General features: G+C 43.0%; 1 protein-coding gene across 1 annotated transcript; it reads right to left on the reverse strand.

Moving 5' to 3' along the window:
* On the reverse strand, window positions 15,883-57,615 carry GRK7 (G protein-coupled receptor kinase 7). Its single transcript, XM_005675490.2, has 4 exons — window positions 56,956-57,615; window positions 54,950-55,387; window positions 28,110-28,384; window positions 15,883-16,770 (listed from the first exon to the last, which is right to left on the reverse strand). Exons 1-4 carry the CDS (start codon window positions 57,565-57,567, stop codon window positions 16,437-16,439), a joined length of 1,659 nt encoding a protein of 552 aa, XP_005675547.2. The 5' UTR covers window positions 57,568-57,615; the 3' UTR covers window positions 15,883-16,436.

Consider the following 72,089-nt stretch of genomic DNA (forward strand, 5'->3'; position numbering starts at 1 on the left):
TGCTGGAGTGGATTGCCATTTTGAAGGAGGGATAATCTCCATTTCTCAACATGTTTTTGTTTTGTTTTGTTTTCACTTGTCCCCAAGATCTGAAACTAAAAGCCCTCAGTCGGCCATTCACATGGTGCTAGAACTACTGTAGCTCTGGAATGGAACCCAACAGCCACAGGCAGACTCAATATTCTTCTTTTTTTTTAAACACATTTATTTATTTGGCTGCAACAAGTCTTAGCTGTGACACGTGGAATCTTCACTGCGTCATGCAGGAGTTCCTGCTGCGGCACAGGGACTCTCTAGTTGTGGTACATGGTCTTAGCTGCTCCTCAGCATGTGGGATCTTACTTCCCCAACCAGGAATTGAACCCAAGTCCCCTGCATTATAAGTCTTAACTGCTAAACCACCAGAGAAGTCCTTTGAGATTATTAAGTTAATCATACCTGCAAAGATCCTTTTGCCATATAAGGTTAACATTTGGGCCTAGATCTGATAGATAGAGTGCCTGATGAACTATGGATGGAGGTTCGTGACATTGTACAGGAGACAGGGATCAAGACCATCCCCATGGAAAAGAAATGCAAAAAAGCAAAATGGCTGTCTGGAGAAGCCTTACAAATAGCTGTGAAAAGAAGAGAAGCGAAAAGCCAAGGAGAAAAGGAAAGATAAAAGCATCTGAATGCAGAGTTCCAAAGAATAGCAAGGAGAGATAAGAAAGCCTTCTTCAGTGATCAATGCAAAGAAATCAAGGAAAACAACAGAATGGGAAAGACTAGAGATCGCTTCAAGAAAATTAGAGATACCAAGGGAACATTTCATGCAAAGATGGGCTCGATAAAGGACAGAAATGGTATGGACCTAACAGAAGCAGAAGATATTAAGAAGAGATGGCAGGAATACACAGAAGAACTGTACAAAAGGATCTTCATGACCCGGATAATTACGATGGTGTGATTGCTCATCTAGAGCCAGACATCTTGGAATGTGAAGTCAAGTGGGCCTTAGAAAGCATCACTACAAACAAAGCTAGTGGAGGTAATGGGCTTCCAGTAGAGCTATTTCAAATCCTGAAAGATGATGCTGTGAAAGTGCTGCATTCAGTATGCCAGCAAATTTGGAAAACTCAGCAGTGGCCACAGGACTGGAAAAGGTCAGTGTTCATTCCAATTCCAAAGAAAGGAAATGCCAAAGAATGCTCAAACTACTGCACAATTGCACTCATCTCACATGCTAGTAAAGTAATGCTCAAAATTCTCCAAGCCAGGCTTCAGCAATATGTGAACCGTGAACTCCTTGATGTTCAAGGTGGTTTTAGAAAAGGCAGAGGAACCAGAGATCAAATTGCCAACATCCACTGGATCATGGAAAAAGCAAGAGAGTTCCAGAAAAACATCTATTTCTGCTTTCTACATCTGCTTTATTGACTATGCCAAAGCCTTTGACTGTGTGGATCACAAGAAACTGTGGAAAATTCTGAAAGAGATGGGAGTACCAGACCACCTGACTTGCCTCTTGAGAAATCTGTATGCAGGCAAGGAAGCAACAATTAGAACTGGACATGGAACAACAGACTGGTTCCCAATAGGAAAAGGAGTACATCAAGGCTGTATATTGTCACCCTGCTTATTTAACTTGTATGCAGAGTACATCATGAGAAACGCTGGACTGGAAGAAGCACAAGCTGGAATCAAGATTGCCGGGAGAAATATCAATCACCTCAGATATGCAGATGACACCACCCTTATGGCAGAAAGTGAAGAGGAACTAAAAAGCCTCTTGATGAAAGTGAAAGAGGAGAGTGAAAAAGTTGGCTTAAAGCTCAACATTCAGAAAACGAAGATCATGGCATCAGGTCCCATCACTTCATGGGAAATAGATTGGGAAACAGTGGAAACAGTGTCAGACTTTATTTTTTTGGGCTCCAAAATCACTGCAGATGGTGATTGCAGCCATGAAATTAAAAGACGCTTACTCCTTGGAAGAAAAGTTATGACCAACCTAGATAGCATATTGAAAAGCAGAGACATTACTTTGCCAACAAAGGTCCGTCTAGTCAAGGCTATGGTTTTTCCAGTAGTCATGTATGGATGTGAGAGTTGGACTGTGAAGAAGGCTGAGCGCCGAAAAATTGATGCTTTTGAACTGTGGTGTTGGAGAAGACTCTTGAGAGTCCGTTGGACTGCAAGAAGATCCAACCAGTCCATTCTGAAGATTAACCCTGGGATTTCTTTGGAAGGAATGATGCTAAAGCTGAAGCTCCAGTACTTTGGCCACCTCATGCGAAGAGTTGACTCATTGGAAAAGACTCTGATGCTGGGAGGGATTGGGGGCAGGAGGAGAAGGGAACGACCGAGGATGAGATGGCTGGATGGCATCACTGACTCGATGGATGCAACTCTGAGTGAACTCCGGGAGTTGGTGATGAACAGGGAGGCCTGGCGTGCTGCAATTCATGGAGTCCCAAAGAGTCGGACATGACTGAGCGACTGAACTGAACTGATGTTTAGGGGCTATTAATCAGCCTACCACATACCCTAATACCTGATCCTTCAGTCTCAAATGTTTCAGAAGGGGGAACTTACTAGGCAGGAGGGAGTTCTAATATTTTCTCAGTGACAGCTCAGCTGCTCAAAATTGTGGTTTTGGGGTCTATGGTTTAGGTCTGTGGCTGATGCTTGTGGTGGTGATTTGTGCCTGAAGGACCAGAATGCCTAGCAGAAGGATGTCTTTCTTGGGAACCTGTTGGGGACGCTTTTAACTCTGTGTGTTTTATATTTTTCTGGATGAATGAATCATGTTTGATTTAAACATGTGTATGGAAGTGTGTGATTTCCCTGGTGGCTCAGTTGGTAGAGCATCGACCTACAATGCAGGAGACCTGGGTTTGATCCTTGGGTTGGGAAGATCCTCTGGAGAAGGAAATGGCAACCCACTCCAGTACTCTTGCCTGGAAAATCCCATGGATGGAGGAGCCTAGTAGGCTTCAGTCCATGGGGTCGCAAAGAGTTGGACATGACTGAATGACTTCACTCATTCACTCATGGAAGTGTGTATGGAAGAGGTGGCAGATCCCATTAACATGAAGTAACTTCCGTCAAACCTCATGCCCACATTAGCTTCATCACAGTTTTAATGAGTCCTCCATGTGGAGTGATGATTCCATGGGACACCTCAGGACATCATGTAGAATTTTTGTAGTGAACTTACAGACCACTTGGCCCATTTTCCTCTCCCTGCCTTCCTTTCCTTTCTGGTTTTGGTGATTTCCCTTCTTTCACGCTCTTTTAGTGTCCTCTTTCAGGTGTTCAAAGCCTCACATCCAGTTTTCCTTGCCATTTCTCAGCTCCTGGTGAGTATCCCCCCCTGGGCAGTGGCTTGTGACTCTTTCTCCCCTACAGCCTTGTCCTACCCCTTGCAAATAGAAGCAAAGCTTGGGGCAGAACTTTTGGGGTCCCAGGCAGAGTCATACCTTAACCACACATGGTATATACCAGGGACAAGTCAGTGAAGAGCTGGTAAATGCTTAAAAACTAACTCTTCAGAAAAAAATAAATCTGCTTTGTAGGATTTGCCAATTTTCACGATGCAGACACACCCACTGTGATCTAATCCAAGCTACAGAAGTGAGGTCACCCAGACCTTAGAGATGGGAAGAGGTAAGCATGCTGCAGGGCCAGTGCAGACACAGCCTCATGACACAATATTTTAATAGTCCATGTCTTGCAAAACAGAGTCAAACAATTTCTCTCTGGAATTTTTTCCAATGGAAATCTTCCATGCGCTCACAATCTCCCTGAGTCAGTATTTGGGGCAGGCAGGGGTATGATTAGAAGTAAGCTTTGATTTGGAATTGCATTTTGCTTTTTCAGCTGTGTTGGGTCTTCATTGCAGTGCACGGGCTTTGTCTAGTTGTAACACATGGGTTTTTAGCTGCCCCAGAGCAGGTGGGATCTTAGTTCCCTAACCAGGGATCAAACCACTGTCCCCTGCATTGGAAGATGGAATCTTAACCACTGGACCACCAGGAAAGTCCTGCATTTTGCTTTTAGTCTTTCCCGTTGTCCCTCCTTCTTCCTTATATGAAGGGATGCTGGTTTATAGTCACTTTTATAGTGACTTATAGTCACTGGCAAGATGGGCACCAACTTGGGCTTCTCTGGTGGTCCAGTGGTTAAGAATCTGCCTGGCCAATGCAGGAGACGTGGGTTCGATCCCTAGTCCAGGAATTAAGATCCCGCATGCTGAGGAGCAACTAAGCTGGTGTGCCACAACTACTGAGCTCACGCTCTAGAGCCTGCGAGTGGCAACTACTGAAGCCTGAGCACCCTAGAGCCGGTGCTTCACAACAAGAGAAGGCACTGCAATGAGAAACCTGTGGACTGCAACAAAGAGGAGCCCCCTCTTGCCACAACTAGAGAAAGCCCACTCACAGCATTGAGAACCCAAACGTAGCCAAAAATAAATAACTAAATACATAATAAATAAATCTTAAAAAAAGAGAAAATTCCAACTTAATGTAACATCTGAGGTGAATGAGCTGAGCTATCTTTTCATCAAAGAAAGGGGGGTGGGAGATGTGAGCAGATAGAGCATGTCAGTATGTCACAGAGAATTCAGAATCCAGTCAATGGTTTTGGCCATCTTCTTAAATACTTGTTCCCAAATCAAATGAACGGATTTATTTCTCTTCCTTTCTGCACCCTTACATACAGCAAGGTAGGGCACAGTGAGTGACAAATTGCCCCAAAATGCTGTGCAGGAGGGAGAGGCAAGGCGGCCTCAAGGCTACAAACTGCATGGGAGTCTTAAGTGACTTAGAATCGATTAAACACTCAACCGTGACTGGAAATGTGGCTGATAAAGTCGTAAAGTAATCACAGTCATGAAAACCCCACATGTCTGGGCCCAGTTCTGCCCTGTGGTATCTGCTGTGCTGTTTTTATGAGCCTGGCCCAGAACACAGCCAAGCAGAGGCGAGGGCCGGAGGGCACCCTGCTCCCTGGGAAGCGAGGCGCAGACAAGGGCATCCACATGTTTGTTTGGTTGAGCTGCGGTCTCACCATTGTCTGCCTTGTTACCAGTTATGACATGTGCCAGGGCAGGCTTTGCCCCTTCATTCCGCTGGCATTTGTTAAAACAACATTCACCAAGATCTGATCTGGATCTGTCTTTTGGTCTGCCTGTAACTTTCCACTTTAGGGGAGATGTAATGAGGAGTTTACAAGTCTTAATTTCAAGCTTTATAAGAAGAAGAATTTTAAAGCATAAACCTGGGAGAAATTTTTTAATTTATTGATTTTAAAAAAGATTTTATTTTTTGGCCATGCAGTGCAGCCTGTGGCATCTTAGAAACTGAACCCACACCTCCTGCGGTGGAAGCCTGGGTTCGTAACCACTGGTTCACCAGGGAAGTCCTTGCAAGAAATTTTTTGAAGAGGAAAGGAAGAGGGGAAAGTGAATTTCTGTTCTTAACTACCTACCTCCTGGCCATTGTGCCTCTGGGTCCTTGACATCCACTAAAGGGTGACAAGAGGAGGAGGAAAAAAATTATTGATTGATATTGCCTAACAGAGATATCCAGCCAAATTCAGGACAAGTATGGTCTATCCTAGGTATTATTCCTGTCTCCTCAACAGGCCTAGCACATGGTAAGTCCTAAATTAGAATTTGTTGTATGAATAAATGTAAATGATTGTTTCTGAAGATGCAAAGAAATCAAGAAATGTTTCAAAAGCATTTTTCTATGTTTCTGCACCTGAGCTGGCTAGGCCACAGGCCCAGAGTTAGGGCTGGCAGAAGGAAAGTTCTAAGGTACGGAATTGACTGAGGTACTCTTCTGTTTGTGGCGGAGGCACTCATTTCTGGCTAGGCCACAGGCCCAGAGTTAGGGCTGGCAGAAGGAAAGTTCTAAGGTACGGAATTGACTGAGGTACTCTTCTGTTTGTGGCGGAGGCACTCATTTCGGTTTTGTGCAGATTTCCAGGCTGCACCTACTGGCATGATCCTGAGAGAGAGTGCTGTTCAAATGTTCTAAATATTGTGCTCCAGCTGCCCCACTTACCTCACTCCTAGTTCTCCCCCTGGCCCAACTTCTTAGCCCATTTAGAACCCATAAAATACATCTTTTAAAAAATTATTTCCTCCTTGGGCTTGGTCCATTGACTCTGCTCTGAACCCCAGGGGAGATGTTTCAGGGAGTCGAACAGGGGCAGTTCCTACCTGGGAAACCAGTGACCACATAGACAAGAGCTATCAGGTAGACCTGGGTTTACTCAGCACTTACTCTGTACTTGGATAAGTCCATTAAATTCTGGAGCTTTCCTGTTTCCTCAATAAAATGCAGATAATACCAGCTTCACTGGGCAATTGTGAGCACTGGGAATAATACCCAAAAAGCACCAAGTGCAGTGCCTGGCACATTGTAGGTGCTCAATACATAGGAGTTTTTGTTGTGTTATTATTATTGGCAATGCTGGTAATGCTGCCTGGCCAACTCTTTAGGTGAGTTAAAGATAGAGATAGTTAGAGCACACATGTGGGTTTGTAAAAAAAAAAAAAAAAAATTCACAGCAGCTGTGTAGGAGGAGAGAAGCCACAAATTTGAGCAACCCAGGTGGAGCTTTGTGTGTCAGGTGCTGTGCTGGGAGTTTTCCTGCATTTTCTTTAGTCCTGGCCAGTGACTATCCTCAGTTGATTCTGTACACTTGTGGACAAGAGACTTTTAAAAAATATTTATTTATTTGAGACTTTTTAGTATAAGTATGTCCCATATAACATTTGGGATATACTTATACTAGCAAAAACACTAACTAATTGTTTACTAAAATTCAAATGTAACAGGACATCCTGCATTTGAACTGGCACACTTCGGAGAGGAATCTTTAGTCCAGGGACTCTGAAATGCGGCCCACCTCTGGGTGTGCCTCTGGAACGCATGTCTGCACTGTGGCCTCAGGCTCAGCGCCCCGCCCTAAGAGCAGGTGAACTTTTGAAGCTGTCTTTGATTCTTGTGGCCCCTGGCTCTCTGCTCCCTGTTCCTCTTTCCTGAAAGCTTCCCCTACTGCGTGCGGGAACAGTGGGCATGGCAGGAATGTGCCTGACAGCTGGCCATGCAGATGGGAGAGCCAGGATGGAGAATAGGCTTAAAAATACGGAATAGTCAGCTGGCCCCCTGCACCTCAACCAGACTTCCTGGGAAATGCTAGCAGCTTTCTGGGCTCACCACTGCTCCCACCAGCCCTCTGTCTAGGGGCTCTGCTCTCTGCTGTGTGTTTCATAAGAGAACAAAAAGAGAGAGGGCTCTTGTTGAGAACTTTTGCTTATGGAAGTGGAATTTTCAAAATATGCCCCAGGTTCCTTAATGGCATTGTGACATTCTGCATTGTGTTAATGGATAATCCTCAAAAAATAGAGGGGGAGTGTTACAGTCATGACTGTCATACAGAAATAAAAATGAACACATGTTAGACTTTAACTCTTTAAGGGGGAAACTGGCCTTACAACCAGTTTAAGAAGTAATAAAACCCACAGGTTTATATGGGGTAAAGAAATGTTGAAATGAATGAGCAAATGGACATAAAATTAGCTTCAAGGGTGTTATAAACTGAGTTGTATCTCCCCAAATGTTAAAGTCCTAACCCCGAGGTACCTCGAACTGTGACTGTATTTGGAGATAAGGTCTTTAAAAAGGTAATCAAGTTAAAATGAGGTCATCAGGGTGCCTTAATCCAATATGACTGTTGTCCTTATAAGGCTTCTCCTTATAATTAGGGCACAGACCCACATAGAAGGAGAGCCCTGAGCCAGAAGGAGAAGGTGGCCATTTACAAGTAAAGCAAGGACAGAGGCTTCAAAAGAAACCAACCCCAATGACACCCTGATCTAAGACTTCTAGCTTTCAGAACTGAGATAAATTTCCCTCGTGTAAGCCACCCAGTTTATGGTACTTTGTTATCATAGCCCTAACTAGTTCAGTGGGAAAGGGTCATTTGAACATAGATAATCAAGAATTAATTTACATCTCAGTTAGCTATTTATAATTTATCGAATTGTAAAATAGCTCTGTTAGATTCAGATAATCTAGTCAGTTTAATAAGACATTTATGACTACAAGCAGTAAACCACAGCTTGTGGGTTGAATCCAGTCCCACCACCTGCTTTTGTAAATAAAGCTTTATTGGCACACGGACATGTTTACGCCTTTCCCTTGTCTGTAGTTGCTTTGCCACCACAAGGCAGAGTTAAGTAGTTTCCATCCACAAAATCGGAAATATTTACTATCATGTCTTTCACAGAAAAAACTTGTAGATCTTCCTCTAGACAATGCATCATTTTGCGCTGAAGTATAGTTTCCCTATAGTTGGAATGCCCTTCAAGGTCATCCAGTCCAACGGGGTTCCAGATTTTGAAATCTCATGTGTCAGTAAAATTTCCAAAACATACTTGAGGGGTGGTCACCGGTCTGCATTTTTTACTTCTGTCAAATATCGACTACTTCATAAAAGGAGACATTTTAGCTACTTGATAAAAGAAGATATTTTGAACAGCATGAGTGAGTGAAGTCGCTCAGTCGTGTCCGACTCTTTGAGGCCCTGTGATGTAGCCTACCAGGCTCCTCCGTCCGTGGGATTTTCCAGGCAAGAGTACTGGGGTGGGTTGCCATTTCCTTCTCCAGGGGATCCTCCCCACCCAGGGATCGAACCCAGGTCTCCCACATTGTAGGCAGATGCTTTACCATCTGAACCACCAGGGAAGTAAATACTTGAGGGTTGGTCACTGGTCTGCATTTTTTACTTCTGTCAAATATCAACTATTTCATAAAAGGAGACATTTTAGCTACTTGATAAAAGAAGATATTTTGAAGAGGATAGTGCTTGAAAAACTTACTACGTTCTTCTTTTGTTTTTTTCTTTGAGGTTCTGTCAAAATTTTGCCACCAACTAGCCGCAGTTCATGGTCTGGATTGTGGAACCAATAATCTGGCCCAACCTTAGGCACTAACTTCTGGCTCTGTTGAGGAAGACCCTCCAGCCTCAGACCAGGAGTCCTGTACTTAATCCTCGTACCCAGGCTAACTTATGCCTTTTGGCAGGGAAGGAGGTCCTTGTATGCTTTTAGTCGGTTAGCTGTGTTCGACTCTTTGTGAGCCCTTGGACTGTAGCCTGCCAGGTTCCTCTGTCCATGGGGTTCTCCAGGCACGAATATTGGAGTGGGTTGCCATTTTTCTCCTCCAGGGGATTTTCTGCACCCAGGGATCGAACCTGCACACCCTGTGTCTCCTATGTTGCAGGCAGATTCTTTACCTACTAAGCCATCAGGGAAGTCCTTTTAGTTCCGTTCAGTTGCTCAGTAGTGGGCGACTCTTTGCGACCCCATGGACTGCGGCATGTCAGGCCTCCCTGTCCATCACCAACTCCCGGAGTTTACCTAAACTCATGTCCATTGAGCTGGTGATGCCATCCAACTATCTCATCTTCTGTTATCCCCTTCTCCTCCTGCCCTCAATCTTTCCCAGCATCAGGGTCTTTTCAAATGAGTTAGCTCTTTGCATCAAGTGGGGCCAAACTATTGGAGTTTCAGCTTCAACATCAGTCCTTCCGATGAATACCCAGGGCTGATCTCCTTTAGGATGGACTGGTTGGATCTCCTTGCAGTCCAAGGGACTCTCAAGAGTCTTCTCCAACACCACAGTTCAAAAGGATCAATTCTTCGGCTCTCAGCCTTCTTCACAGTCCAACTCTCACATCCATACATGACCACTGGAAAAACCATAGCCTTGACTAGATGGACCTTTGTTGGCAAAGTAATGTCTCTGCTTTTGAATATGCTGTCTAGGTTGGTCATAATTTTCCTTCCAAGGAGTGTCTTTTAATTTCATCGCTGCAGTCACCATCTGCAGTGATTTTGGAGCCCCCAAAAATAAAGTCTGACACTGTTTCCACTGTTTCCCCATCTATTTGCCATGAAATGATGGGACCAGATGCCATGATCTTCGTTTTCTGAATATTGAGCTTTAAGCCAACTTTTTCGCTCTCCTCTTTCACTTTCATCAAGAGGCTCTTTAGCTCTTCTTCACTTTCTGCCATAAGGGTGGTGTCATCTGCATATCTGAGGTTATTGATATTTCTCCTGGCAATCTTGATTCCAGTTTGTGCTTCTTCCAGCCCAGCATTTCTCATGATGTACTCTGCATCTAAGTTCAATAAGCAGGGTGACAATATACAGCTTTGACGTTCTCCTTTCCCGATTTGCAACCAGTCTCTTTTCCCATGTCCAGTTCTAACTGTTGCTTCCTGACCTGCATACAGATTTCTCAAGAGGCAGGCCAGGTGGTCTGGTATTCCCATCTCTTTCAGAATTTTCCACAGTTTATTGTGATCCACACAGTCAAAGGCTTTGGCATAGTCAATAAAGCAGAAATAGATGGTTTTCTGGAACTCTCTTGCTTTTTCAGCGGTCCAGCAGATGTTGGCAATTTGATCTCTGGTTCCTCTACCTTTCTTAAAACCAGCTCAAACATCTGGAAGTTCATGGTTTGCATATTGGTGAGGCCTGGCTTGGAGAATTCTGAGCATTACTTTACTAGCGTGTGAGATGAGTGCAATTGTGCGGTAGTTTGAGCATTCTTTGGCAATTCCTTTCTTTGGGATTGGAATGAAAACTGACCTTTTCCAGTCCTGTGGCCACTGCTGAGTTTTTCAAATTTGCTGGCATACTGAGTGTAGCACTTTCACAGCATCATCTTTCAGGATTTGAAATAGCTCAACTGGAATTCCATCACCTCCACTAGCCTTGTTCGTAGTGATGCTTCCTAAGGCCCACTTGACTTCACATTCCAGGATGTCTGGCTCTAGGTGAGTGATCACACCATCGTGATTATCTGGGTCATGAAGATCCTTTTTGCACAGTTCTTCTGTGTATTCCTGCCATCTCTTCTTAATATCTTCTATTTCTGTTAGGTCCATACCATTTCTGTCCTTTATCGAGCCCATCTTTGCATGAAATGTTCCCTTGGTATCTCTAATTTTCTTGAAGCGATCTCTAGTCTTTCCCATTCTGTTGTTTTCCTCTATTACTTTGTCCTGATCACTGAGGAAGGCTTTCTTTTCTCTTCTTGCTATTCTTTGGAACTCTGCATTCAAATGGGTGTATCTTTCCTTTTCTCCTTTGCAAAAGGAGATCCTTGGGGGTTGGTTATTGCCAGAGCCAGCCTGGGCTCACACCCAGGTCCAATTATATTTTGTTTACTTTTTCTTGATTTTTAAAAGGAAGTTTTAATTTTAAGTTCTAATATTCAAGTTTAAGTTTAAATGTTCAGTGCAGAATACTTAGGAAAAAATGAAGAAACCAGAATTCATCTTTCCCCAGAGAGATATAAAGTTTTAGTGAAATACAAAGTGAATGAAAGCACCCTCCAATCTAAAAATTTTAAAGGGACAAACCCCAGAATATCTCCTCAAACTGAAATGGGGCCAGGCACATTATTGTAAGAATATTTATTTAAAGAATGAAGCTTAAACAACTGCAATTATTTTTCCCAGGTGATCCAAGAAAATTCAGTCTTTTTACTTTTTTGATAATCAAAATGGCTCATAAGGTATGTCTTCTAGGCTCCCCTCTGCCACCCCCCAAAATCTTGGATCTATTTTTTTCCCTTTATGATTTTTTTTTTCTCCTTAAGGTTTGTAACTGCCAAGAACAATCATTTAAGAAGCAAGGATTATATATTTTTCATTATTTTCATCATGTTTTACTGTCTAAAACTTAATGTATGTTAAATTGCCCCAATGATAAACACAATATAATAATAATGATCTTTTAAAATCGATGTAGAATTCTCTATGATTTCTTTTTTCTTTCTGCCTTTTTTTTTTTTGGCTGCACCACATGGCCTGTGGGATCTTAGTTACCCAAGCAGGGATTGAACCAAGGCCACTGGTGTTTGCAGTGAAAGCACTGAATTCTAACTGCTGGACTGCCAGGGAATTTCCTCTATGATTTCATATGAGCAATTCCCAAGAAGCAAAGCTTAAATTATTCAGTTATTTCGCATTCATGCCTGGTCACTTAAATGAGAAACATCTTAAATTTTATATTTAAAGTAACCAATTGAGAATACTTTTTAAAAAAATGTATTAAATATTTACGTATTTTTTTATGACTGTGCTGGGTCTTAGTTGTGGCACATAGCATCTTTATGCTACAATTAAGAGTTCACATGCCACAACTAAAGATCAAAAATGTGGATTTTTCCGTTGCCACGTGTGGGGATCCAGCTCCCTGAGCAGGGGTCCCCTGCATAGGAGCCAGAATCTTACTCACTGAACCACCAGGGAAGTTCTGAGAACACTTTTTAACACTTTGTTGCTTACAGTTCTAAAATCAGAAACTTCCCTGGTGGTGCAGTGGTTAAGACTTCGTGCTTGCACTGCAGGGGGCATAGGTTCCCTGGTCGAGGAACTAAGATCTGGCATGCCGTGCAGTGTGGCCAAAAAGAAAAAGAAAAGAAAAGAAAAATTACATCTAAGATCAAGCATTCATCACTGTTTTCTGTGAAAACATCATCTATACCTTCTGCTTTGCAAGGCACTTCCAAGTCCTTCAAGTCCTAATCTCCTTTAAGAAACAAACATTTCAAACAATCCCTGACAAACTAGAAGAATAAAAATGACTTCTTGGTTCTTCTTTCCATGAATATTTCACTCATATATGCTTTTGTTTCCCCGATGTTTCATTTTGTTTATAAAATTTTTCTCTAAAAACATGAGGTCATTTTAATTTTTTAAGAATAGGCAAGTACCACCCTTTTTCAAAAAATCATTTCTTTCCTTTGATGAAATATCTGGTTGCATGTATCTAAGTTTGTTTTAAATATTTATTTATTTGGCTGTGCCAGGTCTTAGTTGCAACATGCGGGATTTTTGATCTTTAGTTGTGGCGTGTGAACTCTTAATTATAGAATGTGGGATCTAGTTCTCAGACCAGGGATCGAAACTGGGTCCCCTGCATTGGGAGCTGGAAGCATGGAGTCTTAGCCACTGGACCACCAGGAAAGTCCCATCTTATTTAAGTTTTGAATCCCACCCACAGCCTGAGCAGACTGCTTAGCCTTTGCTTATTTCTCTCTAACATTTAATCTCTGAAAAGAGGTCTCTCCTTCTCCTGCCCTGTCCTTGGAAAGATGAGCCTCCTTCACTCTGACTTGGCCCAGGTGAATCCCCACCTGGCATATGATAGGCATAAGGCCTAAGATGGGCTGCCGTGTCTCCACTTATTGCAGTTAGATTTTTCTTCTGTTGTGTGTAAAGAACTACCTTCTCGACCACTCCCCAGGAACCAGCTCTCTTGCCTCTCTTACCTCCTCTGTAACTTTTAATGAAGATGTGGGTTCAGCTCTTGATAGTTTGTTCCTCAGCCTAGAGTCATTTGACCTGCTGCTACTTCCTGACCGTGATCTTAGAAAGAGATAGCTGGATGGCATCACCGTTGCAATGGACATGAACTAGGGCAAACTTTGGGAGATGGTGAGGGACAGAGAGGCCTGGCTTGCTGCAGTCCATGGGGTCACAAAGAGTCGGACACGACTGGGTGACTGAACAACAGCAACACAGGCTATGTGCTTGCTGTACATTATTTCTATTATTTCTGCATCATGTCTTCTCAATAACCCTGTCAAGCTGTGTGACCTTGGAAAAGCTACAAAACATTTATGAGTATCAGTTTCCTCTTTTAAAATGTGAGTAATATACCCACAGAAATCTGCATTCTACATGACACCACATGGCCTTTCTTAGACGGTTGTCTTATTTCTCTGCTATGTCCCCAACACTACCCAGTATAGGGCTCAATGTAATTAGAGTTCAACACATACTTACTTGGTGACTGTTTAAATGTACTGCTGTGCTCAGTTGTGTCCAATTCTTTGTGGTCCTATGGACTGTAGCTCACCAAGCTCCTCTGCCCATGAAATTTTCCAGACAAGAATGCTGGAGTGCTGTGCCAGGGGATCTTCCTGACCCAGGCATCAAACCTGCTTCTTTTGAGTCTCCTTTATTAGCAGGCGGATTCTCTGAACATGGTTATCTTACTCAATTATTTTCCTGAGTTACTTCTAAAAAGTGAAACAGATTTGCTTTGGAAGTTTATCAAAACCAGTAGGCATTCACTTCAAAAAAATGAATGCAAGTAGACATCACTTAAAAAAAATGTTTAACGCTTATAAAGCTAAATCTTGAGATCTCTACTCTTGGAATGCTGTGGTTAATTAGGTTTCTGTTAACTGTTGATTCGTTTTTTGTTAAACAGACAGACATTTTATCAAATTGTAATCTAGTTTCTTGCTTTAGGTGGACACACCTGTATTTCACTTGGGTAACTCAGGACTCTGTGGTGTCTCTAGGGTAGGGTTTGGAGCTTCAGGGAGCTCAGTGAGGATAGAGGATGAGTAGGAGGGCGAACAGCAGGTGTTCTAACCGAGGACTCAACTCCAAGGGGGTTTCTTCTTCCTGGTTCCTGATATGGTTGATGTTGTAGTTGAGTCTTGTAGTTGAGGATTACTGTTAGGTGGATTCCAATTAACCAAAAGAATTTTTGCCAGTGTTTTTGTAATTTTTGGCTCCCTTACTCAAGGGACAAAACTTTTAAAATAAGTTCAGCCAAGTTTCTCACCTTTGGGACAAACAAGATTGCCTTATGCACACACACCACATACACACACACACACACACAATCACTCCAGATATATTTGTGTCAAATATATATATACATATATATCAGCCTTAAAGTTCTTACTCTGGCTGTGCTTTTTTTTTATTTTTAATTTTTTTGTTGTATTTAGTTATTTGGCTATGCCAGGTCTCAACTGGGATCTTAGTTGCGGCATGTGGGATCTAGTGCCCTGACCAGGGATCGAACCTGGGCATTGGGATCATGGAGTCTTAGTAACTGGACCACCAGGGAAATCCTGGCTGTGCTTTTGAGAAGTGCTAATCGGTGTACTACTGGTAAAGAATCCACCTGCCAATGCAGGAGATGCAAGAGACGCAGGTTTAATCCCTGTGTTGGGAAGATCCCCTGAAGAAGGAAATAGCAACCTGTTCCAGTGTTCTTGCCTGGAAAATTCCATGGACAGAGAAACCTGGCAGGCTATAGTCCATGGGACCTCAGAGAATCAGACACAACTGAGCGATTAAGTACAATACTCCTATAGAGTGTTGGCTGGGCACCCACTTGAATTGAAGGCCACCATTTGTTCAAATTAGTTTCAAGGCCCATGTTTCTCCTTTAGGTCTTGAAACAATCAAGAGATCTACTTCCCAAGATATGTGTGAAGAACTAAAGTGTGCCTGGGCAAGAAAATCTACAAGATGAATATAGATTATATTCACTTCATTTAAGTGCAATTGCCCAAGTTATGCATTTTTTTGAGTATTTGGGAGATTGCTGTCAAAATGTCTGATTGGGGTTTGGAGTGATCCAAACAAGGATCCATATATAATACATGGCCGTAGATCCCAAACTTTGTTGCACACGGGTATCACCTGGAGAGCTTATGAAAATCTAGATGCCCAGGTTGTACCCCAGATGGATTAAAATCTGGCAGTGGGAGTTAACGCGTTAGTATTTTAAAAGACTTCTGGGTGATTCCAAAGTTCAGCAAAAATTGGGAAGCAATGGCATATGGAAGTATACAATAAGCAATTTGTAGAATACTACTTAAAGAATTCAATTTACAGAATACTTTAATCCACAGACATCATGTGTATCTATATTTAACATGCTTCAACATTATAATGGTAGAATATTTCAAAAATATGAAAAAGAGACATTCTGTAAATCAAAAATTATTTTGTAATCTGAAATATTTCCAAGACATTACAATCCACTCCTTTTTTTTTTTAAACAGGGGAGAAGGAAATCAGAAATATTTATTTTCAGGTTTAAAATCCTTTTTATAAGTACAGAAGCAGAGAAATACTGAAAGATGAAAGGAAGAAAAGATACAAACAAAGAAAAACTAAAATGATTATTTACTAAGAATTGTAAATGCTCATTTTTCTGAGCATACCTCAAAGCTCCATCCTCTGTTCCTAGGACTTGACATCATTTTCAAGGGCATGATGGCAAAGGCTCAGGCTTTTACTTTATCAAAACAAATCTGAGGGCTACTTTTCCCAGCACTCAGTGAAAACCTAGACTCTACTTTTCTTTGCGAAGGAAGAAAGAATAAAGAAGTAAGATAGGAAGGAAAAGAAGGAAGGCAAGGAGGGAAGGAAGGAGAGCAAATATGTCCTAGTGGTGAGTTCGTTTGTCTTTTGAACTGTTCTGTAGTTAAGGTGCCCCTCCTGATTGATCAGTCTTCCACAACAGATTTTCATGTATTAGGAACATTCGAGGATTCTGTCAGCTGAGACTCCTGCTGCTGGTCTGTAGAGATAACAACTTATAATAACAAACATACGCCAGACCTGGATGAACCCTCCCCACAACCTGCGGGCCTGTTGGGGTCATTCAATTCTGCAAACAGTCCCGTTTCTATAATCTCTTCCTGCCAAGCTATGGGGACAGCACCTGTTGCAAATCTTTGAAAGAACTGCTTATCTTTATCATCAAACTCAACTCCTCGAACCTCAGAGAAATCATCGATTTCATTGATGTCTTTGGCATAAACCACTGATGGGTCTGGCACAAATGGAGGTTCAACTAGGCCGGCTTCCAGGCGAGGAAAATTGATGGTTTTGAAGAAATGGTGTTTCCTGGGATCGTCAGACTTTTCTCTGTGAAGAAAGGAGATGGTCAGCCTGAGACATAGTAACAAACCCAAAGAGGAACTCTTCTAGCGATACAAAGCATGTGGTATTCTTTTCCGAGAATTACATTTCATTCTCATTGCAAAGATGATATAAAAAGAATAATTTAGAAAAATAACATCTTTAAAAATCACCCAATTCTACCATATGCATACAGTAGCATTTTCATTGTTTGTAAACCACTTTCACTTTAGATGTAATTTTTAGAGTCAAGCAGTCGGCATGACTTTTGTTCATGGTGTTTCAGCAAAATTCAGTGGGGCCAGAACCTGCTTTCCTGCAACTTCCAGTCACATCCTTTGCTTTGTCCTTCAGGGTTAGAGAGAACAAGTTAAGCATGTCTTTCCTCACCTGGTCACCACTTACATTTTAAAAGATAGCAGTCATATCTCCTTACTGTTCATATGACACAATTTCTAAGAACCCCACCTACCTCCCCTAACTGCCACAATAATCTTTAAAGACTTTAAAATAACCCATTAGCAATTTTTAGTAGCATAAATGAACATACATTTGGTACTCAAGACTATCATTATTTGTTATCAAGCCCTTCTTCCAAATGCTAGAAATTATTCTCTTATTTGCCTTAGAATAAGGGGGAAAAGTGTGTTTCTAGTCAGGTAATCCTTTGTATTATTTATCTTTTGCTGTGTAACAGATAGCCTCAACATTTGGTGACTTAAAGTAGCAAACATTTGCTATTATCTCACAGTTTCTGTGGGGCAAGTATATAGACTTGGATAAACCAGGCACTTCTGGCTCAAGGTCTCTAGTGATGTCACAGTAAAGCTATTGGTCAGGACTGTGGTCTCATCTGAAGGTTTGACTAGTGGGTCAGTGATAGGGGTAATCTGCTTCCAAGCTCACTGACATGGTTACTGGAAAGTACCCTCCTCACCATGTGAGCCTCTTCTTTTTATTACCTAATCTTGGAAATGACATCTCATTACTTCTACCCTATTCTATTTGTTAGAAGCAAGTCAGTCGGCTCAGCCCATCCTTAAGGGAAGGGGTTACTCAAGGATGTGGACAGCAAGAGGTGGAGATCTTTGGGGATTATGTCAAGGGTGGTCTACCGTACACTTCTCTTGGTTCTTTTCTTTTAAAGAAAGATATTTATTTGGCTGCACCATATTTTAATTGCGGCATATGGCATATATTTTTTTAGTTGTGGTATGTGAGATCTAGTTCCGCAACCAGGAATTGAATCTGGGCCCTATGTATTGTGAGTGAGGAGGGACCATCAGGGAAATCCCCTCTTGATTCTTCTTAAGTCCAAGTTTTCAAGAAATGTTTAAAAAAGGCGGGGGGTGGGGGGGGCGGGAGCTGTTTTGCGGTACCAGGTTCAAACGATTTTTTTCTTTTGTTGTTGTTTAGTCAGTTTTATCAAAGTATATTCAAGGAATGGGGGTTGGTATCAGATAGATTTTAAATGTGTCAGAACTAGACTAGAGCTAAATTCTATTCAAGTATATCAGGAATGAACCTCAGGTCTGTGTGTCTTGAAGACAACAGAGGAGTTAGGATGGGACCAGGTGCCATGAGAAAGGAGCTTGTACCACCTTGATGGCTGCTGGCAGGTATGAACGCACTGTACCAGAGGTCAAGAGGGCAGCTTTAAAGTCACTCTGAGCAGATTTAACTTGGATAAAGGAGAGCGCCCAGGGCTCAGTAACCATGGGGAACTTGCCGAGCCAGTCTTCACATCAAGATGCACAGTTTTCTTACGCAGGAAACAGAAAGAAACTCACAAATCTAGACAACAGACTTGTGGTTGCCAAGGGGTGGGTGGGTGGGGGTGGGGGGGTGGATGGGGAGTTTGGGATTAGCAGATGCAAATTGTTATACATAGAATGGATAAACAACATAGTCCTATTGGGTAACATAGGGAACTATATTCAGTATCCTGTAATAAACCACCACGGGAAAGAATATGAAAGACGGTAAAGCTCAGACGGTAAAGCGTCTGCCTACAATGCGGGAGACCTGGGTTTGAACTCTGGGTCGGGAATATCCTCTGGAGAAGGAAATGGCAACCCACTCCAGTACTCTTGCCTGGAAAATCCCATGGATGGAGGAGCTTGGTTAAACTACAGTGTGTGGGGTCACAAAGAGCCAGACACGACTGAGTGACTTCACCTAACCTTAAGTGAATCACTTTGCTGTATAGCAGACATTAACACTATGCATCAATAGAATGATGTATAGGTTTTAAAATGATGTATAATTTTTAAAATGCAGTTTTTTAAATTGATGATTGCCTCTTTTTTTATTCTTTTTAAAAAATATTCATTTACTTCGTTTTTTTGGCTGCGTTGGTTCTTAGTTGCTTGTGGCACGGGCAGTCTTTGTTGCCGTGCACTGGCTCCAGAGTGCTCTGGCTTGGTTGCCCCATGGCATGTGAGCTCTTAATCCCCTGATCAGGGATCAAACCTGTGTCCCCTGCGCTGGAAGGCAAATTCTTAGGCACTGAACAACCAGGGAAATCCCCCAAAATACACAGTTCTCAACTAATATCTCAACTAGGCCCAGATGGCCTTGGTTTGTCCATTAAGAATGACCAACTGCTGCCTTTTTTGCAACTAGTCACAGATAGACAAGGAAATGACGGGCCATTTTGAGGTTTTCTTCATGTTCCTCAACATCTCCTACCAGATGCCCTTAGAGGGCAGGGCCCATGCCTTTCACCCCTTTCCAATAAATGCCTCTGGTTGCTGATGCTAACAACAGAAGACTAGGCTCTCCAACTTCTGCTCCTTTCCCTCTGTGTCTAGGCCACCACGAGGCTCATCATTTGGTTCTTTGGCACGAGTGATGTTTAGCCTCAGTTGTGTAATTAGAAATAGTGTAAAGGTCAGTTGACTCTTAAACATTTCCCTGGCAGCTTTCTTTAGGGCTCTTTTAAAATTTATTTTATTTTTTTAAGTTTTATTTATTTGGTTACACCAGGTCTTAGTTGCACCACATGGGATCTTTATTTGTCTCATGGGAGCTCCAGGTTCCCTGACCAGGGATTGAACCCAGGCCCTCTGTAGTGGGAGCGGGAATCTTAACCCCTGGGCCACTAGGGAAGTCCCTGGTCAGGGTTCTTTTGACCCATCATCATGCTGTACCCTTTGGACCAATAGAAGAAGCTATTGAAGGAAGCAGCACCTTTTCTAATAGCCAAATCAGCAGCTCCAGGGGGACTTCTCCTGCTTATTAAATACATTTCAGAGCACTAACAGGGGCTCTTGTGTTACCAAACCCCACACAGATTACAGTGGATTTTTTGGTAACAGTCAATGAAGAAAAGATACCAGCTGCCCATACACAAGTACCACACTGTGGGGTTTGGTCTGCCAAGAACCTGAATTGGCCTAAAATTGTGTCTTGGAGAAGCGCTTAAGTCAGAGACTTACATGGTTATTTGTCCTTGTCTGCCTATCTGATCAGAATAAATCCTACACAGTACTTAAGTCTTCACTTTTAATTTTATTGGAAAACACCATAGTTGACCCTGTGTGGAGTCCCTGTGAGATGATCAAAAAAGTTCTTGGCCTCTCTGCAAAATTAACTCACAGACCCCACATAAAGGCAAAAGAGGAGATTCCCTTGAGTGATGTCTAAAGAGCAGGGTTTTAAATTTCTTTCAAATGCTCGTGAATGCAACAGGGAGGGGCACACTTGACCTCTCCGCTGTGTAACACTCTGTCTAGGCATTTGCTGTCTTTGGAGGATGCCCACAACATTAATCAAATGTTATCTTGTCTGAATGAATGTTTAAAAAATACAAAGAGTTGAAACGAAAATGTTGGAAGGTTTTCTCTTTCACTGAACAGCTGGTTTTTATATGCCTTCTCTCTAATGTTGTAAACAGTTTTTATTCAAAACAGTCACAACAACAGATGTTTTTTAAAAAGGTTTCGCTTGACAGAGCAGCTTCAGGCCATGATATGGTGCTTTAAGGTGGCGTGTTCCTAAAGAGGTTGGTCAATGTTTCATTTTATAGACTCAAAGTGTGCTTATAAAGTATTGAGATAGATTTTTATTCAAACACAACAAGTGGGGCGTGTTCCCTTCAGGGAGGTGATCTAAAGAGACTGTTCACTTCTTCCACTGCCTTGGCCACTGTTGACACATCCTGTCTCCGCCCCGCCTCCCCACCCTCACAGGTGCTTGAGATCCAAGATGGTAGAGATGACCAGTGGTCACCAATATTCAGTTCTCTTCTCCTCCTTCCTGGGCAGATAGAAGGCAATATGAGACAGCCTCCTGGCTCTGAGGGCCCAAGGATTCTTTCTGGCTAACAGAAGTGTGTCTGAACTGACCTGTGAAGTGGGTCTGAGGCAGGACAAAGCTAGGTTTTCTACATGGACTCGTGTTGCCATAGCAACCAAAAGCCACAGGTTCCAGTGGAGCTGAAAGATGGAGGTAGCCTGGAGCTTTGAGTCACTGCTCTGAAAGGAAACACGCTGGAGAACCACTGGACATATAAAGGACTTCGTGTGAATGAGAAATAATACTTTAGTTTAAAGTGGCTGAGACTTTGGGATTTGCCTCTTATCACAACATAGCCTGTTCTGACCACACTAAAACAACCATGTTGAAATCTACACAAGAAAATCACTTCCACATTTTACTTCAAATCAATGTAGGGTTTCATCTCATTTCAAAATACTCCTTTGTAAGTTTGGTTATCTTTGAAATGTTTTGAAAGTCATTATAAATACATTTTGTTTCACTATTTTAAAAAATCAGGTCAAAAATCAAAAGCTTGCTTCCATACAAAAGCATCGTAAGCTAAGGCAGCCTTGTGCTAGAGTCTCCATGACAACTACTCAGAGGATTTTAATTTCACCCCCCAAGTTTTGGTAATGTTAAAAGTCAGTCATATTACTTTATGGTTGTAACTTTCTACTTGTTATATGTTTTTAGATTTTGAAAATTCAATCCAAGTAATTTAAGACACATAAGCTCATAGGTGAGTTAAAACATTATCTGATATCACTCTTAGGACTACTTAATAATTGCTATCACTTATTGAATGATTCCTAACATACATTATATCTAACCTCCCTGTTGGCTCAGATGGTAAAGAATCTAACCTTGCATATATTATATCTAAGCCTCAAAATATCCCACTAAGTGAGTTAGGGTTCTTTAGAAAAACAGAACCAAAAGGATGTTGAAGGGGTCCGGAATGCACATCAGTGACATAAAAACTGGGCTTCCCTGATAGCTCAGTTGGTAAAGAATCTGGCTATAATGCAGGAGACCCCGGTTCAATTCCTGGGTTGGGAAGATCTGCTGCAGAAGTGATAGGCTACCCACTCCAGTATTCTTGTGCTTCCCCGTGGCTCAGCTGGTGAAGAATCCGCCTGCAATGCAGAAGACCTGGGTTCGATCCCTGGGTTGGGAAGGCTACCCAACCCAGGTCCCCACTTGAGTATTCTGGCCTCGATAATTCCATGGACTGTATAGACCATGGGGTCAAAAGCATCAGACACAACTGAGCTGTGCTGTAGGTATTTGAGAGTCAACAGATGCAGGTTTTGAAACCCCCTTGTCTGCCTTTAAGATAAGTAGAGCCTTGGAAAACTACCTAACTCATAAATCGTCTCCCCAGGAGTTTCAGAGTTTTGAAATCAGGAAAGATTGACTCTTATCACCACTGAGAGCAGTCAGCACCACACCTAACTAAGATATCATATCTCCCATCTAGTCTCCTAAGGGCCATTTATCTTTTCTAAAAGTCAACTGCTCTCCCATAAGTGCCCTTCCCCCACCATTTCAAAGAAATCATTTGTTTTCTGGTACATAACCTTCCCATCCATCTTCCCTATTAGGATGGTGTGTAAGCCTGAAATTCTAACTGCCTCCTAGCCACAATTTTCTGTGAACTCTGTGTATGAACGTAAATAAAAATCTGTCTCTTGTTAATCATCTTTTGGCAGTTTAATTTTCAGGCCTTCATTCCTAAACCTAAGGAAGGTAGAAGAAAAGTTCTTTCCTCTCCCAGCAATATGTATATGATAAAGAGAGAGAGAGAGGTTTATTTTAAAGACTGGCTCAGGCAACTGTGGAGGTTTGGCACGTTCACATTCTGCAAGGTAGGCTGTGTGGCTGGAGACTCAGGGAAGAGGTGCAGTTCAAGTCTAAAGATGGTGGGCTGGCAGAATTCCCTCTGCTCCCAGGGAAGCCAGTTCTTTTCTATTAAGGCCTTCAAATGGATAGCAAGAGGCCCATTCATATAATGAAGAATAACCTGCTTTACTCATGTGTATATATATTAATCTTGCCTAAAAATACCTGCATAGAAACATCTAGAATAATGTTTGATCAAATATCTGAGTACTGTGGCCTAGTCAAGTTGAGACATAAAATTAACCATCACACCCACAAAAATCTCAGTTTATATATTAGGATATTGAGACTCAGAGAAAATAATTCAATTGCTGGGGGTAAAATGACCAGTATGTAGCAGAGCTGGGATGTGAGTCTATCTCTGTGACTCAAAAAATCTTGGTTTTCCCCCTTCAGTTCAGTTCAGTCGCTCAGTCGTGTCTGACTCTTTGCAACCCCATGAATCGCAGCACGCCAGGCCTTCCTGTTCATCACCATCTCCCGGAGTTCACTCAGACTCACGTCCATCGAGTCCGTGATGCCATCCAGCCATCTCATCCTCGGTCGTCCCCTTCTCCTCCTGCCCCCAACCCCTCCCAGCATCAGAGTCTTTTCCAATGAGTCAACTCTTCACATGAGGTGGGCAAAGTACTGGAGATTCAGCTTTAGCATCATTCCTTCCAAAGAAATCCAGGGCTGATCTCCTTCAGAATGGACTGGTTGGATCTCCTTGCAGTCCAAGGGTCTCTCAAGAGTCTTCTCCAACACCACAGTTCAAAAGCATCAATTCTTCAGCGCTCAGCCTTCTTCACAGTCCAACTCTCACATCCATACATGACCACAGGAAAAACCATAGCCTTTACTAGACGGGCCTTAGTCGGCAAAGTAATGTCTCTGCTTTTGAATATACTATCTAGGTTGGTCATAACTTTTCTTCCAAGGAGTAAGCGTCTTTTAATTTCATGGCTGCAGTCACCATCTGCAGTGATTTTGGAGCCCCCCAAAATAAAGTCTGATACTGTTTCCACTGTTTCCCCATCTATTTCCCATGAAGTGATAGGATCAGATGCCATGATCTTCCTTTTCTGAATGTTGAGCTTTAAGCCAACTTTTTCGCTCTCCTCTTTCACTTTCATCAAGAGGCTTTTTAGTTCCTCTTCACTTTCTGCCATAAGGGTGTTACAATTATTTGCTGCCGAGGGTGCTATCATAAGTCAGCTTTTCTAATTTTTTTCTTCTAAAATATCTTGATCTTATTATTTCATTGTAAGCAATAAAACTTGACTTTTCTCAAAACTGATTTCAACTGTACTTAACATACCTGGCAACATCATATATACTTACTGAATATCTATTGACTGATTGATGATATTTTATAGAGATGTTTTAAAAAGGGCAGAATTTCCCAGAACTATGGCTATCTGTACTGATGGCTTTTAAGTTTTACTTTTACTCATTTTTGAGTAATAATTTATTCACACAGCTCAAAATTTAAGAATTAGTAAGTTTACCTAATGAAAATTGTTATTTTGTCAATTTTATCCCTGTCACCAGCTCTCTCGATTTCTCTCTTTTTAAAGTCAGTCAATCCTGGGACTTCTCTGGCTATCCAGTGGTTAAGACTTCGTGCCTCCATTGGAGAGGGCATGGGTTTGAGCCCTGGTTGGGGAACTAAGATCCCATATGAAACATGGAGAAGGCAATGGCAAACCACTTCAGTATGCTTGCCTTGAGAATCGCAGGAACAGCATGAAAAGGTAAAAAGACATGACACTGAAAGATGAACTCCCCACGTCGGTGGGTGCCCAATATGCTACTGAAGAAGAGTGGAGAAATAACTCCAGAAAGAATGAAGGGATGGAGTCAAAGTGAAAAAAATGCCCAGTTGTGGATGTGACTGGCGATGGAAGTAAAGCTCAATGCTGCAAAGAGCAATATTGCGTAGGAACCCGAAATGTTAGTTCCATGAATCAGGGTAAATTAGAAGTGGTCAAACAGGAGACGGCAAGAGTGAACATCAACATTTTAGGAATCGGTGAACTAAAATGGACTGGAATGGGTGAATTTAATTCAGATGACCGTTATATCTACTACTGTGGGCAAGAAGCCCTTAGAAGAAATGGAGTAGCCCTTATAGTCAACAAAAGAGTCCAAAATGCAATACTTGGGTGCAATCTCAAAAATGACAGAATGATCTCTGTCTGTTTCCAAGGCAAACCATTCAGTATCACAGAAAACCAAGTCTATGCCCCAACCAGTAATGCTGAAGAAGCTGAAGCTGAACGGTTCTATGAAGACCTACAAGATCTTCTAGAACTAACACCCAAAAAAAAGATATCATTTTCATCATCAGTCACTTCAGTTCAGTTCAGTTGCTCAGTCATGTCTGACTCTTTGCAACCCCATGAATTGCAGCACGCAAGGCCTCCCTGTCCATCACCATCTCATAGGGGACTGGAATTCAAAAGTAGGAAGTCAAGAGATACCTGGAGTAACAGGCAAGTTTGGTCTTGGAGTACGAAATGAAGCAGGGCAAAGGCTAACAGAGTTTTGCCAAGAAAACTCACTAGTCATAGCAAGCACCCTCTTCCAACAACATAAGAGAAGACTCTACACATGGACACCACCAGGTGGTCAATACTGAAATCAGATTGATTATATTCTTTGTGGCCAAAGATGGAGAAGCTCTATACAGTCAGCAAAAACAAGACTGGGAGCTGACAGTGGCACAGATCATGAACCCCTTATTACCAAATTCAGACTTAAATTGAAGAAAGTAGGGAAAACCACTAGACCATTCAGGTATGACCTAAATCAAATCCCTAACGATTATACAGTGAAGTGACAAATACATTCAAGGGATTAGATCTGATAGACAGAGTGCCTGAAGAACTATGGATGAAGGTTCATGACATTGTATAGGAGGCAATGATCAAGACTCAAGAAAAGAAATTCAATAAGACAAAATGGTTGTCTAAGGAGGTCTTATAAATATCTGAGAAAAGAAGAGACGCTAAAGGCAAAGGAGAAAAGGAAAGATACACCCATTTGAATGCAGAGTTCCAAAGAATAGCAAGGAGAGGTAAGAAAGCCTTCGTCAGTGATCAATGCAAAGAAACAGAGGAAAATAATAGAATGGGGAAGACTAGAGATCTCTTCAAGAAAATTAGATACCAAGGGAACATTTCATGCAAAGATGGGTACAATAAAGGACAGAAATGGTATGGACCTAACAGAAGTAGAAGATATTAAGAAGAGGTGGCAAGAATACACAGAAGAACTATACAAAAAAGATCTTCATGACCCAGATAACCATGATGATGTGATCACTTACCTAGAGCCAGACGTGGTGGAATGTGAAGTCAAGTGGGCCTTAGGAAGCATCACTACAAACAAAGCTAATGGAGGTGATGGAATTCCAGTTGAGCTCTTTCAAATCCTAAAAGATGATGCTGTGAAAGTGCTGCACTCAATATGCCAGCAAATTTGAAAAACTCAGCAGTGGCCACAGGACTGGAAAAGGTCAGTGTTCATTCCAATCCCAAAGAAAGGCAATGTCAAAGAATGTTCAAACTACCACACAATTGCGCTCATCTCACACACTAGCAAAGTAATACTCAAAATTCTCCAAGCCAGGCTTCAACAGTATGTGAACCATGAACTTCCAGATGTTTGAGCTGGATTTAGAAAAGGCAGAGGAACCAGAGATCAAATTGCCAACATCTGTTGGATCATAGAAAAAGCAAGAGAGTTCCAGAAAAATTTCTACTTCTTTATTGACTACGCCAAAGCCTTTGGCTGTGTTGGCCCCAACAAACTGCGGAAAATTCTTCAAGAGATGGGAATACCAGACCACCTTACTTGCCTCCTGAGAAATCTGTATCCAGTTCAAGAAGCAACAGTTAGTACCGACATGGAACAAGAGACTGGTTCCAAATTGGGAAAGGAGTACATCAAGGCTGTATATTGTCACCCTGCTTATTTAACTTATATGCAGAGTACATCATGAGAAATCCTGGACGGGATGAAGCAATAGCTGAAATCAAGATTGCAGGGAGAAATATCAATAACCTCAGATACACAGATGACACCACCCTTATAACAGAAAGTGAAGAGGAACTAAACAGCCTCTTAATGAAAGTGAAAGAGGAGAGTGAAAAAACTGGCTTAAAACTCAATGTTACAAAAACGAAGATCATGGCATCCAGTCCATTACTTCATGGCAAATAGATGGGGAAACAATGGAAACAGTGAGAGACTTTATTTTCTTGGACTCCAAAATCACTGCAGATGGTGACTGCAGCCATGAAATTCAAAGGCGCTTATTCCTTGGAAGAAAAGCTATGACCACCCTCGACAGCATATGAAAAAGCAGAGACATTCCTTTGCTGACAAAGGACAAGCCATGGTTTTTCCAATAGTCATGTATGGATGTGAGAGTTAGACTATAAGGAAAACTTAGTGCCGAAGAATTGATGCTTTTGAACCGTGGTGTTGGAGAAAACTCTTGAGAGTCCCTTGGACTGCAAGGAGATCCAACCAGTCCATCCTAAAGGAAATCAGTCATAAATATTCATTGGAAGGACTGATGCTGAAGCTGAAACTCCAATACTTTGGCCACCTGATGTGAAGAACGGACTCATTGGACAAGACCCTGATGTTGGGAAAGATTGAAGGCGGAAGGAGAAGGGGATGACAGAGGAGATGGCTGGATGGCATCACCTACTCGATGGACATGAGTTTAAGCAAGCTCCGGGAATTGGTGATGACAGAGAAGCCTGGTGTGCTGCAGTCTGTGGGATCGCAAAGAGTCAGACAGGACTGAGTGACTGATCTGAACTGATAACACAGCGCGGGCAAAAGTTAAAATAAAAATAAATCCAGTCAATCCTATATATTCCTCGTATACTCTGCTTGAAATAGTCTATGCAACTATTTGAATTACATATTCTTTTTCTTCTTTTTAATGTATGCTGCTTTGCATCTCACCTTTTCACTTTAAAATGTATTTTGGAGACTGTTGGACATCAAGTGTTCATAGTATTTGAAAGAATTGAAAATACTTAACCACACGATATGCAAATAATAATAAGAAAATACTACTATTATTTAATACCAAGGCCTTATCATCAATCCAAAGTATTCTCCAAATCCCTGTGGCAATGCTGACATCACTAATCATGTCTTTACATAATAGTTACCTGCTTCCTAAGCGTTGCTCTGGTGTCTTAGCCAAGAAGAGTCTGCAAATATCTTTTGCTTCCTCTGTGAAGTTACTGTGTTGGAATCTGACTTCCTCTTTCAGTGTTCTTTGCTTTAAATCCTCTTTACTGACTTTTTCCTTGTAATCTCTGAATGGTGTTCGTCCAGCAACCATTTCATAAATACTGCATCCCATTGCAAACCAGTCCACAGGATAGGAATAACTCGCTTTTTCCATTAGGATTTCAGGAGCCATATAACCATTGGTTCCAGCCTGTAATGCCCCAAGCAAAAAACAAAACAAAAACACCAATGTGAGTGTAACAGACACAGCTGATGCCTTCCCAATGCCCATTTTCCTTTTCTTTCCTTATTGCTGCTGCTGCTAAGTCGCTTCAGTCGTGTCCAACTCTGTGTGACTCCATAGGCGGCAGCCCACCAGGCTCCCCCATCCCTGGGATTCTCCAGGCAAGAACACTGGAGTGGGTTGCCATTTCCTTCTCCAATGCATGAAAGCGAAAAGTGAAAGTGAAGTCACTCAGCCGTGTCCGACTCTTCGTAACCCCATGGACTGCAGCCTACCAGGCTCCTCCGTCCATGGGATTTTCCAGGCAAGAGTACTGGAGTGGGGTGCCATTGCCTTCTCCTTCCTTATTGAGGGACCCCTAATTTACTTGCAGTGGCCATGTGCCTAACCTGTTCTATTCCCCCACTTTCCCAATAGCCTCTGGTGTAGTCAGGGCAAGTTACGCAATCCATTTTAGCCAATGAGACATTAAGAGGACTTGGCTGGAGTGCATTATTAAGGAGAGAGATATTGTGACTCTTGAAGTGGGAAAATCAAGAGATTTTGATCTCTTGATCAAAATCAAACCTAGACTCTTTTCAGAGAAGGCAATGGCACCCCACTCCAGTACTCTTGCCTGGAAAATTCCATGGACAGAGGAGCCTGGTGGGCTGCAGTCCATGGGGTCACACGGGGTCGCACAGAGTCGGACACGACTGAGCGACTTAGCAGTAGCAGCAGACTCTTTTAGTCTCCTCATTTCATCCTTAAGGTGAAAAATTCACATGGCTGTTGCTAAGAGCCCCTAAATTCTGCTTCTGCTTTTCATTCAAAGATAATAGAAAATTAGATGCATGATTTTTGAAAAGGTAGAGCTCTTTAATGATAATATTGGATGCTCACATAGTAGTATCTGTATATGAGTTTTTTAGTCTATTTGGCACGTGATAATATTATTATCAGCCATCTTTGCCCATTTGTCTCTGCACTGAAAAATTAATACAAATATTTTAAAGCAGAAAATTCCACACATGAAACTTCATTTAACATGAATGACTATATATTATAGGCACACTGCTATTAATAATATATACCAAATGATCATTGGGTTTATATATATATATATATATATATATATATATATATATATATTTTTTAAAACAGGCTTCTCAGGTGACTCAGTGGTAAAAAATCTGCCTGCCAATGAAGGAGATGCAGGTTCGATCCCTGGGTCAGAAAGATAGCCTGAAGAGGGTAATGGCAACCCATCCCATTATTTTTGTCTCAGAAATCCCATGGACAGAGGAGCCTGGCAGGCTACAGTCTATGGGATTACAAAGAGTTGGACATTTCTGAGCAACTGAACACACACAAAGACATACACACCACATGCACACACACATATATATTATACATAATACACAATTTACCATCTTACCATTTTAAATGTTCAGTTCAACTAGTAAGTACATTCACATTGTGCAATGAATCTCCTAAACTCTTTTCATCTTTAAAAGCTGAAACTCTGTACCCGTTAAACAACTCCCCATGGCCCCACTCCCCAGGCCCTGGCAACTGCCTTTTTACTTTCTGTCTCTATGAATTTGACCATTCTAGGTACCTCATATAAGTGGAATCACACAGCATCTGTCTCTTTGTAACTGAGCATAATTTCATTCATTCATTCAACAAATACTTAACGAATACCTGCAACATATCTTATATATAATGTATATATTTACATTAGAATGTGTTTTCACAAAAACTAAGCTGCTTTTGTTTAAAGTATAATGTAAAACCTCTGCAGCACTTAAAAATGCTAACAACATCCTAAATGACAATAAGTACCTATTAATATGGAAAACATGAAAACATCAATTATTGACAGAGCTGTGAGAAACAGATGTGCTCTGTGATTTGACTCAGATTTTCAGGAGAGTGGTTAGACACAGAGCAATAGGTAAATGAGATGTATCTACCGTTCTCGTTCCAGAACCACGTCACTTGGAGCGAGTAGCTCAAAGAATTGACTCAGAAGAAAGGGAAAGGAATCTACATCAAGATGTTCATAGTGCCGTTATGGCCACAGGCTGGAAACACCCAAAACCTTTCAATAAAGACTACAGACCAGAGTCACATGTTAATACTAAGAAGTGTATTTATGTAACAGGTTTTGCATACTGTTTGTAAATGTGAATTCAGTACATCAGAAAAGGTTGAAAAATGTTTTTGTTGTTCATTGGGTGATTTTTTTTCTGTCTGGTTGCATAAGTATATATATATATATTTTTTTTTTTTCAATGTATTTTTGGCCTCACTGGGTCTTCATTGCTGTGCATGGGCTTTCTCCTGTTGTGGAGGGTGCGCTTCTAGTTGCAGCGTCTTCTCTTATTGGAGAACACGAGCTCCATGGTGTGCGGAGCTCAGGGGGCCGTGGGCTCAGTCATTGTGGCACACAGCCTTAGCTTCTCCGTGGCATGTGGGATCTTCCCGGACCAGGTATCTAACCCATGTATCCTGCATTGCAAGGCGGATTCTTAACCACTGGGCCACCAGGGAAGCCCAAGTATATGTTTCTTTTATGTACACAATGTACGTACTACCTTAGGAATATTAAATTTCATGGGTGATTTTTTTACATGGATAAGAACAATTTAAAACACAAATAACCCAAGTACTGATTAGGAGTAATTGGCCCGTGCAAGAAAAGTCTGGAAGTGACTGGTCTGACAGGCTGGTCATGAGTCAGCGTGGCACTGCTGTTTTCATAGGCGTGGACATGTAATTTGGGTGACCTTATGTTCCGGTTTGTCTGGGACAGTCCCAGTTTACATCTGTTGTCCTGGCATCTTGTCCAGTGTTATATCTGCCCAGAACAAAAGGGTGCTGGAGGTCCTCTGAGGCCCAGGATATAGTCTTACTCATCATTGTATCAAACCAGGTACTTACTCCCAAGTCTCCTTTCCTGCATGCCCCAAAACATGTTTGGTAGGTAAACAATAGTAACAATGGTAACCAGACCTTTTCCATTCGATATCCAACAAATATTTGTGGAGCCACCCCTGCAGTGATTTCTAGGGATACCAAGATATACAAGGCCTGGCCCCTGCCTTTGAGGATTTACAGGTTGGTGGAGATAGATCAAAAGGTTAATTCAATAAAGGAGGGTAAATGCCAAAATGGGAGTGGAAAACAAACAAAGGGAGGCCAGAGGGTGTGTGTGTGTGTTTGTGTGTTGGGGATATTTCACTGAAGAGTGACAGCTGAGTTGAATTATGAGGAAAGAAGCTGTCACACAGAGAAGGTTGTCCGGGTAAAGGATGAGTGCAAGAGTTGGAGTCCAGAAAAATGTGGGGTGCCCAGGGAACTTCAAGGAATTTCGGATTTCTAGAATGTAAGATCTGTGAGATGCAATGGTGGGAGGAGAATCTGGAGGGGTAGATGTGGACGGAATTGAGAAATGCTGTCTGCCAGGGTAACAAAAGTCCATTCCCAGGCTCCCTTTTCTCTTTGTCCCTCTATGTAGAGCCTGAAGGCTAAGTACTCCATCTCCCGGCCTCTGTTGCTCCCAGGGAGGCCATGTGATAATGTGATATGAGTGGTATTGAAAGGTGTGCAAGGCCAAGGCAATGAGACTTGTGGAAAGACTTAAAAAAAGGGAAATACATAAAAGATATAAGATGGATTCATGGATCCATAGAGGGAAGGATAGATGGATGCACAGGTGATAGAGCACATATAAAATGTTAATAATATACAATGAAATACTATATAAAAAAGAATAAAGTATGGATAAATGTTACAACATGGATAACCTTAAAAACATTATGCTAAGTGAAAGAAACCAGTCACCAAAGACCATTTACTGTATGACTCCATTGATATGCAGTGTCTAAAACAGGTGATTCCATAGATCCAGAAAATAGATTAGCGGTTGTTTAAGACTGGGAGAGAGCTTCCCAGGTGGCACAGTGGGCAAAGAATCTGCCTGCAATGCTGGAGACACAGGAGATGAGGATTGGATCTCTGGGTCAGGAAGGAGAGCATAGCAACCCACTCCAGTATTCTTGCCTGGAGAATCCCATGGACAGAGGAGCCTGGCAGGCTACAGTCCATAAGGTTGCAAGAAGTCAGACACGACTGAGCAACTGGGTAGGAATGCATGCATGCAAGGTTGGGAGAAGGGGAATGAGAGTGACTGTTAATTGACAGGTGGTTTCTTTTAGGGGTGAAGAGAATATTCTAAAACAGTGATAATGTTCACATATCTGTGAATATACTAGAAACCACCGGACTGTACACTTTTTATGGGTCAATTTTATGGTATTTAAATTATATCTCAGGACTTCCCTAAGTGGTCCAATCGTTAAGAACCTGCCAGGGACATGGGTTTGATCCCTGGTCAGGGAACTAAGACTGCACATGCCACAGGGCAAGTAAGCCCACAAGCTGCAACTACTGAGCCCACGTGCCACAACAAAAGATCCCACATGTTGCAACTGAGAGCCAATGCAGCCAAATGCATATTTTAAAAAATAAATTATATCTCAGTAAAGCTGTTTATAAAGAAACCTGAGTGCTGAAGAATTGATGCTTTTGAACTGTGGTGTTGGAGAAGACTCTTGAGAGTCCCTTGGACTGCAAGGAGATCCAACCAGTCCATCCTAAAGGAAATCAGTCCTGAATATTCATTGGAAGGACTGATGCTGAAGCTGAAACTCCAATACTTTGGCCACCTGATGCGAAGAACTGACTCACTAGAAAAGACCCTGATGCTGGGAAAGATTGAAGGCGGGAGGAGAAGGGGACGACAGAAGATGATATGGTTGGATGGCATTGCTGACTTGATGGACATGGGTTTGAGTAAGCTCCAGGAACTGGTGATGGACAGGGAAGCCTGGCGTGCTGCAGTCCATGGGATCACAAAGAGTTGGACACAACTGAGTGACTGAACTGAACTGAAAGCTGTTTAAAATGTCTATGGTGAAATCTAGGTAATGGGTATACAGGCGCTCATTGTGAATTCTTTCAACTTCTCTATGTTTGAAAGTTTTCATAATAGAATGTACAGAGAGGGCTTCCTTGGTGGCCCAGGGGTAAAGAATCTGCCTGCCAATGCAGGAGACACAGGTTCAGTCCCTGATCTTGGGAAGATTCCGCATGCCGAGGAACAGCTAAAACCTGTGCCACAATTACTGAGCCTGTGCCCTAGAACCCACACTCCACAAAAGAAGCTACCACAAGAGAAGCCCAACCACTGCAATGAAGAGTAGCCCACTCACCACAACTAGAGAAAAGCCCCACAGCAACGAAGAGCCAGCACAGCCAAAAATAAATAAAACTATATAGAAAAAAAAAAGAATGCACAGGGCGCAAAGGAAAGAGGGGCAGGGGAATGTGATGTCAGATGTTACCACACTGGCTGCTAGTTTAATGGGTACATGAGACCCTCCCAGAAAGGTCACAAGGAGGAACCACAGGAGAGGGGCATCTGTCTGCCCAGCTCCCTCTCATCTCCCATTGCCATTAGTCAATAGTAACCCTGTATGCTATAACTTATACTTGGAATCTAAGAAAATACAACAAATCAGTGGCTATAACAACAGCAACCACAAAAAAGCAGACTCACAGATATAGAGAACAAAATAGTGGTTACCAGTGGCAGGGGGCAATATAGCGATAGGAGATTAAGAAGTACAAACATTAAATATAAAATAAGCTACAAGGATATATTGTACAACACTGGGAATTATAGCCAATATTTTATAATAACTATAAATGGAGTGTGTGTGTGTGTTAGTTGCTTCAGTTTAGTTCAGTTCAGTTGCTCAGTCGTGTCCGACTCTTTGCGACCCCATGAATCGCAGCACGCTAGGCCTCTCTATCCATCACCAACTCCCAGAGTTCACTCAAACTCACGTCCATTGAGTCGGTGATGCCAGACAGCCGTCTCATCCTCTGTCATCCCCTTCTCCTCCTGCCCTCAATCTTTCCCAGCATCAGGGTCTTTTCCAATGAGTTAGCTCTTTGCATCAAGTGGGGCCAAACTATTGGAGTTTCAGCTTCAACATCAGTCCTTCCAATAAACACCCAGGGCTGATCTCCTTCAGAATGGACTGGTTGGATCTTCTTGCAGTCCAAGGGTCTCTCAAGAGTCTTCTCCAACACCACAGTTCAAAAGCATCAATTCTTCGGTGCTCAGCCTTCTTCACAGTCCAACTCTCACATCCATACATGACTACTGGAAAAACCACAGCCTTGACTAAACGGACCTTTGTTGGCAAAGTGATGTCTCTGCTTTTGAATATGCTGTCTAGGTTGGTCATAACTTTCCTTCCAAGGTGTATGCGTCTTCTAATTTTGGGGCTCCAATCACCATCTGCAGTGATTTTGGAACCCCAAAAAATAAAGTCTGACACTGTTTCCACTGTTTCCCCACCTATTTCCCATGAAGTGATGGGACCAGATGCCATGATCTTTGTTTTCTGAATTGAGCTTTAAGCCAACTTTTTCACTCTCCTCTTTCACTTTTATCAAGAGGCTTTTTAGTTCTTCTTCACTTTCTGCCATAAGGGTGGTGTCATCTGCATATCTGAGGTTATTGATATTTCTCCTGGCAATCTTGATTCCAGCTTGTGCTTCTTCCAGCCCAGCGTTTCTCATGATGTATTCTGCATATAAGTTAAATAAGCAGGGTGACAATATACAGCCTTGACGTACTCCTTTTCCTGTTTGGAACCAGTCTGTTCCATGTCCAGTTCTAACTGTTGCTTCCTGACCTGTTAGTTGCTTAGTCTTGTCCAACTCTTTGCAACCCCATGGACTGTATCTTGCTAGGTTCCTCTGTCATGGGATTCTCCAGGCAAGAATATTAGAGTAGGTTGCTGTTTCCTACTCAAGGGGGTCTTCCCGAACCCGGGACTGAACCATCGTCTACTTCACTGCAGGCAGATTCTTTACCATCTGTGCCATCAGGAAAGTCCATAAATGGAGTATAATCTTTAAAAATTGAAAATCACTGTATTGTACACCTATAACTTACATGATATTGTATATCAACTATATTTCATTTTTTAAAAAAATTTTATTTAATTTTAATCTCTGCTAGGTCTTTAGTGCTGTGTGTGGACTTTCTCTAGTTGTGATGCTCAGAGGTTACTCTCTAGTTGCAGCCCAAGGAGTCAGTAGTCTGTGGCATGTGGGATCTTAGTTCTCATATCAGGGGTCAAACCTATGTACACTGCATTGGCAGGTGGATTTTTAACCACTGGCCCAAGAGGGAAATTCCAACTATATTTCAATTTGAACATGTTATTTTGAATTCTCTGACATGTAAATGTTTAATTGTATTTTGAAATTATATCATGACTAAATATAATAAAAAACAGAATTGTTAAAGCATGAAAGAAAAAGACAGTTATGCTGAAGCTAGCTTGTCTATATTTCCAGATATGTTATCCAGACCCTTAGCAGTCGCCCTGAAAACCAGGTCCTGCATCATACCAAAGTATGATGTTTCATCCAGCTCTAAAAGTGGAGGAGCAACTTGGCCTACAAGCGGTGCCAACAGGGTACTGCCCAAGAGAGAGAGAAAAAGGAGGCATCAGTGAAGACTGTCAGAGTGTGTGAGGTTTGTGAGCCATTCATGAAATTTCTCTAGGATAGGCTTTGGTGTGGGGTATTTTTCATCCCGTGTTGGCTACTGGCTGGCCTCTCAGTCTAGAAACTAATGGTGGTCAGTATCATGAAATTTGCTAAAATTATTTCTTTGATCATTTTCTTCATTTTCTTTCTTCTCTCGCTCCTGCTCTCTCTCTTTAAATCTGAACTTATTCTTTGTGTTTCTTATCTTTTGCTTCTGTTTTCCATCTCTTTGTCTTTTTCTTTCCTTCTTTCTTTAATCTGGGAGACTTGCTCAGTTTTTCTTCTCACTCTCCTATTTTTTTTTAAGTACTTATTAATGGGAAATTTCAAACACACACAAAAGAAAAGACTCTAGAATAATAAACCCAGTGTACTCTACTCCCAGCTTTAACAATTATCAACACATGATCAGTCTTGTTTCTTTTGTCTTTACTCACTCTCATTGCCTTCCACTCTGCTAACTCAGATATCATTTGAAGTATTTCACTATGAATCTTTAAAAGATAAAGGTCACTTAAAAAAAAAAAAAAGCAAACAAACCCAAACCACTACAAACACCATTATCTCACTTTAAAAATAATAATAATTCTTGAATATTATCAAATATCTGGACATGTTTACACTTTTCCTATTGTTCAGTAAACTTGGCCTCTAAATAGTTTGTTTAAATTTAGATTCAAACAAGGTTCACACAATGTGATTGATTATATGTCTCTTAAGTCTCTGTGACAATTAATTTTTTCTGTCTCTCCTCACCACCCCCCCTTGCAAGTTTTTATTAGAAAAAAATATTGGTTAAACTCTAGTTTCCCACAGTCAGACTTCGCTAACTGCATTCCTATGATGTGATTTAACATGTTTCTCTGTTCTTTGTGTTTCCCGTAAGTTGATAGCTAGATCTAGAAACTTCTACTGAACTTTTCATTTCTGCAGATATGTTTTTATTAACATAATTAACACAGAATAATGTGCATGGATCTTATACTATTGGTTCAGTAAATTTTGATAACTGACTACATTCACGCAAATAGAACCCAAACCAGATAAAGAACATTTCCATTCACGTAGAAAGCTACTTTGTGTCCCTTCTGGTTCCTTCTCCTCCCAGCTTCCCAGGCAACCACTTCCTGATTTCTGTCACCATCAATTAGTCTTGCATTTCATATAGATGGAATTCTAAGATAGATTCTCCTTTGTGTTTGACTTCTCTTTTTTCTAAACATAATGTTTTTTTGAGATTTATCCATGCTGTTCTGCAGACATATTTACACATATTTTATTTCCAAATGTCCTTTTTCTTCTCTGAATGTTCTTTGTTTTACAGCATCTGTCCTTGTTTCATGGATGCAATCTCTTCCCTTAAATCTCAAAGATAAGAATTGTAGGTTTTAAAAAACGTTCTTTTTTACTCCCTGAATCGCTCCTGTTTGCTACAAGTTTCTTTCTTATGTTTGTTTTGGCACTGTCTTTCATTTTGGATGATTTGTTTCAAGTGACAAACGATCTTTGTTTATGCTTAACAGTGTGACCAAAAAGCTGACAGAAGCTTGTCAACTGTTGGATTTCACTGTAGGGTGATTATGCCAAGCCATGTCAGCAAGGATCTCACCTGTAGACCTTTTTTGTTAGTTGTTCAGTGTCCCCAGAGGGAGATCCTCTAATACCCCACAAAAGAGGTGTCAGTCTGCTTGCTCTCCTTATGGGTGTTGAGATAGAAAGCTGCTAAAGGTCTCCCTGTGTGTAGTACTTAATCCTCTACAGCTCTGAGTTGGGCTATAAGTTCCTGGGGCAGGATTCTCTCTGTTCAATCTCTTGAGCCGGGGTGGGAGAGGCATAAAAAATGACTATAAACCACATCCTACTGCATTTCAGATGGTGATGATGGGTAAATTCTACTTGGTTACATTTATTGTGAGCTTGCTCCGTGTGTGGCAAGCTTCCAAAGAGCAGATTTCAGAGGCAAGTGACTTGAAGGATTAAAATCACTAATCAGGACACTGGATAAACATCAGTTGATTGGTAGAAGCTTTAGGGTAAAAGTGGAGAGCATATGCCAGTCCTGAACAAAGGATTGTGAGACACATGCTGGGAGAAAAATTGGAAATATTAATAATAATGGGAAATAGGTATTGAGTGTTTATTACTCGCTAAATATTTTCTCCAATGCTTTCTGTGAATTTCTTTACTCTTCATGATAACCTTATGAGATAGAGACTAATTTATCGCCCATTCTGCAGAGTGGAAAACTAAACCACAGAGGTTAAATCTTGCCCAAGGTCACCCACCCAAGATTTACACACAGACTACATTACATTGCCTCCATGGAAATGGCTGAGGTAACTTTTTCTTACTCTTCCAAGTTCCCTTCAGGATTTCTTTTTCTCCCTCTAGAGTATCCTCCTTCCGTCTCCCCATCTGCCAAGTACTAAGTCTTCACTGTGGTCCATTCTTGCTTAAGCTCCGTCTCTTCCCCTTTTCCCAGCAAGTTCTCTGTTCCCTGCCTGCATTTCTGCTCACCAGGTTGGCTGGGCTGCTCCACACCAGAGGCTGCTAGGTGGGGGGAACCAGACCTTGAACCATGCTGGGACCACGTTGCTCCCTCTCCAGGAAATAAGGGAAGAATCGGCCAGCTGGCACTATAGCCCTTTGGTGTTTTGAAGCATTAATAGTATGCAGGGTAACCTCAGACTCATTCCAAATAATTTTCAGCACTAAATTTACCTCTTGACCCTAAAGACAGAAAATATCATCACTGACTCAATGGACATGAGTTTGAGCAAACTCTAGGACATAGTGAAGGACAGGGAAGCCTGGTGTGCTGCAGTCCATGGGGTCACAAAGAGTTGGACACGACTCAGTGACTGAACAATGAATTTACCTCTTGGCCCTAAAGGCAGAAAATATCAGTGATGGAATTTTGAAGGGCACCACCCCCTTGCAGAGTGGAGGTATTTCACAGAGGAGAAGAATGGAATTAGCAGTGCACGCCAGAGTCTAAGCACCCAAATTCCATCACAGCCTCCAGCTGAAAAAATTAATTGCCTGCCCTTTATGCCATTTGTCTTCTGCATGTGAACTGCCTCCTCATAACGGGGTGGGAGGAGAGATCGGGCCAAACAGCACGGGGCAGGGTCTAGCCACGCTGACCTCTCGCAGCTCAGTTTAACTCCTGCAGTTACAAAGGGCCCCCGCACATCAGTCTCTATGGCATCAAAACAATCTTTTTCAGTCCGTGTGACCAGAACCGCCATCGCGAGGGCTGCAGGGATCACCCAAGTGTCAGCAGCAACAGGACTCAGTGGAGGTTTTCGTGTATAGTTTAACTTCTTTTGATTCATTTTGTTTTGTTTTGCTATGGTTTTATAGTACGCTTGGATGGGTTCACTCTGTCAACACCTGGTAGGCAAAACACAGTATGCCCAGCATTCAGGATATCAAGCATCAGACCTCATAGGGTTTAGGAAGCCAGTTGTTGTTCTTGACTTGCTAAGTCCTGTCCTACTCTTTTGTGACCCCATGGACTGTAGCCCATCAGGCTCTTCTGTCCTTGGGATTTCCCAGGCAAGAATACTGCAGTGGGTTGCCATTTCCTTCTCCAGGGGGTCTTTTCCACCCAGGGGTTAAACCCATGTTTCCTGTATTGGCAGGAAGATTCTTTACCACTGAGCCACCAGGGAAGCCAGAGGGAGGTTCAAATCCCCACCCACCTGCAAGCGGGCAGCAGGAGGTGCATCTGCCACTGTCATCATACGTGGGTTGCTTAGTCCCATCAGGGCCACCCGTCACCTACAGATATCCAGACTTGGAGGAAGGTGGACACCCCAGGCTAGCCTCAGGATCCCAGCCGGCTTGTGGGGACCTGTGTGGACACCTCCTGCCTGCCTTGCTCTGGCTGTTGGATGCTGGCTTCCCCTGCCCCTGCAGCTGTTGTCACTCTCACCCCTGGACCCCTGAGAGCGAAGTGGCTGGGTCCAGGCTGGGCGGAATTTGCTCACTGAGTAGTCCAAGGGTGGCTCTGGGCAGGAGTGAACCGTGACCTCAGCCGCGGTGATGAGAACAGGGAGTGGGCTGAGAGGGCATAGTTCTTCTCTTAATAGTTTTACAGGTCCATAAAAATAGTGTGTCCCCCAAGCACGCGTGCCGTGTGTGCGTGCAGGTCCTTGAAGGTCAAGGTCGCTGCCAGTTCCCAGTGAACCTGCAAAGTTGGCAATCTTCAATTCCATCAGGGAAAAAAAGGCCTGTCTCGCGGGGCCCCGGGTGCGGCCAGGCCGGGCTGGATTTACTGAGCCGCGCGGGACAAAGAGGCGGTCAAAGAAGCTATCTCCGCGTCTCGCGATGGCCCAGCAAACTGGCCAGCGGAGCAAGAAACCGCCCGCGGATCCTCTTCCCCCCAGTTTATCACAGACCAGATCCACTCGACAGCACAATCCAAACAGAAGAGGGAATCAGAATGTACATCTTTTGTTTGCCGTGGCAGGAGAACTGTTGAGCAGAGGAAAAAAAACAAGCTGAGCTTAGCGCTATCAGCTGTTTCCTGGGGCTCACTCCTTCCTTCCTCCGAGGGGGGCCCGGCCGCTTTGTTCTCGTTCCCAGCTGCTCCTCTGCGCCTTTAAGCGGTGGCCTTTGCAGACCTCGGAGGAATGCGGCCCTGGACCCCAGGGGACTTTGCTCCGAGGCCCCGCCCTGTGTGCTCAGCGCCCCCGGCTGCAGCCTCCAGATCGCCGCCGGCCTAACTTTTGTTCCTCGCCCGCCTGCCTTGTTGCTTTCTGCTAGCCACTTCCTGGGCCGGGGCGGGAACCTCATCAGAGGGGCCTTGCTGCTCTCCCTGACAGCCCTGGGAGGAGGGGATCCAGAAAAGGGGTCCCTGCAAGAACGAATCCTGCACCTATACAGTCTGGCGTCAGTCAGCTCTAGTGCACATCGCAGGTCTACTCATTATTAGCTGGTCACCCCCAGGCCGGTTACTCAACCTCTCTGAGCTTCACAGCTCTGATCTCATAGGATCGTGATGAAGATTAAAACCATAAGACACACTGAGTGCTTTTTCAAAGTCTGGCACCTTTCACACCCTCAATAGGTGTTAGCCGCGACCAAGCCAAAGCTGGTCCTGTAGGCAGGGCAGCTGCACACACACACACACACACACACACACACACACACACACACAGAAAACCCAGAAGCCTCTAAGACTCCATCAGATTGAAAGACGAGCCTGGTACATCATCAGAGATCAAAGCAGGGCAGCTACACACACACACACACACACGCACACACACACACACACACACAGAAAACCCAGAAGCCTCTAAGACTCCATCAGATTGAAAGACGAGCCTGCTACATCATCAGAGATCAAAGCAGGGCAGCTACACACACACACACACACACACACACACACACACGCACACACACACACACACACACACACAGAAAACCCAGAAGCCTCTAAGACTCCATCAGATTGAAAGACGAGCCTGCTACATCATCAGAGATCAATAGCATTAGTTCTTCCACTAGAGTGTGTCCTTGGGTGGGTTCATGTTCTGTGAATCTGTCCAGTGGCAGGCTATGCCTGTTTTCCATGATGCCTCTAAAAGGCTCAGAATAAAATCACAAAGCTCCACGTGGCTGTGAGGAAGCAAGATGATGGTGTGTGCCTGCTGGGCTCAGCTTCCAGGCGAGCTGTGCCCTCACCACTGCCCGCCCCGCTGCAGCCTTGGAGTCCTGCTGGCTCTTTGCGTCCCTCAGAGAAGAAGCACAGCAGCCAAGGTCCCTGGAGCAGCTCCATTGCCTTTCCAGTGAGGCAGAAACAGTGCAACAGTGAGGATCATGACAGAGGGTTCGGTGTTGGGCTTCTTGTAGAATAATCATAGCAATCATTTTTTGAGCGCCTACCAAGTGGCTTATCTCTGCTAGGCATTTATCTACCTTAATCTTCTCATCAAGCCTGAGAGGCAAGCAGTATTAACCAGGCTCAGAGAAGAGGCATGACTTGCCTGGGGTTAAGTGCAGGGCTGAGACCAGCCTACGTGGCAAGTCTGGGCCAATTAGAAGGCAGTCTGCCTGGCTTGGCTGGTTGTCAGTCCTCACTCTCCCCACGGCCAGGTGCCCCAGGTGTGGGGTCAGCCTGTGCTTCTATAAACAGCAGCCATAGTAAATGGCAGAACCAGATTGACAAACTCACTGTCCTTCCATCTCATTGATCCTGTGGACCGCATTTCATCAGCTGCACTTGATCTGAAAGGATGCTCTGAGCCTCTAACCTGTGTCTATGTTAAATTAGAAGATGCAGCAACTGGTTGTTCTCGGGATTGCATCATCTCGTGAGACAGCCCCCTCCTGCTGCAGGCTGCAGACCTCACGGCTCTTCTTCTCACAGCCACAACTCAACAGAGGATGTGCCAGCCTGCCCAGTCCCCAGGGAAGACCCAGGGCCAACCTGTTCTCCACACACCAAGCCATGCAGACTGCCAAATTCTCTTTCCTCTCTCCTTTGGTAACTACACGTTTGTTCTCTGTATCTCACTCTTTGTGATCACATGGACTGCAGCCCGCCAAGCTCCTCTGTCTGGGATTCTCCAGGCAAGAATACTGGAGTGGGTTGCCATTCCCTTCTCCGGGGGTTCTTCCCAACCCAGGGAGCAAACCCAGGTCTCCCACATTGCAGGCAGAATCTTTACTGTCTGAGATATCAGGGACGCCCATATTATTTTTTACTTTCCCCGTATAAGCAGGATTTCATTCTTTTGTATGGAGAAGTAATATTCTAATATATGTGTGTATATGTACATATATAAATGTGTGTGTGCATCACTTCTTAAACCGACTGTTGATGGGTATTTCTGTGTCCTGGCTTTTGTAAATAGTACTACTATGAACACTGCTTCCAGAATGGCTCAGATGGTAAAGCGTCCGCCTGCAATGCGGGAGACCCGGGTTCAATTCCTGGGTCGGGAAGATCCCCTGGAGAAGGAAATGGCAATCCACTCCAGCACTCTTGCCTGGAAAATCTCATGGACGGAGGAGCCTGATAGGCTACAGTCCATGGGGTCTCAAAGAGTCGTACACGACTGAGTGACTTCACTGACTTCACTGATGAACACTGCATTCCCCTATTCTTTACCTTCAACTCCCTCTTCCTGACTGTACTTTCAAGGCTGATTTGTCACTTCTCTGCCTGAAAATCTTCAGTGGCTCCCCAGTACCCTTGGCATTGGGTTCGAATGCCCTTGTCCGACTCCTCCAGCCCTCTGAGGCCTGACATACACCCATTTTCCAGTTGCACTTGTCACCCCTCACACCCTGTGACTTCACACTTGAGGCAGCTACAGAATCAGTCTGTTCTGCGGCTGAGCCCTAAGCCTCTGATCAGGGCTGTCCACTGAAGCACTATGGACATGGAGGGTGCTCTTTGGGCAGGGAGGGGAAGGGGATGTCCTGCGCATCGTAAGATGCTCACAGCCTCTTTGGACCCTACCCACTAGAAGCCAGTAGCAGATCCCCCTTCATGACCAAAAAGTCCCCAGACATTTTCAAAATGCTCTGGGGGCCCAAACCCCTCTCTGTTGCAGACCACCGCCCTATGCTGAGCCCTGTGCCAAGCCCACTTTCCTTTCAGTTCACCTGGCTCACTTCTGTTTGCCTTGCAAGTCTGCCCTGGGTTGTCATTTCCTCCCGGAAGACCTTCCGGACTACATGCTGGGGCTGGTGACCTTCCTGTGCACCCAACTGGGACAGCTTGCCCGCTGTACTGTCACTGCCCTGTGGCTTGATGGTCTCTTCCCTGTCTTGGACTTCATGAAGACAGGCATTTGTCTGTACTCGGGGCCAAGTCAGTACCTGTGACATGACCTCACCTAGTAAATCACCTTGACCCCCTCTCTCCCTTAGCTCACATCCAAACCATTACTGAAGCCAGGTCATTCTGGAATCTCTTTCCAAATCAAATACTGTGCTCTGACTACCCCTCACACCCCCCTCCACCCCACCACACACGTGGGCTGAGCTGCCATCATCTTTCACCGGGATTGCAAACAACCACAATCCATATGAATCTCCTCTGATCTGCTTTCACTTCAGATGAAGTGATTTGGTTCCAAAACGGAATACTGAACTTTTTGCCTGCTTTGGTTAAACACTTTCAAAGGCTTTCCAGGGACTTCCTTAGTGGTCCAGTGATTGAGACGCCAATGCAGGGGATCTGGGTTCGATTCCTGCCCCAGGAAGACTCCACATGCCTCGGAGCAATAAGCCTGTGGGCCACAGCTACTGAGACTGCGCCCTAGAGCGAGTGCTCTGCAACAGGAGAAACCACTTCAATAAGACCACACACCACAACTAGAGAGTGGCCCACTCACAGCAACGAAGACCCCGCGTTGCTGTAAACAATAAAATTTTGAAAAATAGATAAATAAATCCCCCACGTGGAAATCTGTTTCTGAATCAGTTTCTAGTGACGCCTACCAAGACAGCACCCAAACTGCTTTGCAGAGTGAATTTCTATCTTCTTTCTGATGTCAGTAAGTTGTATTTCCCCTGTGGCTGATGCTCAGAGTCTCACATGCGAGTGGGCTCACTTCAGTCATGTCTGACTCTTTGTGACCCTATGTACTGTAGCCTGCCAGGTTCCTCTCACCATGGGATTCTCCAGGCAAAAGTACTGGAGTGGGTTGCCATGCCCTCCTCCAGAGAATCTTTCCAACCCAGAGATCAAAACTGTGTCTCCTGTGGCTCCCGCATTGTAGGCAGGTTCTTTACCACTGAGCCACCTGGGAAGCCCCAGAGTCTCACATGTTAACAAATCCTCCCTGAAAAGCTCCATGTACCACATCTTCACAGCACTTGTCATCATTGAAATGTTACATTCATTGGGTGAAATGAAGTTCTGTCTCCTTCACTAGACTGTAAGCTCCATGAGGGCAAGAAATCATGTCTCTTTTTGCTCATGACCCTATGCCTTATTTTATTTTATTGTTTTTTTGAGGGAGTTTTGGTGGAGACCAACATGTGACAATAAAGTAACCAGAATACCTGTCCTGTGTGGTTTTCAGAAGTAAATTCTCAAAGAGAAAAATACTTGGAGCAGGGTCATAAGGGCTGTGATATATATAGTTGTCAACCCAGCAATGCTGGGTCTTTGTTGCTGTGTTTCAAGTAGTTGAAACACACTCAGAGATTTTTTTTAAATGACTTATTTAACGACCCAATCAAAAAATGGGCCAAAGAACTAAGCAGACATTTCTCCAAAGAAGACATACAGATGGCTAACAAACACATGAAAAGATGCTCAACATCACTCATTATTAGAGAAATGCAAATCAAGAGCACAATGAGGTACCACTTCACACCAGTCAGAATGGCTGCGATCCAAAAGTCTGCAAGCAATAAATGCTGGAGAGGGTGTGGAGAAAAGGGAACACTCTTACACTGTTGGTGGGAATGCAAACTAGTACAGCCACTATGGAGAACAGTGTGGAGATTCCCTAAAAAACTGCAAATAAAACTGCCTTATGACCCAGCAATCCCACTGCTGGGCATACACACTGAGGAAACCAGAATAGAAAGAGACACATGTACCCCAATGTTCATCGCAGCACTGTTTATAATAGCCAGGACATGGAAGCAACCTAGATGTCCATCAGCAGATGAATGGATAAGAAAGCTGTGGTATATATACACAATGGAGCATTACTCAGCCATTAAAAAGAATACATTTGAATCAGTTCTAATGAGATGGATGAAACTGGAGCCGATTATACAGAGTGAAGTAAGCCAGAAAGAAAAACACCAATACGGTATACTAACACATATATATGGAATTTAGAAAGATGGTAATGATGACCCTGTATGCGAGACAGCAAAAGAGACACAGATATGTAGAGCAGACTTTTGGACTCTGAGGGAGAGGGAGAGGGAGAGGGTGGGATGATTTGGGAGAATGGCACTGAAACATGTATACTATCATGTAAGAAACGAATCGCCAGTCTATGTCCAATGCAGGATACAGGATGCTTGGGGCTGGTGCACGGGGATGATCCAAAGAGATGATATGGGGTGGGAGGTGGGAGGGGGGTTCTTGTTTGGGAACTCATGTACACCTGTGGTGGATTCATGTCAATGTATGGCAAAACCCATACAGTACTGTAAAGTAAAATAAAGTAAAAATAAAAATTAAAAAAAATGACTTATTTAGTGTGTCCCTAGCATTTTATTCAACACAATAAGAGCTTCAAAATAAATATGATGGCTAGGACTTCCCTGGTGGTCCAGTGGTTAAGAATCCAGCTTGCAATGCAGGTGATCCCTGGTAGGGGAACTAAGATCTCATGTGCCACAGAGCAACTAAGCCCATTCACCACAACTACTGAGCTTGCATGCCACAACTAGAGAGTCCATGCACCTGAACAAAAGATTTCACTGCTGCTAAGTTGCTTCAGTCATGTCTGACTCTGTGCGACCCCATAGACAGCAGCCGACCAAGCACCCCCATCCCTGGGATTCTCCAGGCAAGAACACTGGAGTGGGTTGCCATTTCCTTCTCCAATGCATGAAAGTGAAAAGTGAAAGTGAAGTCACTCAGTCGTGTCTGATTCTTAGCGACCCCATGGACTGCAGCCTACCAGGCTCCTCCATCGGTGGGATTTTCCTGGCAAGAGTACTGGAGTGGGGTGCCACTGCCTCTCCGAAAGATCTCACATGACTCAATAAAGATCCCACATGCAGCAACTAAGATGCAGCCAAATAAATAAATATTAAGAAAATAAACGTAATGCTGGAACTCTGTCACCCATCATCCTTCTGAGTGTGAAGAACTGATCAGAGGTAGGGCAAGGCAACCAAACATGTCACGAGCTTTTGGGTCACTGTGCTAATTTCATTCTAATTCCTGACAAAACAGCAAGTTTTAAGGATTGACTGATGTTCCTTAAAATCTGAAGGTCATTGTTCTCCACATAGAACATTGAACTTGAAAAGTCCTAGCACAAGCCCCACCGCCTGATTTTCCTATTATATTTACCTCGTATCTCTAAAACTGCGAAGAGTTAGTTTTAATGTGTGCATGTGAATGTCAGCTGAAAATAGGCTGGAGTGCTTATCACATTTATTATAGGTGAATACTGACAGTGGCTGGGACCACGGTTAATGATATTGTGTTGGGCTGTGGGAGGCTGACTCTGAAATATTAGTCACATATTTCCCTGTAAAGGTTGGGCTCCTTTTCCAAATTCTTAACTCCATCAGAGGTTCAACTAGGCCTGAGATTGGTGTACATGTCAGCCCAGACTCAGGAAGTTATGCGTCATCACACACACTCATTCTGAGTTTTATTCAGTGGAGGGTATTTTACAGCATTACAAACCAGAGGCAACATTCTGCCCTGGGTGTGAATTTGACAAGGTGGAGTCAAAACTGTAAGTGCTCTTGAATCTGGCATAACTGGGTTCATCTCACATACGAGCAATGTGACTTTGGATGGGTAACTTAACCTGAGTCTCAACTTCTCCATCTGTAAAATGGAGCTAATAATAGCCCCTACCTTGTAACATCTTTTTGTAAAGGCTCTATCTAGATGCCATCATCACTTAATTAAGAGGTCAGAAAGTTTCCAAACCATCGCGCAGTTATTAGGGGCATCCACTGCTTCTGTCTATCTGAATTCCATTCCCATTCTCTTCCATCCCTATTTTCTTGTTTTCTTTTGGCCTTGTGGTGCAGCATGTGGGATCTCCATTCCCCAACCAGGGATCAAACCCAAGGTCCCTGCATTGGAAGCGCAGAGTCTTAACCAATGGGCCACCAGGGAAGTCCCTCCATCCCTGTTTTCCATTGAAGAACACTCCTCTGTCTCCGATATTTATATAGGACAGAACTTCTCCCTGGCTCCTGAGAACAGAGACCTAGTCCTGGCCGGTGGACTTGGATATGATTGGGCATGTAACTTGAGTTATCCATTGAGAGTCTTCCTGGGAATTTGAGGGAACTTTTGTAAAGAACTGTTCCCTTTCCATGAGATTGTTTGGTTGCTAGGATATGCGTGGAGCTGCCAGTGGCCTCCACGTAGGAGCCCCTGAGAGTGAAAGTGAGACCAATATCGAGGAGGGCAGAGCTGGGACACAGAGGGAGAGCTTTCAGCGACACTGCTCAGACCCTGGATCAGGCCAAACTGCTAGGCTTCTCAGTTATGAAAACCATTAATTTCATTTTCTTAAGTAACTTCGCTTTGTTCCTTAAGAACCCTGATTGATAGCCCAGTAAGTCATAGTAAAATGTAGGCCATATGTTCATCTTCTGAGTTTATGAGTCTTTTCCTATAAATAATTCAAAGAGTATCTCATAGATTCATGAAATCTTATCGATTAAGGATGTCCTGGGGCCTGCCTGAGATGGCTGACTCCGTGAGTCAGGGATAGGTCTGGGACCGGAAGCCAGGGTTTCTGCATTCCAGCCAGTGCTCTCAAGCATCCTTGCCTCTCATTGTATGTCTGCCTCAGTCTTTCTCAGACTCGGGCAGAACTATCCTCACCTTTCCTTCTTGAATCATTGTCCAACTACCTGCAACCAAGGGGACCCCCTAGACAAAGGGCATCACCTTCTAGAAGTGGCTCCATTCCCCCAATAATCTCCCCCTTCCACTGAAGACAGCCATGATTTAAGAGAAATAAACACACATGTGGGTCTTGATGGAACTTAGGTGAAGCCAGAGAGCTGAACTCTGGAAGTAAGACTGTTCAGAGCCCAGGCCATACTTCAATTCTCATTACCTCATGTGGGGATTATTACAGTGATTCAACATACTTCAATCCATCATATATGCTGTTAATCATCTTCTTAAAGAATCTCTCTGTATACCCAGACAAAACTATAAGTTGAAAAGATACATGCCCCTATATTCACAGCAGCATTATTCACAGTAGCCAAGACATGGGAGAAACATAAATGCCCACTGACAGACGAATGGATAAAAAAGATGTGGTATAAATACACAATGGAATATTACTCAGCCATAAAGAAGAATGAAATAAGGCTACCTGCAGCAACATGAATGGACCCAGAGATTACCAAGTTAAGTGAAAAAGGTCAGAAATAGAAAGATAGATACCATAGCATTTGATATCACTTATGTGTGGAATCTAAAATACGACATAAATGAATGTTTCTACAAAGCAGAAACAGACTCACAGTCACAGAGAATAGACTTGTGTTTGCCAAGAGGGTGAGGTGGGGGAAAAGAGGACTGGGAATTTGCGATTACCAGATGCAAATTAGTACATATAGGATGGATAGACTATAGCATAGGGAACTATACTCAGTATCTTATGATAAACCACACTGGAAATGAATATGAAAAAGAACACACACACACACACCTTTGCTATACAGCAAATATTAACACAACATTGTAAATCAAATGTACTTCAATAAAACTTCTTTAAAAAGAAGAATCACTCTGGTCATGCCATTTTCTTGTTGAAAAAAATCTTCAATACTAAGTGCATATCACATTCTTTTCTTGCCTGTAAGATATAGTGGCCTTCAGAGCATCTATATTGAACTTTATATTCAGAGATTGTCAAACATGGATAACGTGATAACAAACTCCGTGAATACAGATGGCAGCTAGTGTGATTAATCTCACCAGGATTTTGTTGTTGTTGTTAGTTTATGATTTGGGCTCATTTTGAATTAATTGTCCTCATTTTATTTATCTATTTTTAAAATTAATTAATTTATTTTAATTGGAGGCTAATTACTTTACAATATTGTAGTAGTTTTTGCCATACATTGACATGAATGCACCACAGGTATACATGTGTTCCCCATCCTGAAACCCCCTTCCACCTCCCTCCCCATCCCATCCCTCTGAGTCATCCCAGTGCACCAGCCCTGAGCACCCTGTCTCATGCATCGAACCTGGACTGGTGATCTGTTTCACATATGATAATATAAACGTTCCAAAGCTATTCTCTCAAATCATCCCACCCTCGCCTCCTCCCACAGAGTCCAAAAGACTGTTCTTCATATCTGTGTCTCTTTTGCTGTCTCGCATATAGGGTCATTATTACCATCTTTCTAAATTCCATATATATGCGTTAGTATACTGTATTGGTGTTTTTCTTTCTGACTTACTTCACTGTGTATAATAGGCTCCAGTTTCAGCCACCTCATTAGAACTGACTTAAATGCATTCTTTTTAATGAAATGTCCCCATTTTAAAAGCAAGAGACTTCTTAAAAATTAACAGGTGTCAGTTTCTCTTTTAAAAAGTCAGGGGACTTCTCTGGTGACCCAGTGGATGAGAACTCGCCTGCTAATGCAGGGGACACAGGTTCAATTCCTGGCCTGGGAACTAGGATCCCACATGCTGCAGAGCAGCTAAACCTGTGCACCATGAATACCGAAGCCTGTGAGCTCAGAATCCCTGCTTCACAACAAGAAAAGCCACAGCAACGAGAAGCCTGAGCACCGCAATTAGAAAGTGCCCCCCCTCGCTGCAACTAGAGAAAGCCTGTGTGCAGCAACGAAGACCTAGTGCAGCCCAAAATAAATAAATGAGTGAATAAATATTAAAGAAAAAAGAGCCAGAGCTTTGGATCTCTGTTCTCACAGTGTGGCCACTGGACACGAGGAGTGGTTTCCCTCCTTAGATGGAAGCGCACACGCTGTTCTGAGGTCCACGGCACTCGCTTCACTTCTTACGCTGCATGCCTCACCATTTGAGTTTGCTCCTTCAGCTCTGCACAACTGTTGTTCAAAGTCTTTTTAAACCACTTTATAGAATTATCTCACAAATGCAATTTCCCTGTAAGGCAAAATGATACACGCTTTCCTTCCTTTGACAGGATCCAATTGGTGTCGAAATGTTCTTGTGGGTTTCCTTACATTTATGCAAAAATTTAGCAGGACTTTTCCTTACAGTTCTACCTTCATTCAGCTGATCATACTCTGGGAATATGGTGAGATCTGTACTTAAAAATGTTGTTTTTATTTGGCTGCACCACATTCTAGTTGGGGCATGTGGCATCATCGATCTTCATTGTGGCGTACAGGATCTTCAGCTGTGACATGTGCGACCTAGTTCCCTGACTAGGGCTCAAACCTGGGCTCCCTGCATTGGGAGTGCAGAGTCTTAGCAACTGCACCACCAGGGAAGACCCAGTAATTCTTTACATGGTTTCTTGACGTCAAAACATTAGTTAGTTACAGAAGCTGTATAAAATATGTTCCTTTTCATTTCTTCTGTGAAATGGATTGTGAGTACAATGATTTAAAATCCACTTGGGGGCCCCGTTATTGTGTGGAAACTACAGTAAGTAGGATACTGAGAAGTTTCACTTAGCTATGTAGAGGAGTAAACAGTGAAGAACTGTTTCTTTCTTTTTTTTTTTTCTTTTCTGTGGCTTTCTAAACCTTCTCTCTGACCCCTTTTTGCCCTTCCATCCTTCTTGAAAATCCCCCTTGGCTTCAGAGGCAGGTCCAAGGACCAGGGCATAAACTTTCTTGGATGGGGCAAGTGATCTAAACCCAGAAGTCTGGTCTCTTGGGACAAAGAGGGACTCAGAAAAGGCAAAAGGGTGAGAGGCCTCTAGGCACTGTGTGCACACATGCTAAGTTGCCTCAGTTGTGTCTGACTCTGTGCAACCCGATGGATCATAGCCTGCCAGGCTCCTCTGTCCATGGGATTCTCCTGGCAAGAATACTGGAGTTTTCATGCCCTCCTCCAGGGGATCTTTCTAACCCAGGTTGAACCCACATCTCTTATGTCTCCTGCACTGGCAGGCAGGTTCTTTACCACTAACACCACCTGGGAAGCCCTAAACTCCACCAACTGCCTTCGTTATAGCGGACAATATTGAGGAGGCACGAAAAGCTTCCTGCAGGTTCCAAAAGAGCCAGAGAGCTGGATGCAGGAGGAACTGTCCTTAAATATTCTCTTGGCCCATGAACAGAGCTGGAGGAAGACCGAGAAGGGATTTATAAGAGACTGTGCTATGTGTCTCCTCATCCTTCAGCAAGGTGGAGATGGTGCCACCAGTCAGCATGAGGCATGCACATGGGACGCTCAGAAGGAACACTTCCTCTCTGCATAATCAGCAATACAAATTCAAAATAATATACTGAAGTAATACACTTCTGATTTTTTGTGCACTGATAGACATGTATTCATGATGTTTCTCTTTTCATAGTAAAGTCCCAAGAAGGCAAACACTCTGCTTCCTCCCCATACTCTTGCTTCCTCCACCTCTACTTAGGAGATAGTGATACTGAAGTTCTCCATCCTTCTCCACCGCCTTCTCGATTTCTCTACTTTCATTCAGCCTCTTTCCTTCCTACACGACCAGCAATTTCTCTCCAGATTCTTTTTTATTTTCCCCACTATTTTTTGTTTTAGGTTATAAGGCATGTAGAATCCTAGTTCCCTTATCAGGGATCGAACCCAGGGCCCCTTGTCCTTGGAAGTGCAGAGTCTTAACCACTGGACTGACAGGCAAGTCCTCTCTTCTGCTTCTATTCTCAGCATCTAAATCTCCAGTCTCCCTTCTTAAAACTCCATCCTGCTCCTTCCTTCATCTCACTCTTTACTTCCAGGTCAATCCAACCTCTACCATCTGAGTTTTGACCTTGAAAATCTCTCTTCCTGAGGACACTGTGGTTTCCAGATTGTCAGACCCTACAGTCTGCGTGACCCCTTCACTCCTCCCTTAAATCCTCTTTTTCTTTGGCTCCTGTGGCAGAGGCCGCCAGTTACTTGCTCCACATCCCTTAGTAGTTACTTGCTCTCCTTCCTTAGTAACTAGAATTCCTCTCTCCCTCTCAAAAAAGCAAAAACAAAAAAAGCCATTTATCAGCTGCCCCTGCAGGTGGGGTGGCCAGATAAATGTCCTAGTCAATGAGATTTAAATGGAAGCTGTCAGATGGGTCTTCTAGGGGAAGTTCCTTAGAAGGAGATATATTCAGTTGCTGTGGGCATCCTTATTTACTCCTGACCCTTCCTCCTTTCTCTGCCTAGACTTGATGGTTGGGGCTAGGGCAGCCATTTTGCAACACACGGAAAAGGACAAAATCACAGAGATGTGATTTCTGCCATTATCCCATAGCTGCAGAACTAATATCAGTCATCCTTATCTCTACACTACTTGTTACATAAGAAAAAGAACTCTTTCTCTTGTTTAATCCACTGTTATTTGGGTTTTCCATTATCGCTAGTGAAATCAACACTTAACTGATACAGCTCCAATGACTCTGCCATTTTCATCTTCAACAGAGGTTGAAGAGGTTACTTCTTCAACCTCTTCAACATCCCTCTTCTTCCACACCCCCTACACGTTGCTGTTTCTTGGTCCTCTTCCTCCACTGTTTCTCAAACAACCCAGTGGTGTCTGCTGCTTCCCAAGCCATGATGACTCCAAATTCCAGTGTCTAACTCAGACCTTTCATCACAGCACCTGCCTGTCATAGAAGAGCCTTATATATACTATACTCACAATTCAACTTTCCAGCTTCCCCATAACTGTTTTCTTCCTTCTAGTCACTGGAGCTAGGGACCTTCCCTGTTCCTCACCCTCATACCCAGCTGGTCCTGAAATCCCAACAAGTTTCTTTCCAACAGCTCTGAATTACTGACTTCTCTGGTGGCTCAGACGGTAAAGCGTCTGCCCACATCTCCTGGAGACGGAAATGGCAACCCACTCCAGTACTCTTGCCTGGAAAATTCCATGGATGGAGGAACCTGGTAGGCTACAGTCCATGAGGTTGCAAAGAGTCGGACACAACTGAGCGACTTCAGTGTCAATGTCATCAATCCTAATGTCTTACACAGGCGCCATCATTTCTTCCTCCACCACTGCATATGCTAGCTCCCCTGCTTCCCATCTACGATCAAATTGGTGTTTTAAAAAAATGCAAATCTGATCATGTTATTCCTTTTTAAAAATTCCTTCAATAGCTTCGTGTCCCTCACAAGAAAAGAATTCCAATGCCTTTGCATGATCTGAGCCCTACACCTCTTGTCAACATTCCTTCCATTATAGCCACATAAAATCACCTGCAGTTTCCCATACTTGCCATGATTTTTCTCACTTCCTTGCCTGATTGTCCTCTCCGCCTTGCAAGCTGGAGACTGTGCAGAAACAAAGTTTTAAGTGCATATTTAAGAACCTGACTTGAGCCTTTATCTTCCTGGGACTTCTCCCATCTTTGTGCACAGAAACTCAACAGTAAAGACTTGTCAGAATTCAAGAGATTTTTGTATTGATCACTTAACATAATTGATTAATTCTTATAATCCCTTTTTTAATCAAAGAATTCTCTGCAAGTCGCTTTGGACCAAACTGATCAAAATAAACATCAGTTGCCTTTGTTGACTTGTATATATCTTTTCATTTAAAATTTCACCTTTGTCCAATGTAAAACATTTCTCCATGTGCACTCAACAGGAAAGGGAGATATTTAATGTGCTAAGTGTTGGGTTTTCTTCTATTTATTATCCTATTAAATTTTACCTTTTAGAGTCCTGGAATTTTAGGGTCCAGCCCCTAAAATTTTCCCGAAGAGGAAATCAAGGCTCTACCAACTCAGGAACATGGCACCAGGGAGGTGGTTATGGGTGGGACATACCTAGCTCCTGGCTATGGATTCAGCTCTTGCCATCTATGGTGAAGGCACAGACCACCTCCAATTCACAAAGAAGGCTGCCCTCTGCTTCCAATGAGAGGAGAGCAAAGTAGACCTCAAAGAGCCAGTTAAGCTAATCCTCTTACACCACTTAAGGCAAATGACAGCATAAGGGGTTTAGGAACAAGAAAATTAGAAGCATTAAGTCCAAGGCTCTGCCTGCCCTGGGAAAGAACAGCTTTCTCCCTTCCTCTCCGACTCTGTGGCCCACCTTTGGGCCAGTGGAGGCTCACTCACCCTCTGGGTGATGGGTTTACCATCCTGGATCTCCACGGCCAGCCCCAGGTCAGACAGTCTGCAGTTGCCGAGGTCGTCCAGAAGCACGTTCTCGGGTTTCATGTCCCGATAGACAATGCCGAGGGAGTGGAGGTGCAGCACGCCACAGGTCATCTGGGCCGAGTAGAAGACCACCCTGCTCATGTCCAGGCCTGGTTCACCCACGCTGTAGATGTGGAACTTGAGGTCTCCACCATTCATCAGGCTCATCACCAGGCAGAGATGGGACTTGCTTTCAAAGGCATATGCCAGAGAGACAATGAACGGGCTGCTGACCCTCTCCAAGATTTCCTTTTCCAAGAGAGCCATTTTCTCACCGTTCTTCTTCTTCAGTCGCTTCTTGTCCAGTTTCTTACAGGCATACATCTTACCGGTGTTTTTCACCTGGACAGCACATACCTTAGGGAGAGAAGGAAAGGGAAAAGAAGAGGTAGAAATAGACAGCAGTGGAGAGAGGAAGGGAGTGGAGGATACAGAGGATGGAGGGGCAGAAACCAATCAGTCAAGGTGGCAAGATGGCAGGCTTCTGAGGAAAGGAAAGCTGTGAGTGAGAGTGTTCTTGGAGAAAGAGATTCGACCACAGTGAGGTATCATGTGACGCATACTAAATGGGCTATTAAAAAAAAAAAAGAAATAACAAGTGTTGGCCAGAATGTGGAGAAATTGAAACACTCATGCATTGCTTGTTGTTGTTTAGTTGCTAAGTTGTGCCCGATTCTTTGCAACACCATGGACTGTAGCTCACCAGATTCCTCTGTCCATGGGATTTTCCAGGCAAGAATACTGGAGTGCCACTTCCTTCTCCAGGGGATCTTCCCAATCCAGGGATCAAACCCATGTCTCCTGCATTGGTAGATGGATTCTTTACCATTGAACCACCAGGGAAGCCCTCGTGCATTGCTGGCAGGAACTTAAAACATGAAGAAATGGGTGATTTCCCAAAAAGTTAAACATAGAATTGCCCTAAGATAAGACCCAGCAATTCCACTCCTCGGCACATATGAAACAGAAATGAAAGCAGGTATTCAAACAAATACATGTACATAAATATTTACAGCAGCACTATTCGCAATAGCCAAAAAGCAGAAACAACCCAACTGTCCATCAATAGATGAATGAATATGTGAAATGTAGTATTCCCATACAATGGACTGTTACTCAGCCTGAAAAAGGAATGAAGTATTGATCCGCACTACAAGGTGAATGAACCTCCAAAACACGACTCAGCAAAGTACACTTTTCAGCGAAAGAATCCAGAGACAAAAGCTCACATATTGTATGACTCCATCTCCATGAAACATCAGAATAGGCAAGCCCATAGAGGCAGAAAGTAGCCCAGAGGCTGCCAGGAGCTTGGGGGTTGGGGTGGGGAAGTAGCTGTTCATGGGCACAGGAGTATTGAAAATGGAACTAGAGATGATGGTTGCATAACATTGTAATGTATTAGATGCTATTAAATTGTACACCTGGAAATGGTTAACGGCTAATCTTATGCAAATTTCATCTCAAAGAATTTTTTTTCTTCTTAAGAAAGCTGAACACAGCAGTGGTGCAAAACAGATTTATAGACTCTAATTCAAGATGATTGTTTTCTTAGATACCTGAAGTTTTTCTCAAATTACCTCCATGAGCACAAGTAAAGGGGAAGGGAACTCTCCCATTGTATTGATATCTTGATATCATTCACCAAAGGGGCATTTCAGAGTGTTCCTGCCTCCTGGAAACCCCATGATCACGATTCCTGGCCAGTTCCACATCTTGTTTGTTTTCTTGGCATTCTCACTTTATTTCACCCAGCAACCAGAAAGAAGAGGTGAGAGCAAGCTAGGAACGCTTTCTCCACATGTGGCACTGAAATTAGTTCTAAGATCCCTTGAGACTAAAAAGAAGAAGACAAAAAGAAGCCAAACAGAACTCTATTATGCCGTCTATCTCATCTTTCAGCCTGGCTCCTCGCAGACACTTACCTCCCCGAAACCACCTTTCCCCAGCACCCGGAACTCTTCAAAGTACTTGTCTGACACTGGCTGCATCTCGAAGACTTTCCACTGCAGAAACTTGTCATAGAAAGGGCTGGCCAGGAACTCCCGGAAGGGCTGGTCCTGCAGGAAGGCCATGACCTCGGCCTTGGCCAGCTCCACCAGGGATGCTCGCTCGTCCTCGGTGGTGGCCGCTTGGCACTTGGTGACCAGAGCTGGGCTGAAGAAGGGGTGTGGATGCCCCGGGACAGGGGCGGCGGCGCAAGTGGTCACCAGCCCCTGCAGCGCGCTGCCCTTGGCGGGGCCCTCTTCGGCCAGCTCCCAGCTCTGCACCTCCTCCAGAAAGCCCCTGGCCTCCTGGTACGCGGGCACCGTGGCCAGGAAGTCCCGGAAGAGGCGGCGGCCGATAGGCTGCTGCTCGCAAAGACTGTGGAAGTCCGTGGCCAGGGCCTGGCGGAGCTGCTCGCAGCTCTGCGGCCCGGGCAGCATCAGGCTCCGGCGCCGGCGCTGCAGCTCCTTGCTGTCGGCGTCCGAGGACTTCCGAGCCTGCAGGTAGGCCGTGTTGGCGATCAGGTTGTCCAGGCCTCCCATGTCGACCATGGCTGAGCACTGGTCGTGCTCCCCCCGTACAGATAAGGAAGGATGGAGAGCGGCAGCGGTGGGGTTGCGGTGAGGCCCTGGGCCAGCTGGTGGCTCTCTGATCCGAGACGCAGTAACTCCCAGGGGATTTACAGCGAGTCTTTGGGGTGACGGATGGGACTGGTAGAGGGTGAGGAAAGAGGTTTCTCTAATAAGAAGCTTTGCTGGCTATGTATAGCTGCCAGGGACAGGCGCATCACGGATCACCAAGCAACCTGGAACACCTGCAGGGTCTACCTGTTCATCCCCGGGCCATGCTCCTCACACCTGCTTCCTGCATCCACAGTGACCAATCACCAAAGGAAAAGACTCATTCTACGCTGATGCGCTGCTTGCTGTTGACAGCAGTGTTTTCAGCTGTGTCTGATTTTACATTTCTCGGCAAGTAAAAGCTCTGTAAACTCCTAGGAGTGATAGGTCGGGAAGAGGAGCTGTGAGAAGCTGGAGAGGTTTTCCTTCCCCCGGTCTAGCAGCCTGATACAGAGCAGGTTACAGAAGGGGATGCTCTGAGCTGCGAGTCACTGGACATGTTCCCAGAGGCCCAGGTCGTGACTCTCAGGGGGGGCTGTGGCTCTCCCATGGCTGGTGGCACCCTCAAGTGCCTGTGGAGATCCTCAAGATGTGGCTGCCTTAGTTCTGAGGAGTCTGTGACCTACAGTACCATGTTAAAAGGGGAGGGTCACCTTGACCCAGAACATCCCGTGAAATGACATCAGCAGGGAAGTCACCCACTTAACGGCAGGTGGCCCAGACTCTCCCAAGGACACAAGCCTAATGAGGGGGACCTGAGAGGGAAGGAGCTGTGTGTGGAGACCCCAAGCAGGGATGTTCCAGGCATGGCGCCTGGACACCTTAGCCCAGGCTGCCTCACGAAACCAGGAAGCTTCCCTCCACGAAGATGACTCTGAGCTGCCCCAGACCACGACCTCACAAAGAACAGAAATTGGTTTAGACAGAGATCAGGCTAAGAATCTCTGCTCCAAAAATAACACTTGTGTCCTCCAGGGAGAGAATTCTCCGGCTTTTTCTTCACAAAGCAAGGCTAAGGCAGCTTAAAAACAAAGTCATTCAGTATTATGCCAGAGTGTTTAAAAGGGAAAAAAAGAGAGAAAGGAAGGAGGATGGGGGGAAAAAAGAGCTGGTCAATCTTTTTCCAAACAAACAACCGCTAGCACACTCTCTGTCAAAACACCACTGTGATGGCCACAGTCGGCCTGAGCAGAGCCTGCCGCCTGGCCCCCGGAGCAGATATGCGCTTGGCCTCACGCTACCAAGAATTATGTAATGAACTCGTGGGTGCCCTTTGGCTCTGCACTGCTGCGCTGTAAACCATCGGACCAGTGCAGAGGTGGAGGATCTGCATGAGTGACCACTGTTTGGAACCACATCATCTGCTTTGCAGCCCACACTAGAAATGTTGGTCCTTTTTTTTTTTTTTTTTGTCCTTCACAGGTCATCCCAGGCTCGCATTTCTGAGTAGAGAAAAATCAATCGGAGACTCTCCCCTAAGTGGGAAATGACTTTCCTGTTTTGTTTTGTTTTTAGAGTAAGGATCTTTTATTTATTTTAAATGTTTATTTACTTATTTGTCTGTGTTGTGTCTTAGTCATGGCATGTGGGATCTAGTTCCCTAACCAGGAATCAAACCTGGGTCCCCTTCTTTGGGAGCTTGGGATCTTACTCACTGGACCACCAGGGAAGTCCTTCCTATGGTTCTTATGAATATAGTGGCAATCCAACAGGGCAGAACTTTGAGCAAATGGTACGGTTGTCATCACATCACTATTTAACCTCACTGAAAAAAAGATGTTTTTCACTGATGCCTGTATCTGCTATGAGCTGCTTGATTCCACTGGCACGGATACTTACTTTAAATCACTGAGTAATCACTTAACCCTGCACTGTCCAACAGATAAATGCAAAGCCACAGATGTAATTTCAGATTTTCTAGCAACCACATTAAAGAAACAAGTGAAATTAACCTTAATAAGATATTTTACTTGGCCCAATATGTGAAAATTATTATCATTTCAACTTATACTTGATATAAACATTGCTAACGGGATATTTTACATCTTTTTTCGTGTCCTGAGTTTTCAGAATTGACTTTGTATTTTACACCTACCAATTCAAGTCAGTCACATTTCAAATGGTCAGTAGCCACATGTGGTCAGTGGCCACCTTGTTGGACAGTATGGACAAATTTTCTTCATGTAGCTTTGTCATTCATAAATAAGAGAAAGTTTTTCTTATTTTTTTCTAATCAGTAATACTATAGACCAAAAACTCTCTTAGTAATTAAACATGATCTGACTGATGAGAATGGAATTTAAATAGTATGTTACAAAGTTTAGAATTTATAAAATGATTATACATCAACTACTGCAATTTTAAAGAGTACCATTATTTTTAAAATTTTACCCACTTGAAACAAAAGAGAGGCCTAGTTAAAAATAGAACACTTGATGTGATTACTAACAATTAGGATTCAAGGCTTTTCCCAAATTGATGAAACAGTAATTGTAGATCAGTTAAAGAACAGCACTAAATCCTTAGCTTAGAAGCAGAGCCAAGTGCTGGGCACATTCAAGGTACACTGCACCAGTGGAGAAAATCATCAGAAATCTTGGACTGGAGATGTGGCCCTATGGTTATAAGCACTCCAGCACAGCTTGGGAGAGCTGAGTCCTGGTTCTAGCAAGTCCTACCTGTGTGATCTTCTACAAGTTAGTTAACCTCTCTGAGTCTCAATCTAATTATGAGAAAAGAGATGATCTATGTTGATTCTTTTAAAAAATTATAGGTGGTATATAATATTATATGTTGCAGGTATACAATATTATATGTTGCAGGTATACAATATAATAATTCCCAATTTTTAAAGGTTTTACTCCATTTATATCAATGTCGAGCTTTGAGTAAGTTCTTGAGAGAATTAAATACCAGTTACTGACACAAAGTTGCCAACAAAGGTCCATCTAATCAAAGCTTTGGTTTTTCCAGAAATGGTATGGACCTAACAGAAGCAAAAGATATTAAGAAGAGGTGGCAAGAATACACAGAAGAACTATACAAAAAGATCTTCATGATTCAGGTAATCACGATGGCATGATCACTCACCTAGAGCCAGACATTTTGGAATGTGAAGTCAAGTGGGCCTTAGGAAGTATCACTATGAACAAAGCTAGTGGAGGTGATGGAATTCCAGTTGAGCTATTTCAAATCCTAAAAGATGATGCTCTGAAAGTGCTACACTCAGTATGTCAGCAAATTTGGAAAAATCGGCAGTGGCCTCAGGACTGGAAAAGGTCAGTTTTCATTACAACCCCAAAGAAAGGCAATGTCAAAGAATGTTCAAACTACCACACAATTGCGCTCATCTCACACACTAGCAAAGTAATACTCAAAATTCTCCAAGCCAGGCTTCAACAGTATGTGAACCATGAACTTCCAGATGTTTGAGCTGGATTTAGAAAAGGCAGAGGAACCAGAGATCAAATTGCCAACATCCGTTGGATCTTCAAAAAAGAAAGAGAGTTCCAGAGAAACATCTATTTCTGCTTTATTGACTATGCCAAAGCCTTTGACTGTGTGGATCACAACAAACTGTGGAAAATTCTGAAAGAGATGGGAATACCAGACCACCTGACCTGCCTCTTGAGGAATCTGTGTGCAGGTCAGGAAGCAACAGTTAGAACTGGACATGGAACAACAGACTGGTTCCAAATAGGGAAAGGAGTACGTCAAGCCTGTATACTGTCACCCTGCTTATTTAACTTATATGCAGAGTACATCATGAGAAATCCTGGACTGGAAGAAGCACAAGCTGGAATCAAGATTGCTGGGAGAAATATCAATAACCTCAGATATGCAGATGACACCACCCTTATGGCAGAAAATGAAGAATTAAAGAGCCTCTTGATGAAAGTGGAAGAGGAAAGTGATAATTGGCTTAAAACTCAGCATTCAGAAAACAAAGATCATGGCATCTGGTCCCATCGCTTCATGGCAAGCAGATGGGGAAACAGTGGAAACAGTGATGTACTTTATTTTTGGGGACTCCAAAAATCACTGCTGATGGTGACTGCAGCCATGAAATTAAAAATGCTTGCTCCTTGGAAGAAAACCTATGACCAACCTAGACAGCCTATTAAAAAGCAGAGACATTACTTTGCCAACAAAGGTCCATCTAGTCAAAGCTATGTTTTTTCAAGTGGTCATGTATGGATATGACAGTTGGACTATAAAGAAAGCTGAGTGCTGAAGAATTGATGCTTTTGAACTGAGGTATTGGAGAAGACTCAAGAGTCCCTTGGAATGCAAGGGATCCAACCAGTCCATCCTAAAGGAAATCAGTCCTGAATATTCACTGGAAGGACTGATGGTGAAGCTGAAACTCCAATACTTTGGCCGCCTGATCGGAAGAGCTGATTCATTTGAAAAGACCCTGATTCTGGGAAACATTCAAGGTGGGAGGAGAAGGGGATGACAGAGGATGAGATGGTTGGATGGCATTACCGACACAATGGACATGAGTTTGAGTAGGCTCCGGGAGTTGGTGATGGACAAGGAGACCTGGCGTACTGCAGTCCATGGGGTTGCAAAGAGTCGGACATGATTGAGCAACTGAACTGTACTGAACTGGCAAAAAGAAGTGATCAAAAGGTATTAACTTTAAAAAAATTAATTTATTTATTTTAATTGAAAGCTAATTACTTTACAATTTTGTAGTGGTTTTTGCCATACATTGACATGAATCAGCCATGGGTGTACATGTGTCCCCATCCTGAACCTCACTCTCACCTCTCTCCCCATCCCCTCCTCAGGGTTGTCCCAGTGCACCGGTTTTGAGTGCCCTGTTTCAAGTATCGAACTTGGACTGGTGATCTGTTTTACATATGGTAATATGCATGTTTCATTGCTATTCTCTCAAATCATCCCACCCTCGCCTTCTCCCACAGAGTCCAAAGACTGTTCTTTATATCTGTTTCTCTTTTGCTGTCTTGCATATAGGGTCATCATTACCATCTTTCTAAATTCCATATATATGCGTTAGTGTACTGTATTGGTGTTTTTCTTTTTGACTTACTTCACTCTGTATAATAGGCTCCAGTTTCATCTACCTCATTAGAACTGATTCAAATGCATTCTTTTTAATGGCTGAGTAATATTCCATCGTGTATATATACCATAACTTTCTTATCCATTTGCCTGCTGATGGAGATCTAGGTTGCTTCCATGTCCTGGCTATTGTAAACAGTGCTTCGGTGAACACTGGGGTACATGTGTCTCTTTTCTGGTTTCCTCAGTGTGTATGCCCAGCAGTGAGATTGCTGGGTCATATGGCAGTTCTAGTTCCAGTGTTTTAAGGAATCTGTACACTGTTCTCCATAGTGGCTGTGCTAGTTTGCATTCGCACCAACAGTGTAAGAGGGTTCCCTTTTCTCCGCACCCTCTCCAGCATTTATTGTTTGTAGACTTTTTGATAGCAGCTGTTCTGACCTGCGTGAGATGGTGCCTCATTGTGGTTTTGATTTGCATTTCTCTGGTAATGAGTGATACTGAGCATCTTTTCATGTGTTTGTTAGCCATCTGTATGTCTTCTTTGGAGAAATGTCTGTTTAGTTCTTTGGCCCGTTTTTTGATTGGGTTGTTTATTTTTCTGGTATTGAGCTGCATGAGTTGCTTGTATACTCTTGAGATTAATTCTTTGCCAGTTGCTTCATTTGCTATTATTTTCTCCCATTCTGAAGGCTGTCTTTTCACCTTGCTTATAGTTTCCTTAGTTGTGCAAAAGCTTTTAAGTTTAATTAGGTCCCATTTGTTTATTTTTGCTTGTATTTCCATTACTCTGGGAGGTGGGTCATAGAGGATCTTGCTTTATGTCAGAGAGTGTTTTGCCTAAGTTTTCCTCTAGGAGTTTTATAGTTTCTTGTCTTACATTTAGATCTTTAATCCATTTTGAGTTTGTTTTTGTGTATGGTGTTAGAAAGTTTTCTAGTTTCATTCTTTTAGAGGTGCTTGACCAGTTTTCCCAGCACCACTTGTTAAAGAGATTGTCTTTTTTCCATTGTATATTCTTGCCTCCTTTGTCAAAGATAAGGTGTCCATAGGTGCGTGGATTTATCTAAAAAGTATTAACTTTTAAATAATGACTATCAATCATCAAAACCTGACCCAAAATTACGCTTTCTGATATGCAGATTGGAGATGGAAGCCTGCATGCATGCTAAGTCACTTCAGTCGTGTCTGACTCTTTGCGACCCTATGGACCGTAGCCCACGATCCTCCTCTGTCCATGGGATTCTCTAGGCAAGAATACTGGAGTGGGTTGCATGCCCTCTGCCAGCGGATCTTACTCAATCAGCGTCTCTTACATCTGCATTGGCAGGTGGGTTCTTTACCACTAGCACCCCCTGGGAAGCCCAGAGACAGGAGAGATCTAGGCAATGTGAAGAAGGTGTGTTCTGGTGGGTTCCATGCCCACCTAGCATGGAGCTGCCAACTCAGGGTCTCACATGACCTTGAAAAGCTGTGAGGACCTGTGGAGCTGGAAGCCAGGGAGATAAGATTCATTTAGTGAGGTGCAAAACTTAGAACAGCAAACTGTTTCAACTAAGAGATTTACTACATTCTGTCATTAAAAAAAGACTAAACTCTGTCACGTGAAAAGAGGAGATATTTCAGTTTGAAAGAAAAAACAACTTTGATGCTCTGGCAAAAAACAATGAAAACGTTTTAGTATCTTTTATGTCTAACTTTGTAAACTAAAGAAAAGAAAAATGTGCTTTACCCAGGCCTTCCAGTATATTTTGCATCATGTTATTTACAACGTGTATACTTAATTTTTAAATACTCTGATGTCATACATCAGAAGCACAAAAAAATTTTTTTTAAAGCTTAGGTTAATGGTTAATATTAGGGTAGGCTTGGTTTGTTTCTCTTTTTGAGGATTTTTAATTTTGAAAATATACTCTATGACAAGGAAAAAGTAAAACTAGGTTTCTAGGAAGACCATGACCATCCTTGACAACACAAAATTCTCTGCATGGTGCGTCTGCTTGTGGTTCAAGAATTATGAAATAATTAAACTTGATATTATGTGGTCTCAGAAACCAAAGCTATTTTGAGCAGTGTAAGTTCAGAAGAAGACTAATATGTTAGCATTAGGATACCCAAAGAATCTAGATTCTTCTTCAACTTCTGATTTAAATCCTTGCAGAGTAAAGATTTTACTTTTTTCGTTCAGTAGTAGCCCTCTACTAGAAGAAAAAGCAAAAGGGTCTCTATCCTTTCAATGGCAGCTGACCACACTTCACATTTTAATAATTTGAAGCAATCAAGGATATTCCTTGATGGTTAAAATTCACTGATACTAAATAGAAAAAAAAGTGGAGCTAGATAAACTTTATTGCTTCAATGTGGTCACAGAATTTTCTCTCAGAAATTTAGATTTTGAGTACTTTGTCTTTTCTACTGAAATACTGAATGGTAAGACCAACTGGTGTTCCTGGTGAATTTTCTTCAGCAGAGTTCTACAGACAATAGACGTTTTCTTAGTGAAATAAGAAAGGAGTGATGCACAAGGTATTTTCATAGAACTAAGTATAAAAATCCTGTAAGGGGTAAATCACCATTTTATCACACTATTTTTAGAGATTTTTGTTGGTGTTGTGGAAAATCTCAAATGTGCATATAAGCAGTGAGAATAGTAAAAGAAACACCCACATGCTCATTATTCAACCGTACTGTCAGCACTATCAGCATTTTCCCAGTATTCTTTCACCTTTCTCTAACACCCCCCCTGTTTTGTTTTGAATACTCAGTTCTTTCCTTTCTTCTTTTTGTTTTCGGCCATGAGACTTGTAGGATCTTAGTTTGCTGATCAGGGCCCTCAGCTGTGAAAGCGTGGAGTCCTAATCACTGAACTACTAGGGCATTCCCAATATTAGCTTTTTCTTTTTTTTAAGAGCAGCTTTAGATTCATAGTAAACCTGAGAAGCAAATACTGAGATTTTCCATATATTCCCTGTTTCCACACATACATAGCCTCCTATATTGTTCACATCCCCACAACAGAGTGGGACTTTTCTTACAATTCATGAGTCTACATGAACATATCATAGCCTTTGACTGTGTGGATCACAACAAACTGTGGAAAATTCTTAAAGAGATGGGAATACCAGACCACCTTACCTGCCTCCTGAGAAATCTGTATGCACGTCAAGAAGCAACAGTTAGAACCGGACATGGAACAACTGACTGGTTCCAAATCGGGAAAGGAGTATATCAAAGCTGTATACTGTCACCCTGCTTATTTAACTTATATGCAGAGTACATCATGAGAAATCCTGGACTGGATGAAGCACAAACTGAAATCAAGATTTCAGGGAGAAATATCAATAACGTCAGATATGCAGATGACACCACCCTTATGGCAGAAAGTGAAAAACAAAAGAGCCTCTTGATGAAAGTGAAAGAGGAGAGTGAAAAAGTTGGCTTAAAACTCAGCATTCAGAAAACAAAGATCATGGCATCTGGTCCCATCACTTCATGGGAAATAGATGGGGAAACAATGGAAACAGTGAGAGATTTTATTTTGGAGGGGCTCCAAAATCACTGCTGATGGTGACTGCAGCCATGAAATTAAAAGACGCTTGCTCCTTGGAAGAAAAGCTATGACCAACCTAGACAGAATATTAAAAAGCAGAGACATTACTTTGCCAACAAAGGTACGTCTAGTCAAGGTTATGGTTTTTCCAGTGGTCATGTGTGGATGTGACAGTTGGACTGTAAAGAAAGCTGAACGCAGAAGAATTGATGCTTTTGAACTGTGATGTTGGAGAGGACCCTTGAGAGTCCCTTGGATTGCAAGGGATCCAACCAGTCCATCCTAAAGGAAATCAGTCCTGAATATTCACTGGAAGGACTGATGGTGAAGCTGACACTCCAATACTTTGGCTACTTAATGTGAAGAACTGACTCATTGGAAAAGACCCTGATTCTGGGAAAGATTGAAGGTGGGAGAAGAAGGGGATGATAGAGGATGAGATGGTTGGATGGCATCACTGTTGCAATGGACATGAGTTTGAGTAGGCTCCAGGAGTTGGTGGTCGACAGGGAGGCCTAGCGTGCTGTAGTCCAAGGGGGTCACAAAAAGTCAGACATGACTGAGCCACTGGACTGGAACTGAATCAAACAATGTCCACTGTTTACACTAGGATTTCCTCCACCACTCCCCCCTTTTTTTGCTGGAATATTTTAAAGAAAATCCCATCTGTAAATACTTTGGTATTATGTATATATATACTGGGTATATATGTGTACATAAATATTACATATCTGTGCAATATAGACAAGTAGGATTTGGTGAAGCAACTCAGAGATGAGCTTGAGCAGAAAGCTACTCCCAACCCAGGAGCTGGGGAAGTGTGTTCCTAAACCTTAGGGCCACAGACACCCAGTGATGGGGTTGTAGGATGTTGAATGAAGCATTCAAGTCCTAAACCCCAGTATGTGTGAATGTGACCTTATTAGGAAATAGGGATTTTCACGGATGCACTCAAGTCAAGATGAGGTCACACTAGATTTGGGTGAGTCCTAAGTCTGGTGACTGGTGTCTTTTAAAAAAAGGAGAGATCTGGATACAGAGACACAGAGGAGATATGCAGAAAAAAACAGAGACAGAGATTGGAGTAATGGGCCTATAAACCAAGGAACATGAAGGATTGCTGACACCCACCAGAAGTCAGGAGATAAGCCTAGAACATGTTCTTACTCAGAGGCTTCAGAAAGAACCAACTCCGCTGACAGCATGATCTTGGACCTCTGGTCTCCTGAGCTGTGAGAGAATGGATTTCAGTTGCTTAAGCCTCTTTAGTCTATAGAATTTTGTCAGCAGCCCTAGCAGGTTGATACAGCAAGGGAGGCTGGGAGGTGAGTCCTCTGAGATGTAGATCAGAGAAGGGCAAAGTTAGAGGACATATCGGAGAATAAGCAGATCGATAGTTAGCATAAGTATCATGCCATTATCCCCCAGTCACTGTTACCAACAATTCCTTAATATAATCTCATATCCAGAATAAACCTATATGTGTTAAGTGTTGAGATTTGGACGTTTTGTTTCCTATCATCAGAATGGCAGACTTTCTAGTTGTCAGGCTTCTATGGTATTATGGTATAGCACCAAGAATTTCATTCAGCTCTATTGCAATTGATAATGAAACAGTCACTGTGCATCTGAAGGAAAAATCCTTTCATTGGCAGGAATCTTGACCTTCTTTAAAAGCTATAACAGACTTCCTTGGTAGTCCAATGGGTTGAGACTCCATGTTTCCACTGCAGGGAGCATGGGTTCGATCCCTGACTGAGGAAGTTCCATATACTATGCAGTGTGGCAAAAAAATTAAATAAAAGCCATACCAAGAAATTTTGGTTTTGAGGCTACTTAGACTAGAAGATTGGAGGAGGCAATGGCACCCCAATCCAGTACTCTTGCCTGGAAAATCCCATGGACAGAGGAGCCTGGTAGGCTGCAGTCCATGAGGTCGCTAAGAGTCGAACACGACTGAGTGGCTTCTCTTTGATTTTTCACTTTTGTGCATTGGAGAAGGAAATGGCAACCCACTCCAGTATTCTTACCTGGAGAATCCCAGGGATGGGGGAGCCTGGTGCACTGCTGTCTATGAGGTCGCACAGAGTCGGACACGACTGAAGCGACTTAGCAGCAGCAGCAGCAGCAGACTAAAAGATTCACTGGAAAAGAACTTGATGCTGGGAAAAATAGAAGGCAGGAGGAGAAGGGGACAACAGAAGACAAGATGGTTGGATTGCATCACCGACTCAATGGACATGAGTTTGAGCAAGCTCCAGGAGACGGTGAAGGACAGGGAAGCCTGGCATGCTGCAGTCCATGGAGTTGCAAAGAGTCAGACATGACTGAGCGACTGAACAATAGCAATAAGACGAGAAGAGGTTGCAACAGCCCGAAGAATCTGTAGACATTGTTTAAATTCATAAATATTGATTCTTTAGAGCCATAATCTGGTATTATATAAACATCTTCCTCTCTAAATAAGACTCTGATTGTTCTAATAGTGACTACACACCCATAACAGAAGATATTCTTCTTAAACAAGGAGTCATAAGAGCTGAAAGAGAAAAATTAAGAAATTGGTATATTTGAAGGAAATAGAAAGTACTTCCTGTTAGAGGTTCAGTTTGAAAATGGATCATGACAGATGCACAAAAGAAAATGAACTGTGTATGTGTTTGCACAATGACACTTTAAACATTTATAAACAGTTCTCCAGAGAGTAAGATATTTTATTAAAGAAGACTAAGAGATTATTAGAGAAGACCAAACAATATAATGTTAACAAAGAAAAAGCAAAATAAAGTCTACTATGGAGGTTCCTGACATTGTACAGGAGACAGGGATCAAGACCATTCCCATGGAAAAGAAATGCAAAAAAGTGAAATGGCTGTCTGAAGAGGCCTTACAAAGAGCCATGAAAAGAAGAGAAATGCAAAGGAGAAAAGGAAAGATATAAGCATCTGAATGCAGAGTTCCAAAGAATAGCAAGGAGAGATAAGAAAGCCTTCCTCAGCGATCGATGCAAAGAAATCGAGGAAAAGAACAGAATGGGAAAGACTAGAGATCTCTTCAAGAAAATTAGAGATACCAAGGGAACATTTCATGCAAAGATGGGCTCAATAAACGACAGAAATGGTATGGACCTAACAGAAATAGAAGATATTAAGAAGAGGTGGCAAGAATACACAGAAGAACTGTGCAAAAAGGATCTTCATGACCCGGATAATCACGATGGTGTGATCACTCACCTAGAGCCAGACATCCTGGAATGTGAAGTCAAGTGGGCCTTAGAAAGCATCACTATGAACAAAGCTAGTGGAGGTGATGGAATTCCAGTTGAGCTATTTCAAATCCTAAAAGATGATGCTGTGAAAGTGCTGCACTCAGTATGCCAGCAAATTTGGAAAACTCAGCAGTGGCCACAGGACTGGAAAAGGTCAGTGTTCATTCCAATCCCAAAGAAAGGCAATGCCAAAGAATGCTCAAACTACTGCACAATTGTACTCATCTCACATGCAAGTAAAGTAATGCTCAAAATTCTCCAAGCCAGGCTTCAGCAATATGTGAACTGTGAACTTCCAGATGTTCAAGCTGGTTTTAGAAAAGGCAGAGGAACCAAATATCAAATTGCCAACATCCACTGGATCATCGAAAAAGCAAGAGAGTTCCAGAAAAACATCTATTTCTGCTTTATTGACTATGCCAAAGCCTTTGACTGTGTGGATCACAAGAAACTGTGGAAAATTCTGAAAGAGATGGGAATACCAGACCACCTGAGCTGCCTCTTGAGAAACCTATATGCAGGTCAGGAAGCAACAGTTAGAACTGGACATGGAACAACAGACTGGTTCCAAATAGGAAAAGGAGTACGTCAAGGCTGTATATTGTCCCTCTGCTTATTTAACTTCTATGCAGAGTACATCATGAGAAACGCTGGGCTGGAAGAAGCACAAACTGGAATCAAGGTTGCCGGGAGAAATATCAATGACCTCAGATATGCAGATGATACCACCTTTATGGCAGAAAGTGAAGAGGAACTAAAAAGCCTCTTGATGAAAGTGAAAGAGGAGAGTGAAAAAGTTGGCTTAAAGCTCAACATTCAGAAAACTAAGATCGTGGCATCTGGTCCCATCACTTCATGGGAAATAGATGGGGAAACAGTGGAAAGAGTGTCAGACTTTATTTCTTTGGGCTTCAAAATCACTGCAGATGGTGACTGCAGCCATGAAATTAAAAGATGCTTACTCCTTGGAAGCAAAGTTATGACCAACCTACAAAGCATATTGAAAAGCAGAGATATTAGTTTGCCAACAAAGGTCTGTCTAGTCAAGGCTATGGTTTTTCCAGTGGTCATGTATGGATGTGAGAGTTGGTCTATGAAGAAAGCTAAGCACCGAAGAATTGATGCTTTTGAACTGTGGTGTTGGAGAAGACTCTTGAGAGTCCTTTGGACTGCAAGAAGATCCAACCAGTCCATTCTAAAGGAGATCCGTCCTGGGTGTTCATTGGAGGGACTGATGCTAAAGCTGAAACTCCAATACTTTGGCCACCTAATGTGAAGAGTTAACTCATTGGAAAAGACCCTGATACTGGGAGGGATTGAGGGCAGGAGAAGGGCACAACAGAGGATGAGATGGCTGGATGGCATCACCAACTCGATGGACATGAGTCTGAGTGAACTCCAGCAGTTAGTGATGGACAGGGAGGCCTGGCATGCTTTGATTCATGGGGTCGCAAAGAGTCGGTCACGACTGAGTGACTGAACTGAACTGAAATATTACTATGTATTTGATATACGGGGTAAATGTGAGAAACAGCAAGAAAAAGTTCTTGTGGTTATGATGAAGAGTAAAACCAGCGAATAAAGGTTTTGGTAGAACATAAAAGACTATTGTGGAGGTATAAACTGTCAGGTTAAAGATAAGCTGCAAAGATATATCAGATAGAGGGCTTGCCCGGTGGCTCAGTGGTAAAGCATCTGCCTGCCAATTCAGAAGATGTGCGTTCGATCCCTGAATTGAGAAGATCCCCTGGAGAAGGAAATGTCAGCCCACTCCAGTATTCTTGCCTGGGAAATCCCATGGACAGAGGAGACTGGTGGGCTACAGTCCATGGGGTCAAGAGTCAGACATGATTTAGCGACCAAACAGTAACAAATATATTGTACAACACAGGGAATATGGCCAATATTTTATAATGACTACAAATAGAGCATAACTTTAAAAAATTGTGATTCACTATATTATACACCTGTAACTTTTATAATATTGTACATCAACTATACTTCAATTTAAAAAAATTAGTTGTAGTGTGTCCCAGTTTAAAAGAAAGACTATATTGTGGAATGGAATGGAGAAGTATTTAAGGGTTTGCCACAAATCTTGGTAAGTCTGCTTCTAACATATTTTCTTTTTTCATATTCAGCAAAGAATAAAATATTAATAATTATGAGTTGAGAAAATAAGAGGATTGTAAGGAGAAGTGAACCAGCTAAGCATTTGATCCCAGCTCAGGGTCATGTGGTGGGGAGGGGAGGTTATATTAAAAATATTTTCAAGTATATAAATACTGTCAAGTTTGATAAACAGTGGTAACACTGGGGTCATTTGGTAATAGCAAACAAGATGAAAGCTTTATTTCCATATACAGTGCATGCATGCTCAATCTTGTCAGACTCTGCGACCCCATGGACTGTAGCCAGCCAGGCTCCTCTGTTCATGGAATTCTCCAGGCAAGAATACTGGAGTGGGCTGCCATTTCCTCATCCAGGGGATCTTCCCAATCGAGGGACTGAACCCGAGTCTCCTCTGGCTCCATCACTGGCAGGTAGATTCTTTACCACTGAGTTACCTGGGAAGACTTCCATGTACACAAGGGACCGTAATAG

This window comes from Capra hircus, chromosome 1, assembly GCF_001704415.2.
Source record: "Capra hircus breed San Clemente chromosome 1, ASM170441v1, whole genome shotgun sequence".
NCBI classification, from domain to species: domain Eukaryota; kingdom Metazoa; phylum Chordata; class Mammalia; order Artiodactyla; family Bovidae; genus Capra; species Capra hircus.

Coding starts and splice junctions, on each gene's coding strand:
- GRK7 (XM_005675490.2), bottom strand. CDS start 57,567: ATGGTCGACATGGGAGGCCTGGACAACCTGATCGCCAACACGGCCTAC. Junction 55,388..56,955: donor GGAAAGGTGGTTTCGGGGAG/GTAAGTGTCTGC, acceptor TCTCTCCCTAAG/GTATGTGCTGTCCAGGTGAA. Junction 16,771..28,109: donor GAGCAACGCTTAGGAAGCAG/GTAACTATTATG, acceptor CTTTCTTCACAG/AGAAAAGTCTGACGATCCCA.